At 40.4% G+C, this 72,089-nt stretch overlaps 4 protein-coding genes across 5 annotated transcripts in view; 2 read left to right on the top strand and 2 right to left on the bottom strand.

Annotated features, from left to right (window-relative positions):
• Positions 1-665, top strand: part of LOC137298234 (PP2C-like domain-containing protein CG9801) — a 13,674-nt gene extending 13,009 nt beyond the window's left edge. The window contains exon 5 of the mRNA XM_067830405.1: positions 1-665. This exon is cut by the window's left edge and continues 1,046 nt beyond it. Coding sequence (XP_067686506.1) covers positions 1-187 — 187 coding nt within the window. The 3' untranslated portion in view covers positions 188-665.
• A 5,778-nt stretch (positions 666-6,443) lies between these two features.
• On the bottom strand, positions 6,444-55,021 carry LOC137298061 (contactin-like). Its single transcript, XM_067830111.1, has 28 exons — positions 54,837-55,021; positions 36,434-36,476; positions 35,171-35,274; positions 34,638-34,732; positions 33,585-33,670; positions 32,604-32,752; positions 31,722-31,835; positions 30,949-31,284; positions 29,973-30,068; positions 29,270-29,503; positions 27,674-27,779; positions 24,271-24,455; positions 23,163-23,293; positions 22,177-22,318; positions 21,602-21,892; positions 20,695-20,861; positions 18,619-18,745; positions 17,740-17,895; positions 17,009-17,152; positions 16,470-16,564; positions 15,013-15,102; positions 14,373-14,520; positions 11,995-12,116; positions 10,981-11,167; positions 9,973-10,088; positions 8,457-8,539; positions 7,955-8,049; positions 6,444-7,627 (listed from the first exon to the last, which is right to left on the bottom strand). The coding sequence occupies exons 3-28, from the start codon at positions 35,235-35,237 to the stop codon at positions 7,512-7,514; spliced, it is 3,678 nt and encodes a 1,225-aa protein (XP_067686212.1). The 5' UTR covers positions 35,238-35,274; positions 36,434-36,476; positions 54,837-55,021; the 3' UTR covers positions 6,444-7,511.
• Positions 55,022-61,416: 6,395 nt separating this feature from the next.
• Positions 61,417-68,629, bottom strand: LOC137299126 (V-type proton ATPase subunit F-like). Its single transcript, XM_067831649.1, has 5 exons — positions 68,535-68,629; positions 65,460-65,541; positions 64,898-64,980; positions 63,894-64,016; positions 61,417-62,671 (listed from the first exon to the last, which is right to left on the bottom strand). The coding sequence occupies exons 1-5, from the start codon at positions 68,583-68,585 to the stop codon at positions 62,642-62,644; spliced, it is 369 nt and encodes a 122-aa protein (XP_067687750.1). The 5' UTR covers positions 68,586-68,629; the 3' UTR covers positions 61,417-62,641.
• Positions 68,630-69,216: 587 nt separating this feature from the next.
• The window catches only part of LOC137298382 (transmembrane and ubiquitin-like domain-containing protein 1), an 8,598-nt gene continuing 5,725 nt past the window's right edge, over positions 69,217-72,089 (top strand). The window contains exon 1 of one of the 2 annotated variants that reach the window (XM_067830634.1): positions 69,217-69,387. The gene's annotated coding sequence lies outside the window, so the exon portion shown is untranslated. The remainder of the gene's footprint in view (positions 69,388-72,089) is intronic. The other variant, XR_010957741.1, reaches the window with a different exon arrangement.

Raw genomic sequence — 72,089 nt, forward strand, 5'->3', positions numbered from 1 at the left:
ATGGGGACGCTCACGGCATGAATCTGAATCAGGAGTACCCACCTCCCCAACTGTTCCCCAATCTCCAACCATACCAGAATCTCCACTAGAGGCAGAATATGACCCTGCAAGACACTTGTGCTCCCCGAAGACTAAGAACAAAGGAAAAGAGTACCAAAGAAGCTTATCATGTGAGTCCGCTCTGTAGGCCAGTGGTGACTTCGTGATCTCTACCATTCAGTAAACGTGCTATGTAGATTTGTATCTAATGTTTCTCTAGGTATTATTCACAAGCTGTACAAAAAATGTTTTCCATATACTTTTGAGTCCTTGTTAAATAATGTTTTTTATATTTCAATAAGTTATAATAGTAGATTAAGTTGGAAAATAGAATGGAGAGGACCTGGTCGTAGCAGTGACTGGTAACCATATTTACAATGACTGAAACATGGTTACTCTTCATGTCATGAAGTTTTATGAAGTAAGATACAATTATCTTATCAGATTTTTTGTCATGTGCATCAAGGATGTTGCCAAAATCTGCACTGAATGCAAGTAGTTTCATTTCCTTACACTGAGCCCTGAATTTTAGACTGAGAAGGTTAATCCAGAGAGTGAATCTCATTTCTCCTCATTTCAACCAGAAATTCCAGTTTGCTCCATGAGGTTAAAGGTTTTTGTTTGTATTTGCCAGAACAGAAAAAAAGTAGTTTGTTTTGTTTTGGATTGTTACACCTTAAAAGGAACCAGTGGTAATGTTTGGTGGCATTGTTCCAATGGCTACCCCAAAAAGGTTGTGTTTTGCCAACCTTAGTAGTACAAGTTATAGTTACCTCTATGATTATTAAGGTATTTTAAAACATTTGTGTTAACAGTCTTCTTACTCATCTCTTACTGGTTTCCCAGGTACTTTACTATTGAAAATAGATCACATTCTATTCAAAAAGTTAATGAACGAAACAATGCTTCTGCAATACTGTGCACTACTCAAACTCGGTAACGTAAAAGAATTGAGTGTTTTTTTTAACTTGTTCTGATTACTGATATTATTGACGAAGACACTAATGATTTTGATTTTGCCATTATCACACTGAGGTATCTGTCTAGTGTCTATATTATGCAGATTTTGTATAGATTGTGATTATTTTGTATTAGCTGATAGTTAGGGACTGTCATATGTTAAAGTGATAGGATATTGGTGTTGTGATTAGTTATAGTGAAGTGATGACAAACAAATCTGTGAAATAGAGACAACCAAAGAATACTGGTTATATTATGTATTAAGGTGTATAACATGGTTCTGTGGAGAAGAAACATGTAAAGTAATTCTTTATTTGTGATGAAAACAACCCAGTCTCAGTGAAATCAGGTCTTACTGCCCAACGTCCCTACACAAATATCTGTGGACATAACATTGCAGGTCACATCAGAATGGCGTTTTATTCTACCAGTCAACATGATCAGGAGTACTATATAGACATACTTTATGGACAACAACTTTTTATTTTGTTTGTGTAATGTTTCAATATAGATTCTTGTTCCATTACCAAGCAGGAATCATTTCTGTATCGAAGCATCACATTCACAAAGTAAATTTGTCATCCATAATGTTGGTCCATTATTTGTATGTTCGAGCTTCTCAAATTCCACTCAAAGAAATGATCAAATGTGTCGCTAACATGATAGCAGAAGTAGATATCCAATCATGTTTTCTCTTGCAACCTTGCAGAGATATGATATTTAGAGTTATGAATGATGCATTATCTCTCACTTCACTTGGATCAACAGTTTATAAGAGATTTTCCATGGCCAATTGAAGTACTGCCAATAGTGCCATGAAATCTTGACAAGCCATAACACTTGCAGAATATTCTCATGTACGGGTTTCAAGTTTGAATTGAGAACTTCATTAAAATATTTGTCAAAGTGTCATGTGGAATGGAAGTGTCTGTTTTTAAACGTAGAGCTTGAAAAACCTGCTTTCTGATTAGCCAGTGTCAGCTTCCTGTTTGCCATTTTGTTGGTTGCTTTGTTCTGACATTACATGGAATAGGATGTCTTCAGAACTTCGTGTAGTGAGGGCAAGCACATGATAAGAGTTTCATGAGATTTGGAAGCAAAGCAACTAGAGTTAAATGTGTGCGAAATTTATGAAGTGTTATGAGATAACTGCATACTTGTTAGGAGGATTTACTGCTGATGTCGTGTAGATGAACTAAAAAACACACAACAAATACTTGCATCACATGATTGTCATGTGTATAGTATAACTCAGGAAGACTTGGGTGACTTGGCCACAAGATTTGTAATGCTAGGTAACACAAAGCAAGACGATTTGTGATTTGTTCAGCTTCAAACATGAAAAGTTTATGCTTTTGAGTACTGGCGTGGTTGGTGGTTTCTTTAAATACTTTAATCTATTGTGTTTATATGTTTTAGGCATTAATAAACTATTTATCTATAAGAAAATATAATTTCCCTTCGTTTGGATGAAGCTTTTCAAGCAGATGTGTGAAAATGTGCACATTTATTTATTTTAATGGGCTGTGACATTCAACTGAAAATGTCATACAGTGTTAAGAGGTCACACAAGGTTACCATGCAGTGACGTCATTATATAAAGAATATATCAGGGCTCCTTTCATTGACTTCTGTCATAAGCAGCAAATGTAGGCAGAATCTCATATATTAGCTTGTGACTCTTGGCTTAAAATGGTGATATTTTGACTTTGTACATCCGTAACTTGAAGCATACACCAGTATATTTGTGATGTTCTTATGATTACTATTTCTGTTAATGACATCACAGTGTCAGTATTGACAAACAACAAGAGAGGTAAGATGAAACCTCTGTTTCCAGTATGTAGTTTATACACAGTATGTACAGGCCTATCATAGAAAACCGACGAAAGTGAGTTCAGAAACACAGAACTATGCATGCTGTTTTACTATTATCCAAACTAAAATACTGAAAAGAGGAATATTAGATTTTGAACCAAAACGTTGCTGGTTGAGTTCAGTTACACAACAGATGGGATTTACATTGTCATTTTTCTATACACAACCCAGTGAATAGAATGGTAAAACAACATCATGCATATTTCTGTGTTTTTTCATTGTTTGGCTCAAATGAGCTATTCACCACCCTCACGTGTGATATCCTAAACCAATTTTCAAAGAGTAACAGCATGCACAGTAGCTAATGCTTCTGTAAGAGGTAATATTGTTGATGTTATTTATTGCACTGAAATGTATTTTAATATGAAATTTTATGCATTTTTTCCATTATCTGAATTTTACTGATTTATAGATTGAGTAACAGTATTATTTCCCTGTCAGTGTTGTTGTTGCATGTGGTTCACAGATTTCTCTATTATATCTTATAGAAACCATAGAAACAGGGTTGATGTGAATTATTTATGTTGATATGTCTCTGTACCTATGCATGCATTGCTTTATGTACAAAACCTGTTTTGTTCAAGACCTGATAATAACACATTAAGGATCTCATGGGATTTGTGTTGAAAAGGGAGTTCTGTGTGATGAAAAACTACTGAAAGGGCATTGAACCTAATATGCATTGCAATATAACGGAGTATAATTACTCCTTCACTCTTTAGTTATTTAGGGGTTATGATAAATGCCACATAAGTTTAATGTTTAACATGATAAACAATAAGTTGACTTGTCGTTAAATGAACACGGTTCATGCACACAGAAACTGTAATTTGGTTTAACATATTCTGCCATCAAAGGCACAGTCTTTTCAAGCAGGTTAAGTCTATCTGGACTTGTATGTGATGGTAGTAAAAGCACAGTTGTCAGTATTCACAAAAAGGAAATCATTTATGCAATCTCTTTGCTACAGTGGATTGATATTATTTAAACAGAGATTATGCACCTACCATGACCGTTCGTTGCCCTAAGAATTCCTAACTTTGATCATGGCGAATGTGTTAAGAATGGGCATAAGAAGTGGGTAGGGTTATGAACATTTCAAGAATAGCTAGCCTGCGCATTTAGTACCATCTTAGCAAGCTTGTGTAAGATACACTTCATATATAACTCTCATATTACTTGACTCAAATTGGAGTTCACGATGGGGTTTCAAAGTAACAGGACATTGGGTCCTGAAAGTTTGAGATGTCTGTCTGACCCACTGAAAATTCACAGGCCCATCAGAATAAAGTTAAACAAACATTTCAGATTTCACATTTCTTAAAATTGGCATTGAAATGATTAACATTGTCTGACAACAAACATACAATTTCTAAACAACAAATAAGTGTCACATGACGCAAATAACAACTTCACACAAAGACACTGTGAAATATTCAGTTAGACACTGGGGCTGTCTGGTTCGTGATTTCTATCTGAGCACTGGTGAATCTGCCAGATTTGTCAGAGGGTCAGACGCTATTCGTGAACACTGAGATGTCCTTGCATGTATGGATGGATTTGTTGTGTTATGTCATAACAAGAACGATAAAGGAAAGGTGTGGTTAGTCAGTTGGATTTTCTTAATAATTATTTAAGTTCGTATATCATTATCTTTAACTGAAAGCTATATAATATTTATGTGTTATATAGTAAGGGTTAAACACTTTGTAATGCTTTTTACAGTATAAACAGAGATCTGTGCATGTTCGTTGATAGTCATGAGTTTTCGATCCCATTGACATAATACTTCATAAACAGCTTCAGAATGTCAGTATTTCAAGCACAGGCTACAATGTGGTGACATATAAGTCAGCACTATTTAAAGAAACAAGATAGACAGGCATATGTCAACAGGTATCAGCATTTCTGCATGGAAGTAATCAGCATATAATGATGATATTTTGTTCATGATATCAATTACTGAACTGGATGAGTTTGACCTAAAAAGTTCTGAAGGCATATAGTATTTGACATAAATGTAGACCTATTACTGCACCTCTTGTATTGAAACGTTAAAACCAATTGAACAGTAAGAAATTAGTCATTCCAAAATTAAATTTTAGCATGGTTGTATATTCACAGTGTGTGATACATACACACCACAGACTCGGGGCTACAGGCAGACTGTCAGTAAATTGGTATGATAGTTTGTTTTTGGTTAAGTTTTGTTTCCAGGTGAAAAGATTTATGTTGACCACTTACAGGTTTAACCTGCCCAATAATTCCACTATTTCAAGGGTTGTGCAAAGTAGAAACAGCTCCAGTAGAAAAACTTCTTTATCTGGATAGTTAAAATTTCCATGTTGTATGGCATTCTTAGTTATATGGCACAATGTGTAGAGTTGGTTTGTGGTTGTGAATTCGATGGCTTAAACACCATTTGGTGTAGAAAATGTTACCCATGTCAGCTACCGAATTGTCACATCTGAAGCTTGAAGTCAATTCTGGGCTTTGGTTACAAATAAGACTAGTAAGTTTTCTAGCATGACAGAAAGTTGCAGTCGTCAGTGGTGCAGTTTATGTGAAATAAACTAATCTCCAAAGACAATCACGTTTCCTATGCAAAACCTTTCATTTCGGTTCGGCTGTGTGCGTTGTAAGCTGTTTGCCGTACGCAATTAAGTTATACCCAGTGTAATATTTTTTATTTATAATTTCTTCTGTATTTTTCTATTTGGCATTGTATCCTTTTATATCTATTTATAGTTTGATCAGGTGCGCGTCAACTATATTCTGCATGGACAGTTGTCTCGATTGAAATAGTCGTTCAGCTTGTAGGAGTACTATGAAACATCACTCCGTCGTCTGCAGCGGATGCTGTGTGACGTCATCACATCCGCGTAACCTTTGGTTATGACATTTTTTTCTGCAGTGAGTTGTGGAGTTTCAACTGCGAGTGTGGTGTTCCAACGTAGTTTAAACATTTCCGGGCTGTAGCAGACCAGTGAAGCGAAGCTATGGCCTAAAATTATATATTGTGGTTACTGGCAAACGCTGAGCCTGTCTGAGTTGAATACAATAAGGAAGTCGACAGGCGGCTGGTGCATTAGGCTGCCACGAAGTCCCGACAAATCGAATCTCCACTGTTGTATTGATGCTGTGACAATAGCTGTGACAATAAATGTTCGTGCAAAGACCGGTTACAGAAAACTGTTGGTTTTGAAGATAATATACAATCATTCCATTTCATAGCCAATAAAATTGTTACTGATTATTGTCGTGTTTTTTGCTTTTGTTAAATTACGAACGCAGGATAACGATTTACATCAGTGAGGAAAGTGTTGAGTTTTACTTAACATCACAAAGTAGCTATACCGGCAATGCATTCATAATTACAACCGTATCATTCAACACCACCAAACCACCAAACAGGTCGATCGGAGCCTACACAATATTTAGGACGCAACGTAAGTTTGCGTAATTATTCAAATATATGGATGGATCCATGAATTATTTAACCTTTCCCCATAGAACGCTTTCTGATATACCACGTGTCTATCTACAGGGAAATGAGTGACAACTGCAATGATTCTCACTTGTTTTATTTATAAAAGACTTGACACCGCCCATCCGGAACAGCAGGATTCCTGAGGGATCCAATCAAGCAACTGCATCATACAGCATCCCTGGCTGATATTTACTACCCACATCACTTCTGTCCCACTGAAATACAGCAGTCCACAAGTCATTATCATTACACCCATGGGACTGTTTAGCAAAATATACACAAGGGCATTAACGATAAAAGTTGTTTGTAAGTAAAAGCAAAACTAAGCTATTACGTCAAAGGACTTGCTAACTTGCTATTAAAACAGCCATGGAAATTAGTATGACATTCACACAATCATACAGCTATGAAAATATACACTGTAAGAAAATATATTCCATCGCCTGAATACAAAATATATTGGTACCTCTGTAAGCTGAACCTTATGATGTTTTTATGTTGGTACAGCACGTTATTGCTGATGGTTAGTTGGGTAATGTTGCACATTGTCCGTTGGAACACGTGTAAATATTTGAAAGTGTGAGGATCATCTGTGTACAGCATTTGCTGAGGACCCTGCCTTTGACTAAAGATAAATATATCGGTCCTTAGAAAATGTTGAGTGATGATTTACAAAGAGGCGGGAGAGGCTGGAAGCGAAAACGCCAACGAACACATTAACCCTGTGCTGTTTATGCAGTCTAAAGGGTCACTGTCCGCTTTTCCCAGTTCACGGTTGACATCGTTGGTAGCACTGCTGAACTTCCTGCGCGGAGATGAACGCTGTACCATTGCTTGGTGGCGATAGGCATATTGTTAGACACTGTGTATTGTTCTAACATTATTCTTGTGGTGCCGCCATCCTTCATTGCAGCACAGACATGTCACCCACGCCTCATATGCATCCTTGTAAACATGCTAAATCTGGCACATTCTACTGACACGCACACACTTGTTGGTAGATGTCGTTCGTCCGTCGTTGTTTTCATCATTGGTCGGCTGACCGTGGTGTGGAAATTTCAACTGATGTAGGTGTCTATAGCCCACTGATGAAGGTGTCTCCAACCCACTGGTGAATGTGTCTACATCCCACAAATGAAGGTCTCTAATACAAGCTGATTAGGAACACAGCCGAGACCACAAGACATGCGACGGATGGTAACAAGCGACTGCCAGAGGCCATAATCACACTCGTTGTTGGGTCGTACCTCACCTGACCCTCTGAAAAAGAAAAATATCACACAATGTTGTTTTACTCGGTAATACACAGATATTTCTTTCAGTTGAAACTCGCGAGCCTGACCGATCCTGTTAGGAGAGCCTGTATTGACAACCATTGGCTACTGAAGACCAGTAGTAATTCGGGCCTTCACGGGTTAGCGGGGGCAAGAGAAAACATTGGTGGAACTGAAATGCTAATTGAAACTAAGAACACCGGTTGTTCATGAAAAAAGGCTACCTGTCCCACCTTACAGTACATATGTTACATGAGTTGCGATCAAGAGAATGTTGCGCAGTAGTAAGAATGAAATCATTTTAAGATCTTACCTAAAGTGAAGAAAACAGGGGGACTTTTCTTGCCGTCTCCTCCCCAGTTGTAAGCTAATACCCGCAGTCGGTAGATTATGCCCTTCTTGATACCCCTGTCAAAAAGGGAAGCATCATTACCAAAAAGACTGAAAGAAAGTGCATCTGTTTAACTATACAATCTCCAGAACAAAAGCTGATTTCGTAGGATAAGAACCCCTATAACTGTAATATTAAAATACGAGTGATTTTAGTGGGTGCTATATTTTGTATGTGAAATGCAAACGATGCAATGGTCTCTGCAGCAAATGCTAATCTGTTAAACCGATAGCCAAATAAATTCGTGAATACAATTTCAAATATTCACAGCGTCAGTGTTGTCGTTTGATTAAAGGAATGCCCACATTTAAAAATTGAAAAAGGGAATAAACATAGTTCTTTCTGTCGTGACCACGTTCAGTGAAACGAGCAACGTCTCAACATCACTCCCATTAGTTATCTCCCCTGGATGAGCGCCATATACCTAATGATACCGTGGGTCTCCTTTCCGAGCGTTGTCACGTCCTTGGCCGTAAGTATGTTCTCCGAAGACTCCCAATAACGCATCTGAGAACAGAAAACCGCCAATAATCCAGTCGTGTTTACAGCTTGTCATATACCGATATGCATCTGCAGAGTTAGGCAAGGCAATGTGCAATTATTGGAAAATTACAAATGTTTGATTGGAAGGCCTGCAACCGCGCCATTGATCTTTATGCTTGCAATAATAGCCTCTATCAGTCCTCGCCCGTAATTCTGAATGTCGTTTTTCCACAAGAAGCCACACAGGCAAGCGTTATGCGAGCCCTGTAATAGATATGATCACTGGCCAATCTCAGATGACCGCAGTTCATTTACGAAGCGTGGTCCAAACAAGCGTTGGCAACAGTAATTGCATTCAGCGTGCGCTGTTGACGTCACCGTCGCCAGTTTCGTTTTATTTTGACACATTAATTTACATGAACATAACTGCCGACTCATTCTTCCCTGCCATCTCGGCTGACCAACGACAGGAATTTGTATCTGTAGAGTTTGTGTCCCTCCGTGTGCAAGAAACCTGGGAATGTGGGTTGCAATACTGATTCAGTTTCATTACATCTCCACGGCCCAGTTCCTCAAAGCGTTCTTAGCACTAGAACATTTCCTCTACCTTAACATAGACAAAAGATTATCGTAACGCTATGTGGCCCGTGGCCAGTGCCCCGTGCCCCGTGCCCCCAAATGATCATAACCATAATACGATCGTAACTCCCATACTTTAATTTGGACTTACCAGGAACGTAGCTACCATGGTACGTCACGTCCGGGCCTACACATGTCTGTTGCTATAAAGATTGGACAAGTCCTCAGTACTCTCAATTATAAAACTTTGCAACCTGCCTTGCGGTAGTCAGAACGCTACGATTGCTTTGACTGAGGAGGCCTAGGTCGTCAGAAGTATACTTTTGCCACAGAAGTAGGTACGAATGTGAGATTCATATCGCGTCAGGCGTTCCTCACGCATCAAGCTGCCTCTATAACGGATTATACTCACTCAGTAATGGTGGCTGAGTGACCGTTGGGTTTTACGCTGATTTGCTATGGATTTTACTATGGAACAGTTAGGAGGTTGATGTCTCCCAGTTTGGATCATAAACTGAGACTGCGACGCTCGTTCCTGGCCGTTTTTGGCACCCTGATGGGACACATTTCTCAGCAATCACATGACAACTGCATGCCTCATAGTGTTGATCATGTGTGACAACGCTGGTAGATTGACCAGGGTAATATATCATCATCATCATCATCATCATCATCATCATCATCACCATCACCACCACCACCACCACCACCACCACCATCATCATCATCATCACCACTGATGCAAGTTATCGGATCCATTTCGGGTACTTTGGGTGCCTGAGACGTCAATCACTGCATGCCTGGTTTGCAAACCACCATCATAAAGTTGGAACATCATCACTATCATCATTATTATTATTTTCATCATATTTACTTACCTTATATCCCAGCAGCGTCTCCTCGGCGAGTCCTGTGCTGACCCCCTGCCAGGCGACGTACACGCTGTCGGAAGAGTGGGAGCGGATCTCCACAAATCTCGGATATAGAAACGGCGCTATACGAAAACAAGCATGACAAAGTGGAACATCTGGCAGACACGTTAGAAGACAAGGACCGTTACACCTGTCACCACAGGTATGAATGCACAAGAGTAACTCCTACCTTAAGAAAAGGACCTAATGAGTTACTTCTACCTAAAGTATAGATGCTAGTGAGTTACTCCTGCCTTAGGTAAAGATGGTAATGCGTTAGTCCTACCTTAAGTAAAGATGCTAATGAGCTACTCTTACCTTAAGTAAAGATGCTAATGAGTTACTCTTACCTTAAGTAAGGTGCTTATGAATTACTGTACACGTAGTTATTTCCGTGTGTGACTAATTTTCGAGCTTTCAGCGCAATACGATCGTGCTCCAATAGTCATGCCAAGCGAAAAATATCATGATCAAGTCATGACAAATTATAACAGTGTTAGTACTCTACATGAAGTGGAAATGCACCTACACCAAGTAAAATGCCAACGAGGTGCCCCTACCTGATGTGAAGGTACTAATGAGTTACTCCTACCTGAAGTAACGGTGCTAATGGGGTACTCCTACCTGAAGTGAAGGTATTGATGAGCTGCAGCTGACTGAAGTGAAGATGCTAATGAGATACTCCTACCTTAAGTGAAGGTACTAATGGGGTGCTCCTACCTAAAGTGAAGGTGACAATGAGATACTCCTACCTGAAGTGAAGGTACTAAGGAGGTACTCCTATCTGAGGTAAAGGTGACATTGAGGTACTCCTACCTGAAGTGAAGGTACTGATGAGCTGCACCTAGCTGATGTGAAGGTACTAACTGGTATTCCTACCTTAAGTGAAGATGCTAATGAGATACTCCTACCTGAAGTGAAGCTACTGATGAGCTGCACCTGACTGAAGTGAAGGTGCTAATGAGGTGCTCCTACCTGAAGTAAAGGTACTGATCCGGTACTCCTCTCCTCGAGGTCCAAGTCCAGCGGTATTGAATACCTGGACGTTGAACCAGTAGTCCCCATCAGGCTGTAGACCGATGACTAACCCTCCGTCTACCTGGCCGTAGTGGGAGATTGAGTTGAGAATTGGGTCCTCCTCGCCCTCTATGTAGTAGTTGATCTGTAGACGTAGATGTTTTCACTGACGTCAGTGACATCGCAGTTTCAGATACACAGGTTTCGTAACCGTCAATGCCTATGAGTCATTTGTGTGCATACGTTTAGGTAACTGAAATGCCCGAAGTGACGAACTGTATTAGTGGAAGTCGCCTTAATATTGATTTCCGTTGTCGAAGTACGTCGTTGATTTTTGTTGTTGTAATAACTGTCGTAGGAGCGAAGAAATTTGGATCAACTACGACTGGCACCATCTTTCAGTTATGGCATGTTAGCTGTTTATTAAGGAAGCACGAAATCACGACTATGATAACACATCTGGGATTCGAACCCGTGATCATGCGTTCCTGACAAGCGCAAGGGAAGCGCAACTCTACATAGCGAATCGCTTGGTCTTAGACTGGCCCACCTGTGTTCCATGACGGTGTATTAATTAGTAGTAATTCCGATTGTAGCTGCAGCAGTAGGGAGTGAGTAAGTATGTCGTCACTTTTACCAATGTTCCATCACTATCACCGCGGTGGACACCAGAAATAGGCTTTACATATTGTACCAATGGGAATCGAAACCGGGCCTTAGGCGTGACGAGCAAACGCTTACGCCACTAGGCTACCCCATCGCCCCAGCAGCATAAGTAGTCGTAGCAGTAGTATGGGGAGGAGAAGGAGCAATGGGGTGAGAGGACCACACGGATGAGTGGGTTTTACGAGTATTTACAGGATCTGACATTGGTAGCTGTTGAAATTCGATATGGCACATTCGTCGGAAGAGATGTATTCTTCCTCTTGAAAACTTTTCTAGAACGTTATACGACCTTCCCTTTGACAGTACCTGGTATCCCTGCACTCTTCCCTTCATGGCAAGCCGTGTATCGGGTACGGGGTCCCAAGTCACCATAATGGCCGTTCCGTTGTAGGAGTCGCCGTTCAGATTGGAAGGTGTCGCTGTGGGCACTGAAAAACGTTTATTATAAATGATGCTCAATTAGTGAGTGTGTTTCGTTTCACGGCTCTTTTGGCAATATTCCATCAATAGCAGGGCAAGGTTCAACTAAAATGGGCTCCCCATGTTGTACCCACGTGGGGACTCCAACCCGGGCCTTCGGCGTGATGAACGAACGCTTTAACCACTTGGTTACCCCACCGCCAGCCCAAATCAGAGAATTTTGAATCATGACGTTGCCTTAAACAGTGTTTCCTGCCGTTGAATGTCTTTTATTGACTGATACACGTCCGGGCTAAACAAAAATATCCAATTGTGTTTCGACCATAACGTTACAAACATTTTCAAAAGGTTACTTGAAATATAACCTATAGGTTTAAACCGAAGGCCCAAACAGAACTATCAACCATTGATTAATCATTGTTTGTACATGTAAATGTTTAAGCCATCACCCAATATTGGTGATTATTTTCTTTTGCTCGTCATCACACCTTCGCTACGTAAGGAAACAAGTCAAAATATTGATTAAACCACTGTCTCATTGCCTGTTTACTGGTTCCGTCAAACTGCTCAACTTAGTACAAAAGCCAGTCCAGAGCTTTGAGACCAACTCATTCAACTATTCGGAATATGAAGATATTAATCATTACTATTGGATACATCTAGTCACTTGTATAATGCGAAACTACGTTCCTTCAATTCTTGCAAACACGCCGAGCTGCGTGCTGTGTCGTACAGCTTGCTCTGACATCGATCTGAAATCGTGGAACTCTCAAAACGAGGCTCAGCCGTTATAAACATTTGGCGGTCTTTTACGACCTTGATATTATCAATCACATTGCAGGTTACAAAAATGCACTCAATAAACACATAACAGGCATAGCAAGAGAGAAATTGTTTGTGAATCATCGTACGACCTCCTCTAACAGGGGTAGTCTGTGACGTCTTAGTTAATGATATTCTGCCTAAATTTCAAGACCCCTGAAGGTGTGGGTTAGAACAGGCCTTCAGCAACCCATGCTTGCCATGAAAGGTAACTATGCTTGTCGGAAGAGCGACTAACGGGATCGGGTGGTCTCTTTCGCTGACTTGGTTGACACTTGCATCGGTTCCCAATTGCACAGATCGATGCTCATGCTGTTGATCACTGTATTGTCTGGTCCAGACTCGATTATTTACAGACCATATAGCTGGAATATTGCTAAGTGCGGCGTAAAACTAAACTAAACTCACTCAATCACTAAATCTCCAACATAAAATATAGAAATACGATTTTACTGAACTTTAAAACTACGATTAATTTGTAAATACCGTTTTCTTATGAACCAAAGAATTTGAATTAAGTGTAACCAAAGTTGTTTCTAGTGTCTCTTTTCACTTTCACACGAGAAAATTCGGATCGACTGAAAAGAAGCTCATTGTCGTCATTGGTTAATGAGGCTCATGTTATGGTTTAGGTACTTTTATGTAATACATATAATATAAAATACCATGTTTTTACTATTTTTACTAGTTGCGAAAAATTAAATCATTATCTTTCATAACATATGAATAATTAACTAGTTTATTACATATTAATTGGGAAGTAACCGTCTAACGAATCCTCAAATATACGTGATCAATAGTTTACCAATGTATCGAACACAGAATCACGCCATTTTATGATTAAAGTCACCTGATATCCTAAACTCTTATTGTGCCTCCATTTTGTTGTGATATATTCCCCGGATATAACTCTTATATAAGTAAATCAGTGAGGTTTGTTCATGTCAGGGACATATATATGACATGGTACCAAAGATCATCTTGAAGTCAACAGTCAGTCAAAGAGCCACCCCTAAACGCGCTCAGCATTCCGTACCACGCCCCAATTCTCCGGTTGGTTGGAATGTGTTTTACGAAACTTTTAGCAATATTCCAGGGATCTGTAAATAATCGAGCGGTCTGTAAATAACAGTCTGGACCAGACAATCCAGTTATCAACATTATGAACATCGATCTATGCATACGATGACATGTGTCAACCAAGTCAGCCAGTCTGACCATCCGATCCCGTTAGTCGCCTCTTGCCCCAAGCATGGGCTACTGAAGAACGGTTCTAACCCGAATCTTCTAGGGTGTCTTCTCCGGACAAACGCTGGTTGTAAAGCGCTAACCAACTGATACACAATACTGGTGTAATAGATGAATACACAAATTTTGAAACAGCATAGTGATGAGGATGCTAGCATTATGCTGGATATTCATGTGTACAGAAAGACACTTACTGTCCTCTGCCGACAAGACGATGCTGATGGTGGAGTTGGGGCCCTGCCCAAGACTGTTGAAGGCCGCCACCATAACCTCATACTCCAGGTAGTAGTTTTCTGAGCCGACTGTCGTCACCCACTCTCCCACCTGACCTTCTACCGTGCCCTGTAGCACACCCGTGCAGGAGATAACAAAAATATAGAATATGCAATGCAAGAACAGATGGGATGGGGAATATCGATCTGTTCTTTTATACCAATTATTAAAGACGGTTACTATTGGTGAAAAAAGAATCTTTCAGCTATGGAGTTAAATTTCCAATAGTGTTAATTACATTTCAGATAAGTTAAATATTAACATAAATGGCGATAATGAATATTATTTTAGGCATTTTAGATATTTCTAGTCGACAGAATATAAAAAATATACATTTGGTAAAACAAATGTTTTTTTTAAACTATCTTGCCTCGACATCACTGTTGATGAATAATGAAGAGATTGGGTAAATCTAGAAATGTCTTCATACGTGATAAAATACTACTAACGATTGTTTTGTCAATTCATTCATTTTCCTGCGTTTTCTTATTAGTATTTGTTTTGCTGGTACAACGTGTTCTCTCCTGTGCCAAATATCACCCGACTGAAATATATCAATACCTTCTGCCAAAGTCCGTCGGTGTTCGTCTGTTTCCGGTAGTAAATCCTGTAACCAAGGTTTTCGCCATTGTGATCTTCCGAATGCAGAGGCTGGGACGGAGATCAAAGGAGTAGAGTGAAGACAATATTCATTGAAATGAAAAAGGGATGATAATGGTCGAGTTGCCCTGGGAAGTGGTTCTCTGTGTCTTAGATAAATGAACCTAGAAACCAGATATGCTTCGAGGTACCATTGTATGAAACCCACGAGCTTGTGACACTGACAAACACACAAACATAATTGGTGAAAAAATATTTCGATTCCACCATAGTTGCATGCTGGTCTAAACAAGGGACGCAACTCTGCCCTTGATCATGCCTGATCCTTCTATGATAGGATACATAGAACAGTAGTTACATGAGAATTCGGTTGAAGAATTCAAGAATGTCTAGGCTACCATAACTTGTGAATATATTTTGGGTGGGTGGGATAAAATCTGAAGACTGCTAAACATCAACAACATGATTATTGTACAGAGCATAACTGTTGGCTGATGATGGTCGCTTCAGGGCAAACCTCTCCACAAACCACACACTTCTGACATAAATGACAATGTGCCAGGGTCCCAGTGCTCAAAAAGTCTTGCTGGGGCTGTAAAATGTCCGTAAAGCTCAATTTATGAGCGAGGTACATGCATGTGCAGTCAGCGTGCATATATCAGCATCGCTGTTTCTCCCTACAAACCGTCTAGTGACAAGTCAGAACAGCCCGTGGAAGACAGGGCCTGAAATACGCCCACAGCACGCACTGGCCGTAAAAAACAGATTAGTGTTTGGCTCAGTGACTCAGCTTATTGCATGGATCAGTTTGTCGACACCAAGTTGGCGGCTATTGACTTTATCGTTTAACAGTTACTGTGATAGGACCGTAGCATTGCTGCCTCGGCCGCCTCATATTGACAACTGATTTTTGTAGATACACGTACCGTTTCTACTTTCATGACAACTCGTAAAACCTGAGCATAATTGGTTGACTAACAGTCCCATAAGATTTGACCACTTTGACGACAAGTTGAGGAAGTAATACCCGTTTACACAAGATCGGTGTTAATGAAGACATATATCAAGGTTACAAAGTTATCTAAACAACAATGATTGGGACTTTAATGGTGTGTACAGGGTTCCAACATTAACATCAAGTATGATGTCTCTCCACTGTATTGTTTACGACCCCATCCTTGGTCGAGAACATTCTTAAAGTCTTGTCTCTGCACATGGCAACGTTCGCTGACAATTGTTAACAACTAGTTATATTGCGGTGCGCCAGCGATACGGCAAATGGGTGTCACCTTCCCTTCAATCTGCACGTGACAATGTACCACCGGCCATTCTCGAAGTAAGTGTATCTGGCACCGCATTCTCCAACAGTGTTACCTGTTGGATGAAAGTCCAGATTTCAGGACTCTCTTTAGACTCACCTCCCACGTGACCTTCAGTGCCCCTACCGTGCCTCCTCCACCCCCGACGTCTTTGGGGGCAATGATTGGAGCTGCGTTTGGGATCTTGTACGTCGCTGCATGGAACAAGTGCGGTAAGGAGTTTACTGATGGCCTAATCAATTTTTAAAGTGTACCTTGCCCTGTCTTAATTCTTTTTCTTGACGAACGATTTAATGGATCGAGACATCAAATTGACTTGGTATAATGCGCAGCATGGTTCTCCGGCATTGCTCACAGTATCAACCATTGTTTATTCGTAAATGGTTATTTACATGCAACGACAGATGGGAAGTTGAATAATATGCACACAAACACCATTATCGTGAGGTCATGGTTAAATAACATTGGTTTATCAAATTGTTTTCACATTGCTGGATTGTGTTCTATATACCTAATGGGCGCGTTTCGGTGTTCGTGCTATCAATCATTATTTGGGTATTATGGCGCCGTGATGGGGTAAAATATTGGTAACTGCGGCGTCAGTCTCACTCTTCTACTTCTCAATCCCTACGACTTACGTGAATGCACACTTGGAGTCCCACTTCCATAATAATTGCTGGCCACGACCCGGAAGTTGTATGACGACCCAGGACTGAGGTTTGATAATTGTGCATAGCGCCTGTCCGGAAATTTGGTGTCTATTACTTCTACGTTTGGAATACCTGAAACATAACATGAAATGAAGGTGAGTTGAAATGCATCAGAGCGGCGAGGAAGCAAGCACTCATACGCACGCGTGCGCTTGTTCTAGCCCTGCTTAGAGCCAATTTCCTAGTGCCAGCCTGTATAGATACCCTGCCGCAGTTTGTCGAGGGCACCTCTGTTGGGCATACTACGCTGACTGCAAGCATACCCGGTTTTTGCTCTTACTACCGGACCCGTGAAGACCCGGTTAGGATTGTTCTTCAGTAAACCATGCTTGTCGTAAGAGGCGATTAACGGGATCGGGTGGTCAGGTTCGCTCAACGCTTCCAATTTGCGTAGGTCGATGCCCGTGCGGTTGATCTGGTTGATCACATAGCTGGAATTCTGCGGATTGCGGCGTAAAACTTAACTGATTCACTTTTAATACCAAAGGAGGAGGGCAACAAGAAACACAGTAAATGATCACATTTTGGTGTGACGGGATGGGCGATCGTTCGATCGTTTTGGGCTGATAGGAGGTCTTTAATCAATGCATCGTCGCTTTGGATGGTTTTCACATAAACAAACATTTGACTTCCTTGGGTAGTATATTGTGTTCACTTACCATCTAGAATGACCCTCCATTCTGGCCGGTAATCTGTACGAAACTGGACAGCAAATGACGTCAAAGGCATTCCGTGGGTTGCACCGATCGTCCAGGTGAGCTTTGCCGACCTACCGGTGACATCTGCAAATACCCCCGCTGGTTCACCCGGCGGCCCTGAAGGATTGGCAGACGTAAAACATATAACAATTCATATTCCCTAAATGTCGATTTAGAGTGGCCAGTAAACTGTATGCTGAAATATAGAATCTCAGTGCAAATGAATAACCAGTCTCAACTATTCTCAGAAACAAGTCCGCTTGTTATGAGGGGAAAGATAACTGAACATGGATCCTTGAAAATAAGTGGTGACACCAGGTGTTCGCGAAAAGGATAAACACGTCATGCCTCCTTCACCAGGAAACCGTTACCATTCACAAAATGTGACTTAAAATGGTGCTGTACAAAGGTTCAAATGGTTAACTAGTTGTAACACGGATCCGCATTTACAAGCGAGATTGAGATTCAGTGCAGCTTGGAATGATAGTATGTATCAAGACGATTGCTTGACAAATGACATCACAGAAGGCCCATGATGCTGAGCCAGACAACTCGATAGATACGTGTTGCCTCCTACGAAAGGCAGTGGTTACAGAGGATAATATCTATCCAAGAATCCCCAAATAGCACCTTGACGGTGAAATCTATTGGAAAATGTCTTTCACACACACCAGAGATGATAATCGGAGCGAACGAGGGAAAAGCGGATCCCGGTAGCTAAGGGACACAACTCCTAACTGTCGCCTGTGCTGCTGAGATCATTGACCTACCCGTTTGTATCATTTTGCAAATAGAGAATATACTGGTAATGCTTGATGGCGTGATTCATGTTGTACTCACCTAGGACAGTGATGTCTGCTGACATAGCTGCCTTGTCCTGTACAGTTTGCGCTATGCACGTGTATTTCCCGGCATGTTTATACTCAGCGTTCTTGATGTATAGTCCAGGTACCATCTCCCGCATGCCCTGGTGAGTCAAATCAGAGTTTAAGCGATTTCAAAACCAAGCATCGAGAAAACCACAAGCATTTGATACACGATAGACTGCATTCGTAAATCAAGATAATGAAGATGATGCAGGATTCATGGTCTTAGTGCTAAGATGGTCTACTTAGTATTGCCTTAGCGCTAAGATCGCTTTGCACATGTGGGCACAGGTAACGTAACTTCACCGCTGGTAAAGGAATAGCTACTATTATGAGGGAACGATCGTGTGGCAGTCTTTGTATCGAGTGTATCAATATCTCTATTCTAACATGTAAAAACATTGATTAGAGAACAGTCTCGTTTCCTGTTTACTTGGTTCCCGTCCTATTGCGCATCTTAGAGCGATAACCAGTCCAGAATTTTTATACTATGTCAGTTAATTGAATGCATAAATATTAATCAGTGTGACTTGATAAGTCTATGCACTTGAATAATGCAACGCTAAGCTCCTTCTAATCCCAGCAAACACGTCGTACGGCGTGCTCTGTCGTAAAGCGAGCTCTGACAAACGGAAACCTGAAAATCGTGGAAATCTCAAAACGAGGCTCTGCCGCTAGGAAAATTTGGCGGTCTCTGACGGAACTGATATTACATCAACCTCATTGTGCGTTACAGAACTACCCTGAATAAGTGCAAAAAACACATAACAGGTTTAACCAGTGAGTTCGACCTTATCAAACAGGGGTAGTCTGCGATTCCATAGTGAAGGTATGCTTCCTCAACCTCGACATAAAGTGTAGAATGACGGTGTCATTAGAGTTTATAATTACAATTCATTTATAAATATCATTTTCTTATGAAACAAGGAATTGGAATTCAGTTTAACTAGAATTGTTTGAGGTGTCAATTTACACTTTCACACGAGAAAATTCGGATCGGCAGAAAAGTAGGTCTGTGTCTGAATAGGTTAATGAGACTTATGTTTCGGTATAGATAAATACGCCATAGCCTCGTCTGCTTCGCACAGAACGAAGAAATAATGGTCCAATCAAACTGCTTTCATGATATAGAGAAAGGGTGCTGTCAGTTCAGAGCCGCATCAGGCACATTCTCTTCCCACAGAGGTTATTCCTGTCATATCTTCATACGGAACCTAATACGGGCATATTTCACGGTCATCGAGAAATCCCGTTGCGGCAAAACATGGCAACAGGAATTATCTCCCTTGTTACTATCCAATCACAACACGTGTCAAATAGACATATCTCCAATATGGCGCCCCCCCATGGAGTTGGTTCATCAACATGCGAAGGAAAGATTCGATATTTCATGTTTAACTGAAAATCAGAAACTGGCAATAGACAGTGCAGGGATCAATCGCCAGGATGCGTTTGAAGAAACAAAAACTGGTAGTGGCAAATTTTCCCGATGCATTCGGAAATTACCGAGAAGTTGCGAATGATCACTCTTGAAACAACGTCGCTGATTGCACAACTAAATCTGAATACCTCCAATCACGAGTCTTGAACACTCGCACCATGAAAGGGCCGTATTAGAACAGAGGTTACGTAGGAAGATATGGCACGAGTAACCTCTGTGGGAAGAGAATGCATCAGGCATGACCGCTACCATACTCCCTAAATGCAGTGGAAATGTTTAGTGATGACACTGACAGACATTCGAGTTAATGGCTTCTCAATTGATTCATTTGGATTCATTTGGACTGACCAAAAAGACTTCTGTGATAAATTGTGTGCTGTTATATATTACTTATGTTCAGGTATTGAGAAATTTTGTACAGAGACATTTATTCAAGTAGTTAGCTGAAGGACAGGCTGATGATCATTAAATATATAACCTCCATACAAGAGAACTGTCAGTCTTAAGACAGATTCCCGCACGCTTTAACGGAAGTTGTGGACGTTCTACAAATACATACCACTTCCTCTCGAAAAGAAATAGAATTTTGCATTCAGTGAAAAACGATACCTTAGCAAAATGGGGATCGTTGTCGGTGTCGATCATGACATCGTTGAAGTACCAGATGTATACGAGGTCGTGTGAGCGACGGTCAAAGGACGCTTCACAGAAGAGAAAAGCGGTGTTGTTCTGGACGACCCGTGTGGCGGTTGGTTTTCTTGTCAAGGTCGTCCGGCCTGAAAAATGGTTGCCAAAGGAAGATTGTAGCATCTATGCTTGTAATAACGAACATAGGTCTACACTATATATATAACAGGTTTGCCAACTTCTACATGTCTTACCGTTGTGCGTTGTAGCGTTTTAGCGTCTTCCTTTATGTAAGTGTTTAAATTTATTTCACGGTATATAACCTAGAACTCTATAAACTGTATTTTACAATAACTTGCCATGAACATACATGAATATAATCTGAATAAGTGTTTTGTAACACCTCTCTACTGACCCTTGCCACTGATGTTTCGGGAAATATATTTAAATCTATCTGCCCCATTCATTCAAGTCTTAAGAGTGTGCTGAAGAGCCCGTAAGTAGGTCACTGCATTTGGCCACGAGACTTTACGTTGTTTTGTACTTCCCGCGTTTCATTTTTTTTTCGAAAGGTCGCATGGTTGCCAGGTGACATTATGGAACCGACAATCCTTGAAGGAATAGCAAATGCCCGATCTAGTCACCCCCTAATTAGTACAGTTACGTCCGGTCTAGTGATGTCATATCTGGCGGTCGCTCAGTGTGGGACCAGAATTGGTTCGTGAATATACCTTTGTCGCGGTACTTTGGTACCAGAAGAACGCGGAAGTGGGCCGCGAGTCGAATATAGCGCGGAAAGGGTGCCGGGATTCCGTTTAGTACCAGAAATAACGTCCGGCAGAGAGGCCCTTAAACGTGTGTCAATATTTAAACCCATCTAAACACACACCTACGACTTCCAGTTTGCCGCCACTAGAAGCACTTCCGGCGTCGTTGGTAGCTGTACATTCGTATCTGCCGGCATCCTGGTTTGTGACGTCATTAATCAACAAGTTACCATTGGCCAGCAACTGGAAATGCCCCCTCACTCCCATAGATAACCCTAAACTTCGGCCATCTTTCTTCCATGTTATTTCCGGCTTGGGTGCAGCTTCCGGTTGGCAGATGATCGTTGCATTTCCTCCGATAGTGGCGAGCTGGGATGGGTCGACAGGGCGCTTGATAAACGATGGCGCAAACTCTGAAATATCCAACATGTCTTTGTGTGTTTGCCTAGTAGCGTCAAATATGACAGTTGCTTGATCTCTACCACAACCATGTGTCATGAGATTTGTATTTCCAACAGTGATGTAATGCCTTTTTTCTACTGAAGGGAGGGAGAAGCTTCCGATATTTTCTTAAATGCTGTAAGAATAGCACGATCATCGAGATCTTGTAGAATTTGTACGTAATGACTGATCCGAGAAAGTTTCACATTACCATCAACACTGAAGGTGTTGTATGGTTCCCTTGAAATGGACCTACCCAGAACCCGCAGTTCAGCGCTACTGTATGTAGAGCCATGCAGGTTGTCCGCCGCACACTGGTACATTCCATTATGTCTGGAGGGGTGGGCAGACTTGATCACCAGCACGTTCTCAGTGACTTCCACGTCCCCTGGTACAGACTAAAGACAAAACGTCTCAGAATTTAAATATGAGAAAAGAAAGTGTAATGAAGTTTCAATCTCGGTTTCACAAAAGCTACAACACCGGGTGTCACCGAGGCATATGGTAAGGATGCTTTTACGACCATTTTAGTAATATTCCAGGTATATCAAGGCAGGGAACAGCAGAAATGGATTTCACACATGATGGGTATCGATCCCGGGCAGAGGCGTGACGTGCGAACGCTCTAACCACGAAGCTACCATACGGTCCCTCCCGATGTATGAAATAAGCAACAGCTGTGTGAGTGCAGCCTTACCGTAAATGTTGTGTTGAATTAACCATGACTCGGCAAAATATATTGAGGGTCACCATTACGCCATAAAAAAGAAAACAATCACATAAAAGCAGTACTAATGTTTATTACTTTACATTCAACAAGGCATAAGTTTTATCTTTTCTTCGTTGCGTTTGTTAAAGTAAACCTTTATGTCCTTAGACCAAATCATGAACAGATAGTAGTCCGAAAATATTGACCTATCAACAATTAGCTCAATCCTTACCGAAACGTTTTGTCGTGGGAAATATTGCTTGATCCTTTACAAGCTATATATCCTCTGGAAACCAATATGGGCATATAAACTGACGTACAGAGTGTTTTGATATGGTTTTCCAAAATGATAAATATTTTGAAAAGTCTCTTGCTAGCCATCTACAAGTCACAAAATCTGTCCCTTGACAGACATCGTAGTCAGTTAGGAAGTTGCCAAAAGGGCCTTCTGTCATCTAAGTTGTCCCAAGTTGAATCATCAAAATGTTATATTCCTGGAATGTTACACGAGTCGAGTGAAAGTAGTATCATACCTGTAGACGTTGGCCGTTCTTATACCACGAATACCGAGCACGAGGACGGCCTACCACCTCACACCTCCATGTCAGTTGACTTCCAATATCCACGTGTTGGTCTTTCAGTGGGAAGATGAAGTATGGCTTGGCTGTCAATAGATAATGTGAAAGTGTACATATAGTGCAACATTATCTTATTTTCATATATATCAGTGCATTTCCTAAAATGTTATTGTCTGCGGTTAGGTGCATGCCTAGAACCACTGCCGAAAACATAATCTGCCTCTTACACAATTTACACATACTTACTAGTATAGTCAGCTCTAAAACAATGTCTTATACACATTTCATACAGTACTGTTTTCGCCACAAGTATTGTATTCAGAGTACAACCTTTTAGACGTTGAAAAGAACCTAAAGTAGTTAAACCAAGTTAATATGCCATTCGCATTGTATAAATGCTTCTCTATAACAATAATCATCGCACACACACGCAGGCACGCAGGCACGCAGGCACGCAGGCACGCACGCACACACACACACACCTAGCAGTTTATGTAGAGACCCAAATGGAAGTTCGAAAGACCTTCTTATAACGTGCTAGGTACCTCCAATTTTAGCTTACCCAGCCCTGTAATTTTCCAGTAATTTGCAATTTAGGCTCGATGCCATGGCGAACTTACTTACTGTATCATACTGGGCCCTGTTTCACAAAACTCTCGTAAGTCTAAGATCTCGTAACTTTCCTCGTAGCACTTCCACCTCCTATGTTACAGTATAACAGGTGCAAGTGCTACGAGAAAAGTTACGAGATCTTAGACTTACGAGAATTTTGTGAAACGGGCCCCTGGTCTGTATCATACGCTATATACAGCTGAAAAGATTATTCCGAATTTGAATGATAAATCTGTATGAGTTCGTTTATGTTTTCAAAATGTAGATTCAGGCAAGTCGGAAGGAATAATAAGTCATTTATTGTATCAAGAGGAAGCTAAAGTGAGTGCATATGCGCCAATACATATTGTATTCCAAAATATTGTCGAAAATGTGTGACATTGTGCCTTTTTTTATTGCGCCCTCCCCTCCCATCACCAACTCGTGTATGTGTACAGTCCTTTTGACGTACCTTCTATGTTGACGTATAACGTCTTGGAATCGGAGGCAGAAGATCCCCTCTTTACGTGGCAGGTGTAGTTGCCGCTGTCCTCCACGGCAGCGTTAGGGATGACTATGACGCGGTTTAGGTCACTATACTGCACATTTCCTGCCATGGGAGCATCATCTCGAGTCCACGAGTAGTACAAGGGGAGGCTAGGTGGAAGCAAGGGTCAAGGTCATATTCTTGCGCATGTGCAATAGTAGTGACTGCGGATTTAAATGCCAAACCTATTCTACTCAGACGCTCGATGTTCATATCCTATCGTGTGTTATATGCTCTTCAAAGAAAGTAGGGGAACCTGAAGTTTCCATTTGGATAGGAAGTGTAAACGTTAACAAACGTTTGAAGGACAGATACCTATGAACGCACCACCTTTTCCTTCTATTATCACCCCTAAACACAGCGTATGATATGCACGTGCGCAACGCAGTAGCCCCATTCACGTGCATGGGGTTCCATTCTTGATTTTGACGTTTTTTTTCAAGAAGGTCGAGAAATCACTTAGAATATAAATTTTGATACTTATCTTGCATCACACAAGTGTTAGTGTTTGCTTCTAGTCGTTTGTTTTAAAATGAAAATCGTATACATGCAAATTACATGCCATACACCCATCATCAAAAGCAACTACATTCCAAATAACTATAGTTGTAACGAAGTGCAAATGGTGATGCACTCTCAAAACATTCAATAATATCATATCAACAATGATTGACTCCGACAAATCTCCTAAATATATTTAATGATAAATAAAAAAAAATGAAGATCCCCTACATTTTTTGAAGAGTATAGTTTGTTGTTTAACGCCACACCGAGTAACGTGCCAGGCATATAACGACTGGCTCTATATAATGGAGTCCGAAGCAGACAATCCAGGGATCAATTGGGATTGGGATATGATGGCGTAAGTCAATCAAGTCAACAAGCATGACATCCCAATCCCGTTAGACGCAGCATGGGTTGCCAAACAAACAATCCGTGCCGTATGTTCACGGGTTATTATTTTGAGAGTAGATTTAGATACTGAGTCGTGCATTACAAAGCTAAACCCAAAGCAAATGTACAACTACACTGGGGTTAAGACATCGCAATGTAAAACTACATTGGGGTTAAGACATCGCGATGAACCTTTGCATGAATGTTTGCATTGCATAACGTAAGTGTTACCCCTGAGAGTAACTATTAGCGCAAGCAATATTGGCGTAAGAGCTGAAATAGCAGTTAGTAATAAATCACAGAATAAAATCCAAAACAAAACCAAGGACACTGTTGAATGTCAGGCCCTAGATGGGATTTCCAAAATATTTCTAGGTGCGAGTTTCCTTTCGGTTTTTTTTATTCAGTGTCTGGGGTTTTGGAGAAGAACTAAAGTTACACAGCCATTCCAAAAAGCTCGTGGTATTTTTTTTTGTCTTAAACCTCACCGGTACACCACACAGAAGTCAGAAACCGCAAGCATTGTTGGTACTGTTTGGTGTCGCCTATGCGCTACTGGTTAGCGAACAGCTATCGAGCAACAGTTAACGCTAATACATCAGCATCACAATTCAATTCCACTATTTCCTCCCCATGATATTTGGCAACAATAAAAGACAGCAAAAGAAAATTCTTCCCGGTAAGTAGCACCAGAGAAAAGATATGATAAAAATAATTATGAACCCTTTAACAAATTTAACCTAGTCGGGGGATGTCCCACGATCTACACAATAAAAAGTTCAAGTTCACAAGTCATAAACAGTCTCAGTAAACTTCGTTACACTCCACCACTGAGTCTACCAAAACCTAGTAGAACGTCGCGTCAGGTAACCTTTGAGCGACCAATGACTGTCCAATCAAACGCGAGACCGTTAAACAGATTTAACCAATCAGGCGGTTACTATTTAGGGATCGGAGGAACTTTCAAAATACTCAGGTCACTGACACAGATCTCTCCACAAAAGAAAATCCGCATATAAGACAGTTATTTGACATGGTTACCATTAGCTAATATTTCCGCAAGATGACATCCATTTGTTAAATTTTCCGAAACGTTTCGTTCAAGTGATCAACTGAAATTTGGTCTGATGGAAATCATACAGAAAGGAGATGTGGTCTCCTCAGACTGGGAACGCCGAAGTAGTGAGGTTAATGTGTCGGGTTTTACGCCGCTTTTAGCAATATTGCAGCAATATCACGACCAGGCACATCAGCAACGGACTTCGCTTATTATACCCATATGGGAAATGGAACCTAGGTCTTGGGCGTTACGAGCTGTGGTTTTAACCACTTGGCTACTCAACCGCCACATTTGCCATGACTGTTGTACGTAATTTCGAATAAAATTCCGTGGCGTAGATGAAATGAAATGTAAGAAGATATTTCTTAAACAAAGTGTAGTCACAGACGGAATACACGTTTTCAAACTTGACGCATACACTTCAGGTTTGTGCGTCAGTTGTCTCCCAAATGGGAAGTCAAAGCAAATATATCTCTCAGAAGATACTGCTTCATCTCTCACCTGCGATATCTTGTCAAGATGTCAGAATTTGTTAACTAAACGTTGATATGGACCTACATGCACGGTCAAACACCTTTGTGTCGAACCATGATTTGTCCAACTTGTCTCGAAGTAAAGCTTAGTCCCTGCGTGTACTTAAGTTGTGCCGAACCTCGAATAACTAGAAGTATTTGTATTTGCCTCAACAAGGACCATGCTGTTTATCCTCGATATCTCCAGGGCATACGTTAGATAAATCCTCACTCTACCCCGGATAAATTTGCGGCTCGGTCCGATGAATTTATTACCTCCCTTGGCAGGCCGTTTTACCAATCAAGTGTCTACGCTGGGAAGTTGAGCTCACTTAGATCTTTAAATTATCTAACCGATTAAACTTAGCAGCACAAACCATGCGTAGGCACTCTGAAAGAGGTAGAAGGAGGTCCTGCACATATTTTTAAGGTTTCGGTTTTGTCAATTTTTCTGTATAGTTTCCTCCAAACCTGAGTCGCCCTGCTAACAAACCTTCCCAGCTGCAACCATTGTGTTTGTTAACATTGGCAAGATCGGTGGCAACGACGGCTTAGCTGATTGGCTACTGTGAGAATGCGGAGCCAGCAAAGGGAGGTAATAACACCAGGCGATGCGTAGTGATGATAGTGGAGACATACCGGAACGTATGCCCTGGAGATATCCATGATGACATATGAATAGCTTCTTAAGTATCATAATTAATTCTGTTTCATTAACTTAACGAACAGCGGAGTATTTTTGTCGTAGACAATATGGCGATAACTTTTCGCTAGCCTGTATTTTGCATTGTTCTGGCATCGCGCGGTTCAGTTTTTCCCTTCCACCTTTACGTGTTCAAGGGTCTGAGTGTCCGGTACGTACCGTCCGTATGCCAGACACTCTAGTCGGATGTCCTCACCACGGAGGGGCGGGCTGGGGAACACGGCGGGGAAGTCGTTGTGAATGATGGGGCCGAAGTCGTTAGCAGCTGTAAGAGAGGGAGTTGGTCAGTATGGTTTTACTCCACTTTTAGCAATATTACAGTAATATCACTTCGGGGGACACTAGAAACGAGCTTCACACATTGTAGGGGGAATCGAACTCTGATCTTTGGCGTGATTAGTTTCCCCATCGCTGTAACAGGACAGTCCAGGTACTTTTAAACTTAATTGTTGAAAACATACTTTATCATAGTTTATTACGTTGGACGAAAATGGTTAAACTTAGATGATCTTTCCATAACTTGACATACTGTGAGCAGACGATATAGTAAATATTAAACACTGAAATCAATAAAGTGAACTAAATAATAGACAGCTGTGTGGGATATATTTATATACTGAATGACGAAACTAGGGGAACATGTTTTAACAATCATCTCATCTCCCTGACATCACGTGTGCTTGAAGTGTGAGTTTCGGTTTACACCACTTTTAGCAAGTTTGCTAGGATAACCGATTCACAACTGGGCTTTAAACATGCTAGAATCGAACCATTTTTCGGAGTGACGAGCGAGCACTTAATCCACTGGACTAAAGGTGTGAAGGTTTGGCATGTTATTCTGTTTCCTCTGATTGATGGACAAGCAGACCTGGTTAAACAGTAGCGCAGTCTGGGTTGGAGCTTCACGCATATAAGGACAATGCTATAGAGGTTCTAAAACAGTGTTAAAGGCTAGTCTCTTTTCTGTAACGTGTGGTCCTGTTGTTTTTGTAAAATGCCATATATTGATATTAACATAATTAAATGCGTTTGACGCTGACCAATGTAGGTGCGTAGGTAGATCCTTTGAGACAACACATATCGCCTCGTGTTAGCAAACGTCACGTGACGTCACGTTTAATTAGGAACACATATTAAAACTGAAACGATTTTAACCGTTTTTACATCTTAATCTTTGGATAGTCTCCTAATGTATAAGAAAACACTTCTTCGTGACGAATTACTCTCATGTACGAATCAATAGTGTCAAATAAATTTCTATTTTAAAATGAATCATTAGTTTGCTCCAGGACTGAGCGTATGGAGACTGCACCCTGTGACCTCATCCTACAACTACTGAGGAGGTGAACGTGGTGACGAGCAGCAGGTGAGGCCTCGTCGTTGTTGCCCATGCTCAGTCCCCTCACTAATCAACATTACTTAGAGCACCGCTATATGTATCGGTGCTGGTCGTTGTACTTTGTTTGTTTGTTGTTTAACGCCTCACTCAGCAGTATTCAAGTCATGACCATCGATCTACGTGATTGGGGGTGGTGGGAGGAGGTGCGGTGTTGACGGTGTGTGGAGAATGGGTCTCTGCAAATTCTTGTCCCTTTACACGGTTTTACAAATTTCCTAAGTTTATTGGCTGCTTTGCTATTCGTGATTGTGATGATTACAACTGTAAAGGTGATCATGACTAATAACCATCATCATCATCATCATCATCATCATCATCATCATCATCATCATCGTCATCATCATCATCATACGTACTCTCTCCTGTGATAATGAGTTGAATACCGAGGCTGGTCCGGCTAGGGGGCTGGGAGGTGGCCACCGTCTGTCCGAGCAGGGCAGTGAGAGTGACCACACAGTGATAGGCCCCGGCGTCAGATTGCTGGGTCTCAGAGAAGTACAATTTCCCGTTGTTGGAGATGAACATGTATTGATTGAGGTTGGGTCGTACAAAGTGTGCCGCGCTGTTCTTGAACCACTGGTAGCGGACAACTGAAACAATGAGTGAGTGAGAGAGTGAGTGCGTGAATGAACAAGTGAGTGACTCAACCTAACACAAAATCTCAGTTATTTCAACAATGTGTGGGAAAATTTACAAAACGACGCATGGAGTGTAAGTTTCATTCCTCGGTGTTGTTATGCTCATCTTGGATCTTGATAATGTTACAAAAATCAGTTTATATCGTTGTTGATGATTTTTTATGAAACATGTAATTCAACGAGCAGTCGACCTTGTGTTATATTAAATGCACTGTCGGCTTTAATGTGATGTGTTGAATACATACAGTCGACGTTTAAGTAATTTACTGAGCACATTTTCGACATTAAAAAGAAATATTGAATATACATAGTTATTTACATTAATTTTACTTGACAACTAACTTATGTCTTGAATACATGCAGTTCGAATTATAAATAGTAAGGCATGAGTAAATTATCCCAAAGTGTGACTAGCTCTTACCCGGATTGAAATTCGGGGGGTTACAGCTGACTACAGTGCCCTGGTATAAAGGCGCTCTCACCGCTCCAGGGGGGTCGTTGGAAAACTCATACAGGTCTGCAAATGGAAGTTGTAGTCGTAAGTAAAATCACGGGTCTTGTCTTAAGTATGTGCAAGGGTCTTGTGGGTATAAGCAAGGGTCTTGTAAGTACAAGCAGTGGTCTAATCGTAAGTAAAATCACGTGCCTTGTAAGTATAAGATGGGTTTTGTCGTTATAACCAATGGTTTTGTCGTAAGTATAGGCAAGGTTCTTGTCATAAGTATAGTACGAGTTTTGTCCTAAGTATAAGCAAGGGTCTTGTCCTAAGTGTAAGCAAGTGTCTTGTCGTAAGTATAAGCAAGGGTCTTGTCCTAGGTGTAAGCAAGGGTCTTGTCGTAAGTATAAGCAAGGGTCTTGTCGTAAGTATAAGCAAGTGTCTTGTCCTAAGTATAAGCAAGGGTCTTGTCGTAAGTATAAGCAAGGGTCTTGTCGTAAGTATAAGCAAGGGTCTTGTCGTACGTATAAGCAAGGGTCTTGTCGTAAGTATAAGCAAGGGTCTTGTCCTAAGTATAAGCAAGGGTCTTGTCCTAAGTATAAGCAAGGGTCTTGTCCTAAGTATAAGCAAGGGTCTTGTCCTAAGTATAAGCAAGGGTCTTGTCCTAAGTATAAGCAAGGGTCTTGTCCTAAGTATAAGCAAGGGTCTTGTCCTAAGTATAATCATAGATCTTGTAAGTATGATGATAATGCCTATTTGTATTTCTCTGGTTTCCATCCACGCAGGTGCATGCTCAAGGCGCTACCATCTTTTGTGAAACGAGATCCCAATCTACAAAACGGTTTTATCACTATGCCATCAGTACGCCTGTGTAATGTATAGACTTACATTGGGTGGTAACGTTACGAAAGCTTTGTAGATCGAGACTCGGATTCTACGTGTTCATGCTAAATCAACTTACAACCAAAGGACACTTGGATGGGGTCGCTTAATATGATGCCTTTTTCGTTCTCAGCGGCACACTGGAAGTCCCCCACATCTTCTGTAGCGTCAGGGTTGACGAAGGACAGCTTTCCATTGGTCAGAGTGTAACGTGAACTTGTCTCGGACGTCACCTGATACCAGTCACCTTCAGTATTTTTCTTCATCCATCGGTAGACAGGTTGGGGGTGTCCCGTGGCCGTACACTCGATAAATGCACCTACAGTCTTGCCCACAACTACCAGGTCCCGTGGGATGATGGAGAACTTAGGTCCCTTCACAACCTCATTGGGGTCCGTGACAGATGTTCCGTAGCCTGGGCGATGAGGAGAAATATTAGTCGGGATTCTGAATTCGAACTGGTCCCTAGTAACTTTACTAGTCACAAAAGGTGACCACATAGGCTTGTTATCAAATTCACAGACTTGGTTGCTGCTGTCAACAATTATGAACATGAAAAGAAAATTATCACTCTTTTTGCTATCGCAGGGATTAGTACATGGGAGAATTTCCACTGACATCTTCATATATATCATCATCACGTTACCTTCAAAATATTAATCAATCTAAATACTGATGATTCTAATGGATGATGATTAGTATCTGCCGATTGTCATTGACATCTTTATGATCATAATGATAATCATTATGTTTCATTAAAATATGAATCAACATAAGTAATGATCATTCTGGATGATGATGATGATGATGATGATGATGATGATGATGATGATGATGGTAAAGGTTACTGACTGTGGTCCCTCTCAGCCTGGATGATCCTATACGCCTCGTTCAGGCTAATCTCACAGATGAAGGGAAGCCTCACGTCAGCTGACTCTCGACCCCACGCGAACCTCGTATCTGTGGCTAATGAAACAGGTATTTATACGTTAATAATTATATCAAAATCTTATCTTACACGATATGTCCGTACTATCATCAGTGTGTTCAACAGATTGGTATCATCTTCCTTCGTGAAAAAGGAACCTCTGACATTTCCAACTATTCTCGTAGATTAACTTTCTTTGAGCAAATACAGGGACATTTTCGTGCCAATGCATCCCTGAATGTACAGACAGAAGATAATGTACCTATCCAAGTTGACTGAAGACCTAAGTCGACACCGGATGCATCCCCCTCAGTCGGCTTCGTACAGGCAAACAACTGCATCCCCATTACCTGCTTCCTTCTGTCTATCACCTGCATCCACCCCAAGAGATTCATCATCACAATCAGATGAATACCCTCTATCAACAGTTTGCTCGCATTTAGCTTCCTCCAGACACCCAACTGCATCCCCGCTACCTCCTCTCTGTTAGCTGTATCAAGAGATGCATCCCCACCATCTGATGCATCCCCTCTACAATATGTCTCAAGGCAACCAACTGCATCCCCACCATTCACTTCTTTTCTCTATCCGTTGCATCCAGATCACCAACTTCTACTCTACCAACCGTATCACGGGATCTGATGCATCCCAGCTACCAAAATGCATGTTTATTACCCACGGTTCTTCATTTTCCAACAGCATCTCGACCCTCGACTGTACCCAAAGTACCTACTGCACCCCCATCTATCTGCTGCAATCCGACTACCCACAATGCAGTTCCACTCTGTGAGACGAGAGTGACGTACTTGAGTACTTATAGACAACGTATTTAGTGGCAAGGTCCCTGTCCTCCGGCTGAATCCAGTACTCTTCCGCTTGCAACATGGACGTCCCATCCCCCTCCCAGTGTAGGTCCTCGTTGGCCCCTATTCCACTCGTCCACCACTTGTTCATCCTGAAGACAAACACATACAATAGACGTCGGGTGCTCACAGAACCATCTGACTGTCCCGAGGGAGAAAACGCTGCTACGACTGATTTGCAGAATATCCTTTGCACATTTAGTGAGAGAGTGAATTTAGTTTTACGCTGTCTTTAGCAACATTCCAGCAATATCACGGCAGGGGACAACGGAAATGGGTTACAGCCATTGTACTCATATGGGAGAATCAAACCCGGTCGTGACGAGCGAACGGTTAAAACCGCTGCGCCGCCAACGGACCTTTGTAGGCTTAGAAAGCCAAGTATAAGAGTCCGTGTATTGAATTTTACGCCGCTTCTAGCAATAATCAAGCACCCGAAATGGGCTACCCGCCAAGCATAAACAGGACATAAATCACAACTATGTCGAAGAGACGTGGTGTTATCGCATTTGACAAACGGATGGCGTCATTCTATATACAGTCAAACAATACTATGGCCTATGAAAAAAGTACAAATTATACGACACAACATGGACCAGGGTTTTACTTCGAGACAAGATGGACACATCATCGTTCGACACAACGTACATGAAGTTACATACCAACTGTTAATTAAAGAATTCTGACATTTTGAAAAGAAATCGCTGGTGAGAGATCAAACAATATCTCTTGATTTCCCACTTGGGAGACAACTGACACACTTGAAACCTATACGACCGTCGTAGCGCTACGCTCGCTTGGAGGACCAGGGACGGGTGAGTCAAACAAGGAGCACTGGTTTACAGTTATCTTCGGAATGTTACCATGACGACTTGGGGTGCAGTGCAGCTGAGTGCAGTGCTCTGTCCCCTTGTACACACCCACCTGTTGGTGTCATAGCGTGTCAACCATGTCGACACAAACTCGTGTTCCTGTTTGGAGTTAACGCTCAGTAGGGACGCCCCGTCAACCTGAAACAGACAGACACTAAAATAAATCACAATTACAGTGAGGACGGTTCGACAGCGTGGGTTCGACACGGGTGCGATTCACCACATGGATAAAATGTGGAAAGCCCGTTTCTGGTGTCCCCATTATTAGATATTGATGGGATATATTTATAGTAGAGGCATACAACCTAACTCACTGATTGACTCAGTACCACTATTAACTTATGTTAGAAGTGTCATCAGAAAATGCTTATGATGTAATGAAAATGTTGTATACATCAATCGAATGTAAATGCAGATTTCTCGTAGAACAACATAAATTTTCCAAATCTGCTCAGCGTACATAAGTGATCTTTACCAGTGATGGCGCCAAAAATCGCAATACAAAGTTGTATCCCTTAGATGGGTCAGGATCAAGTGACAGCAGGTTTGAAACCTTAATCCGTCTAGATTACGATCCTTGTCGAGGGATTAGATTACGCACACATTATTCGGGGCGCTGGAGTAGCCTAGTAGTTAAGGCGGTCGTTCGTCACGCCGAAAATCCGGGTTCGACTGGTCACATGGGTACAATTCGTATCAGAGTTACAATCTGACGTATAGAACCCGTGATGATTCGGGTTAGAATTGATATTTAGCAACCCAAGATTATCGTAAGGGGCAACTATTGCGATGACACATGTCATCAGTTCCCTGTTGCGTAGATCGATATTCATGCTCTTGATCACTGATTATTGGCAGACCACCGCCACATAGCTGGAATATTGCGTAGTGGAACTGACTCATTTCCTCACTGTTACATGTCGGATAGTTAGCTTCTTTCTAAGTATTTAACCTACTTGGTAACACCTTTCAGAATTTCTTGTGGGAACCATCCGTGAATTTACTTGCTTGAAGTGTCCAAAAAGTAAAAACCGCAGGCAATGCTGTTTCACCAATACGAGTCTACCCAAACATACCGATTTCTCCCAAACATTTCACAGCTCACCTCACAAGCCAGACTGGCCTCTGCGTGAACTCGAGTGGGATAAAACACAAAGTGATAGCATCTCTGTTCAAACTGCTCCCATCCAAGCGGGCAATCTGAAACAACACGCTCACTTAAATACAGACAGATCATCAGACAATGTAGGTTACACCACAAATAAATAAATAAATAAATAAATAAATAAATAAATAAATAAATAAATAAATAAATAAATAAATAAATAAATAAATAAATAAATAAATAAATAAATAAATAAATAAAACACAAAAATATACAAGCAAATATCCGTTACATATACCCAAAACAATTATCCATTATGGGTTTGTAGCAATGGCAATGTCTTATCCTGTAACTAATTGCATAGGAGACAATTGTGTCCGAACTGCCTGCTAAGGTATTGGAACCCATGAATTCCAGCCTCAAATTCCAGCCAACTGTACAGGTGTATAGAAACGTTTTCGAAAAAAATATCTGTGTTGTTATTCTCCAGTTTCTCGACAAAAGATTAGGTGACAATGATGTGTTTTACTTACCATAAAGGTTTTGGCAACAGACCAGTGGGATGTACAGCACAATCAAGAGGTGGTTGAGGACGTCCATTTTCAGGAGCAAAACATCGGGCGGCAGGGCAGACAATCTGCAGACACGTGTCAGAGCAGACATTTTAAGACACACGTGCAGATCACCATGTAACGAACAGCGTCTAGAACACAAACTGCACACACGTGTCAGCAGACAATTTAACACACACGTGCAGACTTACCATGTAACGAACAACGCCTAGAACACAATCTGCACACACGTGTCAGAGGAGACAATTTAACACACACGTGCAGACTTACCATGTAACGAACAACGCCTAGAACACAATCTGCACACACGTGTCAGAGCAGACAATTTAACACACACGTGCAGACTTACCATGTAACGAACAACGCCTAGAACACAATCTGCACACACGTGTCAGAGCAGACAATTTAACACACACGTGCAGACTTACCATGTAACGAACAGCGCCTAGAACACAATCTGCACACACGTGTCAGAGCAGACAATTTAACACACACGTGCAGACTTACCATGTAACGAACAGCGTCTGAGAACACAATCTGCACACACGTGTCAGAGGAGACAATTTAACACACACGTGCAGACTTACCATGTAACGAACAGCGCCTAGAACACAATCTGCACACACGTGTTAGAGCAGACAATTTAACACACACGTGCAGACTTACCATGTAACGAACAGCGTCTGAGAACATAATCTGCACACACGTGTCAGAGCAGACAATTTAACACACACGTGCAGACTTACCATGTAACGAACAGCGCCTAGAACACAATCTGCACACACGTGTTAGAGCAGACAATTTAACACATACGTGCAGACTTATCATGTAACGAACAGCGTCTGAGAACATAATCTGCACACACGTGTCAGAGCAGACAATTTAACACACACGTGCAGACTTACCATGTAACGAACAGCGTCTGAGAACACAATCTGCACACACGTGTCAGAGCAGACAATTTAACACACACGTGCAGACTTACCATGTAACGAACAGCGTCTGAGAACACAATCTGCACACACGTGTCAGAGGAGACAATTTAACACACACGTGCAGACTTACCATGTAACGAACAGCGTCTAGAACACAATCTGCACACACGTGTCAGAGCAGACAATTTAACACACACGTGCAGACTTACCATGTAACGAACAGCGTCTGAGAACACAATCTGCACACACGTGTCAGAGCAGACAATTTAACTCACACGTGCAGACTTACCATGTAACGAACAGCGTCTAGAACATACCCCAGCTCCGACAATCTGTGGACATAAATGAGTTGAACTTACCTACTAAATAAAGACAGATGAAGCAGATGTTTACATAACGGTATGGACGTTATAAGCATTAATGTTGGTAACAATTTATTCAGGAAAATTACTTGTAACATATTTTATAACGAACAATTAATAAGTAGATTTTCACACCTACTCGTGAAAAGTCAGAATTTTACACATTTGCTTCTTGAGTCACTATAGGGTAACTAGACAGTCAGAAGTCAGGGAGGTCCGTTTCCATGATGTCCAAGAGTTATGTCCCCTGCACCAGTTAAAACAGAGTGCCAATCAACAGCATTCGTGGGATTTCAGGGTGATTCATTTAATGTCAAGACGAATTGTTAACCTCGTGAGTGACAATTCAGGGTATCGATTTATGATTTCTATACCATAAAATCTTCATGCGTCCCCTCAATATCAAAAGACATATCACGAAAGCACTGTATTCTCTATAAAAGACTAATATTCATATATTTCTTATTTCAGATTAGTTTGTCAACATTAATCTACATACGTCCACTTACACATTGATGTAACCAAAGCTAGCGTCAAAGATTTAGAAAGAAAAGAAGAAATCAATGTCAATCAAAACGACAAACATTAATTTAATTATTAAATTAAAAAAGGGCTGGACAAAAGAAATAAAATAAAATTTAAAGAAAGGGAAAAAAACTCTTTAACTTTGCTAGAGAGATTCGACTTCAAATGACAATAGAGAGACCTACAGATTGGGTTTATTTCCAACACAGAGGGAGATAAATGAGTTCTATGCTTGCAACTATTATGTAAGTACATGGCAGTTTTTAAAAAGATATATTATGTCTTGTAAAAGTAAATGCGCCTCCAAATAGGATTCAAAGGCAGGATAAATACGTATTTTGTTTGGCGTGTATGCCAATCATTTCATTACATTGCCTACTTTGTGCATTAACACAAACATACAAGTAGTTTAGATTCAACTAAAATATATGCAGGCTTAAAAACAGTTGTTTGTCAGGTATTTCTCTCTCATTTCTGTTTTCTAAAGCGAGTGTGGTAGAACTGTTGAACCATAGAAACATTCATTGATAAAAACACAAAGACAACTGATAAAGCTGAACACACTTTGGACCCTGCATTTTAGAATGTTACTGCAGTTTACGCTAATTTTATGTTAAAATCTAAGACTACAGTAAGAATGTGTTTTAGTTCAAAATGTATGTTAAGTAAATGCGCCTGGGAACGATAGTTGCATGATGTTCACACCCCGTTGATCTTATAGATAACCAAGAAGCGAATACATAAGATATGTATTTTTGCTTTCGTCACACAGTGTTTTACAAATGCATTTTTGTAAGGTTGCATAGATTTGCTAAATGCTATAAGGAAATTACCAATTCACACAAACGAACGGCTATATGAAAAAATGAATAGCCTTAATAGTATAATCACAATGACAATGACAATTTATTTCAGTATGAAGGCCTCATGGCCTAAAGTACATTAAATATTCAAAATAAACAGTGCGCAGCGGTGTTCAGAGAGTGGAGGGTTGTGTACTGCCAATATACTCAAATTGGCAAGTTTCGTTTCAAATAGATACTTAAAGTTAGTATGTGTTCATAGCGTGTTGATGTCACTAACTGATAATATTTAGCACGTGATGGATAAGCAGGGTAATATGATGGAATAATTTTCTTGCGGCTTCCAGAATATTAAAAATGGTACTCATCCTCGATTTGCTGCAATTGGCAATTAATGCATAATAACATTCTTTTCTCAACAGTTTCATCAAACCTATACTGTTGATTATTTAACTTATGTGGGAGACAACGAAACTTACATAGGATTCTTCTCAAATCGTGTGTGTCAGCAAGTGCGGATATGTATTCCTGAGGAGTTATAGTGATATCAGTTCAGAATATGCCCCCAAACAGTGAGAATTACTGATCATAACATGCCAATGTTGAAACTGGATATCTTCACAACATTGTTGAAACTGGATATCTTCACAACATTGTTGAAACTGGATATCTTCACAACATTGTTGAAACTGGATATCTTCACAACATTGTTGAAACTACTTAATAAAGTATGTCAGTGACCACAATCCTGGGCGACCCATACATATGAGAAACCATGTGTACCAAAGTAATAATCTAACTTGTGACACCCAATTTATTTTCCCATTTTTGTCGTATATCTTGAGCATCTCATTACAGGCTTTTGGATATCTTGTATGTTCCATGTATAATAGTCAACATCAGTACTTGATACAGCGAGTATAATATTTAACACAAAGCGGGTGTCTGCCTGTCTCACCAAGAATGGCATTTCTGGAAACAGTTTTACTGATACCTATAAATCTCTTAAAGAAATTTCCTTGTACTCTCTCAGTTACATCTCTCTTTGTGAAGCCCCAAATCTCTGACCCATACAATAAAATGGGAATAATTTTAGAGTAAAAAATCTTTAGAATACTATTAAAGGAGATAGTTCGGTATTTTCGCCAAACCATAAGCTGCTATAGAAGTCCTTCGGCATTTGCATTGAACCTTGGCCTCAAATCCAAAATTAATAATACTGACAAATCTCAGCGGCCAGTCGAATATGATTTTTAGCAGCAAATATCGTCTTTGCCTTTGTTCTTTTCCCCTGTCTTATTTGTTTGTTGTTTAAAGCCGCAATATTTCAGCTATATGCTTTTGAAACTGAATCAGACGACCAAGTGGCTCATATCTAACACGTTGTGAGGTCACTATGACACGCAATGACCCAAATCATCAAGCCTCGCCGAATGATCAAATGGATCACCTCTAAGGTCCAGCATGGATTGAGTGGACATTCTAACCCGACGTAAGCCCGTTGCACCCACAACTTGTTGAATTATTGAATAATTCTTTCAAACACATCAATGATGGTTCCCCTTTTAGAAGCCAGTCCTGTCACCATAGCCATTAACCAGTTACTTTGTGGAGGTAGGCATTTTATCTGACTTCAGTGTTCCATGTCTACAGTTGAACACAATCTCAATGCTTTGACAGTCTTGCACAGAACTAATGCCTGTCTAAATCATGACAATATGAGCTTTAGCGACGTCCGTAATGACGAAGGAAAAGAAATTAAAAATAACTTTGTTCAAGTCCACTAGAAGTTGAAATATACCGAACTAAATTGGGTCAGTTTGTGTAAGTCATGTGACCTTTGACTTCAGTCGATGTTGTTTTGTTATCAAACTTATTCTGTCTTGTTCCATGAACTATAAAATGGTATGGGGAATCAGGAACATAACCCGTAAGTCATTTCCTGTCATCTGGACCAGTTTGGGTTAAGTTCCACACAACCGTGTGCGAGGGTCGTGGTGTAGGGGGTAGAGCATGCGCCGGAAGAAAAACCCGATCGGTGGTTCGACCTTTGGCTGTGTCATGTGAAAATAATGATACTATTTATTGACATACCTGGCTGTCATCATGCAGGGGCTATAAGGACTAGTGGGTTCGGAGTTGGTATACTGTGTCTGAGTGTGGTATCAATGTGGTATGATACTATTTATTGACATACCTGGCTGTCATCATGCAGGGGCTATAAGGACTAGTGGGTTCGGAGTCGGTATACTGTGTCTGAGTGTGGTATCAATATTTAACTGCGATATGGTAGTAATGTGCTATCATGATATAACTGGCAGTCTTCTGGTATACTACAGGCAGACGCGGGCGCGCGCGCGCACACACACACACACACACACACGCACGCACGCACGCACGCACGCACGCACGCACGCACGCACGCACGCACGCACGCACACACATACGACAGGTGGGCACTCACGAAGGCACACAGTTCACAATCCAAAGAGTAGTATTATTAATGGTGGTTTTAGGCCATTAATAATAATACTCAAAGGCATGCACACACCGTACTGGTTCATTCGCGGAAAGGCGACAATTAAGTTTATGTTTTCGCAAGAAGGCGAAACACGGTATATAATATATTATAAAATGATACGATGTTGCATGATACTTTGTACATATTTTAAGGATTAAAAAGGACACGGGAAGTGAAATATTTCATAAATACATAAGTATGAATAAAATGAACGTGGACGCCTTGTGGATGGCGCCTTCCTCTGGGATTAGGGTTTTAGTATAAACACCCGAACCCACTGTTGCAAGTTTCCACCCTTTTCGCACGAACTCGAAAACGAAAACTGGCCCCTGATTATACACATCCGAGAAGTCGCCTCCGTGCGAGGACATCACCGTAATATTGGTGGGATAGTTTAATAAAAGGGGCATAAACCATACTCACTCACCCACTCAGTGTTTGGTACACTTTACACTTTACTTCACCTAAATTCCCCATTCCCCCCCCCCTCCCACCCACACATTTCGTCGCCATACCACATATACAGCCGTACTTCGCCTACAGTTTGGTTTAACACCGCTTTTAGCAATATTCCAGCAATGGGACACTGGAAATGGCATTCACACACTGCGTCCATGTAGAGAATGGAACCCGGGTCCTCGGGGTGCGACCTCTTTAACCATTAGTCTAGCCCACAAGTACGGGTACACCGGGACAACCCATTCTTATTGTTAGAGCAGTTGAATATTCAACATACGGCGTAACAAAACATCGACACACTCGTACCAAACTCCTTTGTAACTGGCTATCCTTCCATCAAGCCCAGCGATACCTGACATGTTCAGCGTCCTGAAGTCAGATCTTGGCGGAACGAACAACCACCCTGTGCTATTGTGTTTGTTAGCTATCGGGTCGACTTAATGTTTCTCCGAAATACCAGGGCGTGAACTCAGGGTTATAAATTATTTCAAGAGAACACCACCCTACACACCGTCACTATGTGTAACACCCCTGTTGAATATAACCCATGTTTTATCTCCTTGAAAATCCTTTTTGAAATTCATGCCAGCTTTCAACGTCCACATGTTCGTGAGGAATACCAGACCATACTGATAAATCTGTAACAAGATTATTCCTGAAGAATATTTGACCTTGCATCAACACAAAGCTGAATATCAGACTATATTTTGTTTCATATATAATTACATTCTTTGAAGAATATTTTCGGTAAATTTATTCGTTTCAACTAATAACATAACGTTCTGTAGTAACTACACAATGTTTAGCTGGGGTACCTAAGAAAAGAACAAAACAGTTCATATTACTGAATATTTTAAACTGATTGTGACGTATAGGTAGCAAACATTGCGGCCCACTGGTACGGTACCCAGGTCCCGTGTTGTCAGCACCTCGCGTTCCCAGCCCAACGTAGGCGATTCTTCCTGTGAATCTGCAGCTATGTCATAAAATATAATGTGCATGCATGATATTAGGTAGCGTATAGATAGGTAGAAGTGGAGCTTAACGTCGCATTCAAGATTATAGCACTAACATAGCGACGAGTATTTGTGTGCTAGCTCTCTATATCTATCTATATCTCGATTCATATATATATTTATCGATTTATCGATTCAAATATACAACAAAAATAAATAATGAATGATAGTTCCATTTTTTTTCGAAAGGGGCGAGTTGGGAGATTCGGAGGAATCTGGACTTCCTTCATTGAGGGTTTGGGCATCGGTGAGGCAAAAGCTGGTCGGAAGTGGGAATGTGTTTCAGGCAGCACAGACGAGCGGTGTGCGTGTCACTGTCCCAAAATGGCGGTTTTATGGCGCTAAAGTGTCCGCTGAGGTATCATAAAGCTGAGTAAATTCACCACATACACAGTATACTGTCCACTCGACCTGGTCTTGACCACTACCTTACTATGGCCCCTTAATTCTGACTTCTACCAATGAAGACAGCATCAGTTCCATCCTTAAATATCTCTTTGTTCGACGCGTCCAAGGAATTAAGACGTCGTGGTTTAATTCAGAGAAGTAATATATTGCACACCGATAATTACAGGGTGAAAAAGTATGTTTACAGAGGACTGGATCAGTGACATAGTTTATGTGTGCTGATAAATGTTTTAAATGCTTGCATTTGATGATTGCTGCAGCGTATTAAATTTTCGGATTGTTGGGTATTCATAAAATTGTATAGGGATGTACAAACGCTGCAATGGCACATATTTATTACAAATAAACAAAAAGAGATAATCATCTCCTAAACATGGCAGTTTACAGATATTACACAATCTGTCATGTCTAGCCACGCCAATATACCTGCCAGTTTCTATTCGAAGTTTATGAGACCCCGACTTAAACTCGGCAAGAGCACGCCTATGTTTAAAACAGCAAACTGTGAAGATATAAGATCAAACAACGAACATAGGTTTAAACAAAGAATATCCAAATGTTTTTGTGCCTTTTATTAGTGCAGAATACCACCCCTGCTGATAGGAAACTTTGAGTCGCCATAGAAATTCCTTTAAAAATAGCGTTTCACTTCGAAATATCAGTTCTTGCCAAACAAATCCAAATCCCTAAAATTTAATGTATGTTTTGTCCTAAATGCCCAGCATATGCAACCATTGTTTGTACAAGCATATTATAACATTTCTTTACATAAATCCCATTTGGCATTTTTAACATTTTACACAAATATTTAATAGAATATTTAATATATATAAAATATTATAGAATATTTGGTGGCATAAATATACAATGGATATCTTCTACATTCTCCTCGTACAACTTGCGCTGAAACAGAGAATTTAATTCCTAGAAACTGTTTACCAGCTATCACATGCTACAAATCTAATTTTAGCTGAGTGTCCCAAGACAAGATGTCAGCGAAGATGTCTCCTTGGAGACAAGATCGATCTCTTCAAGGACTATGTGACTATAGTGTGACCAGAAATTACCGTGAATTTTATTAATATGTTTAATTGGATTTCTAGCATAAACAGCCTTGACCAACTATCAAGTGCTTGGTTTCACTCAAGAGGTACAACTCCGTTAATTCTTTTTCATTAGTTTGTGAAGAGCTATCCCCCTTTTAATTAATAAATATAGATAAACACTCAGTCATAAGCAGCTGATATTTCATCACATCACGTCTGCCACGGATATTTTTTTGTCGGGGAACAAAACAGAAGATTAAAGAGGATTACCACACCCCAGTGATTTCTTCTTCTGAAAGAATAGGAGTTGTGCAAGTTGGAAGACTTCCATGTACAACATCTATTTCGCTAACAACACTCAGCTCGCACGGTATGATAAAACTGGACAGACTTTGGTGTCGAAAGTAAAGAACAAATCATAAGGTAAAGGCTTGAACACTGACAGTGATCTAAAAATATCAAATACAACGAGTCTACAGGCATACACTTTCTAAGTGCTTGGTCCACACTAATGACCTACTGAATAAAACACCTGATATTTGTACCAGCTAGGAAACACAATCTGTTTGCACACCATTACAGAACCCTTTTAGAAACTATTACCTTTGTTTTCCTTTTATATTTACCGTAAAGCACTGCATAATTGAACAATTCACTAAGACTCTGTGAACATCTGGAATATATAACTGATCGCAACGGGATTCAATCTCGTACAGGTGAGTGTGCATGTATGTAGGTCGCTTTCAGCAATGTTCACGCAACGAGGAGCGCCAGAATTGGTCTTCACAAATGGCGCAAGTGTTCAGTGAGTTAGTGAGTGACGAACGTTAGGCTGCTGTTAGCAACATTCCAGTAATATCCGGGCATACTACGGCTAGAAGTTGGCATAACACATTACACCGATGCAGGAATCGAACCCTGATCATCGGCATGTCGAGAGAACGCTTCATCCATTAGGCTACCCCCCGCCCTGCATGTTGTAAGTCAATACTGACGTCTAGTATTTCACAACATATTTCAAGAAAAGGAAAACAGTTGAAATATATCTTCATAAGGAATAAGAAAATGGGGCCACAGACTTACATTTTCAAAATAAAACTGTTGTTATGTAGACCAACCACCAAAGCTACATTGAGTATATTTGTTCCAGAGTCTGTAGACAGATTAGAGGCTACCTGACCCACTGTCTAAATAAACTTTAGACAGTTATTTGATCCATGACGCCGAGGGCATAATTTCACGTTCCTCCACGAGGTTGCTCCACGTCCGCCACCGACATAGCTTCCTACAACCATGTAAAGCGATATGTGTGCCAGTGTTCAGGGTCACTGACGGTGCAGTGAAGATAATACTGGAAACATGATATTGTCATGGGATTAAGTAAAGAAGAGTCAAGTGAAGGGGAAGCGGAGATTTTGACACTGCAGTGACTTTAACCTATCCCACTTTACCACACAAACTGACGTCATAGTCAGTAACACATTTGTAGGAAAATCTCTCACAGCATCATGTTTTAAAGGGCGGCGAGGTGGTCTAGTGGTTAAAACAGTTCGCTGTCATGCCGAAGACACGGGTTCGATTCCCTACATAGGTCAAATGTGTGAAACCCCTTTCTGGTGTCCCTCGCCTTGACATTGCTGGAATATCGATAACACAGCGGAATACTCACTCGCTCGTCTTTTTGAAACAAATTCGATATTTGAGTATTACCTTTTTATATTAATCCATTTCAAAAATCGCTGTTTTATGAGCTGAGCTGGGGTCTTTACGTCACATCTCAGGGATATAGTTTTCATAAACATAAATAATGCGAAATCCAAAAGAGTTTTATCTTTGAAAACATATATTCATTTCACTATTAGCACCAAATTCAAAAATAAACAAGTGATCATTCGGACGAAATAGCTACAATTTATTCCGTGTTTTTATGACAGCGTAACATGGGATAATTGCATAATTTTGCTTACACGTGACATATGAAGGATTGTGAAGATAAAGTGTTAATCATTTTGTACTGTAACCTTTGAGTACATACACACTCTATACGTTAAAGCGCAGGTACACACATGGATGAAATCAGGTGTTTCATCGCAGATGAAACATATTTCAAATCCAGAAGCAAATTTGCATCAAGAAAACATAAAGTCATGTCGGTGAGAAGATTTGTTTTGAAATATTTTAGACATGACGCACTTTAGCTGAAGCTGGCGATATATCTCCCGGACACAGACATGCGCTTTAGCTAAAGTGCTGTGCAAAATAAAGTATATCCATGTATAAAGGAGTCTAGTGAAGAAATAAACATGAAATGCACGCAAAATTATATATTTGATACAGATATTATTGCTGAGACTTCAAGTTTATGAATTATGTCGATTGGTTTCAGCCTAACTTCGATTTGATAACCCACCTAAGTTGGGGGTCAAACACAGAAAGAGTATACTTTTTTGACTAGTAGTATATATTCAAACGCTGCTAAGATACAGGCAATAGTTGAATGTTTCTATTAGGAACTGCGACTCAGTGTGAGGTCTCGTGTAGTTTATCCTCGACATCAGCCATGGGCTGTGGAACGGATGATCTCAATGTCTTACGTTTTCCACCTAAGAGCAGCTCTTGGGGTTTGACATTTTGTCCCAGATAATTTCACGTCTATGGTGCATGTGCGTGCGTGCGTGCGTGCGTACCTTAATGCAGTTTTGACATAAATACCGAACCCTAATCAAGTATGGTCCGAATCGTTACACTCTCTCAATGCCGACGTCCAGGCAAAGTAACAACGAGCGCATTTTCCAGTGTCTTTTGGCATGAAGTGACCCTGGAATCGAACCCCACCACTTTCAATCTCCTGTCCACAAACCCAGGGGAGGCCACTTCGGTTCAGCGAATACTCAACTACGTAGACATAATAGATTATTCTACAGGAATCCTTGTAAATTAATCTTTTGGTCTTTAATGTTTGGTTGTTTTACGCCGCACTCAGCAGTATTCCAGCTATATGACGGCTGTCTGTAAATATTTGGACCAGACAATCCAGTGATCAACAGCATGAGCATCAACGCAACTGGGATAAGATGACGTGACATTGCGTAAACAAATTCAGTGAGCCTGACAACCTGTTACGGCAAGCACGGTTTGCTGAAAACCAGTTTTAATCCGGATCTCCACGGGTCTTATTAATACGTGAATTAAAGCTAAGCACTCGGGCCAATACAGAAAGGAACATGGTGTCAGCGTTACTGAGATTTCAGCCATAGAACTTTAAGAACGTAATGGTGGGGTAGTCTAGAGGGTTGAGCACGTATCAACGAAAACGCGGGTGATTCCACTATAACCTAAATAGGTACAATATGTGAGGCCCATTTCTGGTGTCCCCTGCCGTTATGTTAGTAAAACATAAGAAGTATTGCATGCAACCATTTAATGAAGAAAGGGATATTCCTGAGTTAAGATACCTGTAACATGTTGTTTAGGAAACAGCCTACTCCAGATATGACGAACAACAGTTACATGAAATGACTGTTGTTCACAGTAGCATTTTATATCATTCCTCCTTTCAAAATTGAAAATTAGGGTCAGCGAAACCATATGTAATATTTGCTACTGATACTTTCTGTTTTGGGAATTTCAATTTTTCACCATGCGGAAAGATTCAATTCTTGATCACATTAAAATAAACATTGATTTGCAGTTGTATTTTCCTCTCTGTGCTACCCAGTCCAGGTATTGGAGGAACTTCGTAAACAAAGTGACAAAGCTGTTCAGATAAGTTAGTATGTTTTTGCTGCAGTGTAGAGGAAGGTGAAGTCTTGCATAAAGATTTTAATTCGAGCAATATAACAGTGTCTAAAGGTGGTGTTCTTGATTCTGGAAGACCTGTTCCACTAACTTCTAATGTCATTCATCCATACATTTATTACCACTATTCTGACTATTCAAACTACCACTATTCTGACTATTCAAACTACCACTATTCTGACTATTCAAACCATACTGAGAGCTAAAACAAATTGTATCCCTGGATCGTCAGTTGTAATATCATTTCGCATCAAACATTTAGTAAATGGGCGAACCGCTGATAAAGATGAGACAAGTAGAAATATTTTTATGTTAAATTTTAAGCATTCTTTTGTTGGAAGAATTGGTATCTATTATGTTGCCTTGTTTTTTATAAAATTTAAAACAGAAAAGTCACAGGAAGTTCTTGAACGTCCAATCCGTACAGAAATTGTTCTGTTAATTCCCTTGCCTCAAGAAGATGAAATTTGTAATCAAAGTTCGTAATGATTCCATTAGCTGATGGTGATAGCCCTGGAATCTCTTCCTCCTTACAGTTCTACCTAATACATACACCGATAATCTCCATGAATACACACTGATATCGATCATTTCCAGTTACAGATCTAATGTGTGTGATATTTGGGATAACTGTTTCGCTGTAAAATTCAAATTTTAGTTCTTTTGTTAGGTTAAGTTCCATCCGGGATTCGAACCCTCACTCGCAATGTCAGGCACCTAATCGGCAGCACCAAAGGTCGACCTAACCCACTCTGGTCGAAAATACTTGCAAATACGACACTAATCATTGGTCGATCGATATTTTCTCAATTGTAATAATGCATAACAGTGATCGGGATGAACTCGATTCTACTGTCTTTAGAAACAACATTATACTGAAAGCTGTTTTTCAGCAACTTTTTATGAAGAATATGCAACCCCCACCCTCTCTCAGTACACGACAGAGACGGTCGATACGTTGTCAGCGTCATGAAACACAATACTGACAGCCCCAGCTGCACTTCACTGTTCGTCAAAGAGAACAGCTTGTTAGTGATAGAGTCTGACTTGAAGAAAACAGATCTCTATTGTTTACACATGTTAAGGGTGACAGCAGCCGTTTGTCTAAGTCACACATGGCAACTTTCTCACGTCTCCGCGTACGTGGTCAATTTACGTCATCAACACGCTTGAGAGATAGTGTGTACACCTGGAACATAGACTGATGTCTTGTTTTTTCAGAAGCTATCACTTGGACAAAGGTTTTATCAGCTATTGTCGACAGATCTCGCTGTTAAATGTTACTAATAGAAACGTTAAGCATTCAATCGTAGGTTCAAAGTGATATTGTCCCCGAACGTCATTCCATGAAATTTCACTTAATAATTTAATCTATAAAGGTGGATCACAATTTCAACATCACTTACGTTAACCCCCACCTTGTATGCTTCTGAATGTTACTATTCCTGCGCACATGGGTCCAACATTCCTGGGCACACAACATTTAAGTACACTTGTTGCAAAAAGTATTCTAAGGTAAATCACTTGCTGCCAGTCACCAGTATTAGGCATGGAAGAGCTTAGAAGTGTCTTCCACACTGAAGGATAAGTAATCTTGTCATTTCTTAAATATAAATTCAAATGTTTGGAGTCAAGCTATGATTTTAAGAAGGTTTAATTTCATAAAAGTTTTTTCTTTTTCCTACAAGTGAAGACGAACTTGTCGGTCAGACATAGAAGACTTTCTCCACAAAATCAATGTGCTTTCTTTGACTAGTGGCAAGCGAGCTCTCATGATCTCAATGGTAAATAGAGATTTCATCTGATGTTTTCACCAGCCTGGAAGCCAGTGGCCCCAAGCACCTTGTATCTGTCTGTTTCGCCAAGGCACACAGGACTAACCCTCCTTCTGAGGTGCATGGTACGGAAGTGTCACGGTAGAGTTCTACGACAAAGCCCAAGACAGATGGCCGTCGGGTCGTCCACGGTTTTGAGAGGAGAATGTCCAGAGACATGCTGTAACCCTGGATATAGGAAAAAGAGGGAGAAAGACCAAACCAAATATATGAGACCTCAGCCAATCCCATTTAACTCAACCCAGGGGATTGATACACGTGAAACCTATCCAACCTAGAGACAGCCACATCCAGGTCCCTTCATCCCAAACTTGCATGAGATGACAGTCTGAAGGATAGAGCATTAAAGTAAAATGCAGGGAAATCTCAGACTGAGAGTCAGAGGAGGAAGCATATCTGCTGAAGCAGGATGAGTATGACCCAGTTGGGCCTTCGATTTCAAGAACCTCTTTTGGGCCTGCAGAGGTTTATCCGGGATCTGGGACAGCACATGGTTTGTCAAAACGTACAGCGAAATACCCCAGGGCTAATCATGTCCAAAGGGATTACTCTGTATATGAAGGTACCTTTGGCCATTCCTGTGGCAGCCATCAATGTTCCCGTTCCCATAGGTCTCAGATGTATGATCACGATCTAAAAGAGCCTCATTCTGTAGAAGGTATCATAGTTGCCGGATGGATTGTACACATTCTGTTGCCCGCATTCCAATCTGTTTAAGGACCTCCTACTATTCCAGGATCATTCTGGATAGTTTATAGATGATCCCAAACTTGACCCAAGAGATAGGCAAACCCCTACGATGTGTAAACCTCTACGTAATGAACGGATAGAAAGGATTCAGAAAGCTTCTCATCGTCATTTATCTGACTTGGCTGCCAGGTACAAGATAAAGCTGCAGAATCCAAGGAATGTTTGTCAACGGTGATGTGCGGGTGCGGCTTATAATATCACCCCAGAAAAAAACTCCTCTCAGGTGTCCCAGATATGAACAAACTGTCGCCTTGTCATTGAATCTGAGCATGGCTGTGAGATTCAAGAACCACCTTTCAGGGATTACAGCGCTGACAAAGGGAATTCCATCTTGTGAATCCACCATCGACTGTTTCGGGTAACCGACTGTCATCGGAACTCCTATTAGGGCAGATAATTTTATCTTTATTCATTTCTTTCCAAACACATTCTTGTTTGTCTCTTTCATTCACAGTTTTCTTCCCCTCTATATTCGTGGTGTGGTGGGATAGAAAAGTGGTTAAAGCATTCACTCGTCACCCGAGTTCGATTCCCTCAAATGAGTATGAGTATAATCAGTGAATATAAACTCGGGTGTCCCCCGCCGCAATAGTGCTGGAATATGAACCAAGTAGAACCATACTCACTCACCCACAATCTATGTTCGTAAAAGAAACAATATTTTAATGATTGTCGTCTGTCACAAACATTGCATCCTGACCACCCGTTTCAGTGGATCTCGTGAGATTTTTCGGGTAGGTGTTTTTGGTTGGTGACATTGGCGTGATTGACCATCTACTGCAATAATTTCCAACCATAAACCTTTGTCCAGGTTCATAGTTATAGGCAGTGTTATCCTGCTCTGTGTCACTGGGTGATGTACCATCTCTGGAAGTGGGCAGCACAAAATCGCATACATAAAGTTTCAGCCAAAAGTTTATTTCTATGATATGGGAGCAGAAACAGGCACCCGAGCCTCTCATGCAGGTCCCGGGATTCAAGCTCAGGATTAAAACTATTGTGCACTTTAGCTTGCCTTAGCGGCATTTACACCTGTTTGACTCTTGCTGCGTCCAGAGCAGCCACAGCTAACAAACCCATGGTCACCACATATCGCTGAAGTGGGCATTAAACGAATGCTTCGAGTTATCCCATGTTCTTATACAAACGATTACTAAAGATTACGCAGAGGTCACAGTCGCATATAGGTACTTCGAATTTCGACACAACATTTTCACAATATCAGTGCCCATTCTAATGAACAAGCGGACCCGTGAAGATCCCAATTAGAATTACTCGTAAAAGGCGGCTAACGAAATCGGGACAACTCTTCATGAGTTGCACCTTGTCGTTGTTATGTCTGAATAGACTGGTTGTGGGTTTCTATCCCAGAATCACTCCTTGTGCACGTGCGCATCATAAAAGCCTCGCTCGACTCTTCAGACATGCTTCCTCTTCAGACTTCAGGCTATCATCATCGCAGCGAAGATGGCAATGAAATATTGTTCCAAGCGGCATTAAAAACAATCCACTCACTCATTCTCCAGAAAAGGACAGCCATATATACCAGGTGTACCGATATCGCTTGTGTAATTGTGTAACGTCTGACACGGAACGATCACCACAAGTACTTGAATCGTTATGCTGTCGTAAATTAGAGCTCATTTATCTGCTTATAAAACAAACATTGTCCGCTTCAGGAGATAAGCTGATGGTGGGAAACCAACCAGTCGTAAACCTGCCTCTCCGTTCATCATTTCAGTATTAAAGTGAAATATCGGGGCTGTCAATTTTACAAGTATCATACATGATTAAAGGTTAAAAGTGCAGGTGATTATAGATCGGCTCCGGGCAGTAGGTTCAACTGGCCACAAGGATCGGGCATTAGATTGGACTGACCACAAATATCAGGAGCATAAGTATTGAATTTCTGGAACAAGATTTGACAAGTGAAATGGAGACAGGTCACCATCACCACAAGCTTGAGCAGTCGACGTCTCCTACAGTCTGCTAGGTCGACATAACCTGTAGATACATAATAATGAAAGCGACACCAACATTTAACAAAATTATAAAGAAATCTCAACGAAATAGTTTACTGGACGATTCTAAATACTTTATATTCGGGTGTTTATGCTTCAGTATCATGAGTGATGGCAGCACGTCAATAGGTGACATGTATAAACATTAGTTGGTTGATTTGTTGTTTAACGCCGCAGTCAATAATATTCCAGATATATGAAGGCAGTTTGTAAATGATCGAGACTGGACCAGACAATCCAGTGATCAAGAGTACGAACATCGCTATGCGCAAAGGGATACGATGACATGTGTCAAGTAAGTCAGCGAGCCTGACGATCCGATCCTGTAATGTCGCCTCTTACGACAAGCATAGGTTGTTGAACATCAATTCTAATCCGGCTCTTCACGGGTCATAGAAATCTTGTAACATAAAGAATAAGTCGGACATGATTTTTTCGCTAATATGTCGGACAGGAAGTAGTCGTCACCTCTGTTTTTCAACCATTTGAAAGCTGAACCGAGGAATTGGTTGTTGTAAACCTAATTAAACAACAATTTCGAGGAAGTCATCAGTCTAAGTAAACTCATCCTCATTACTTTTCGTTACACTCCACCAGTAACGAAATACACTGAGACTAGGTTTACTTAGACTGAGGAAGTCATATGACGCTAATTGATATAAGTGTTTAATGAGGATGCACAAGTCTTCCTTAAAAGATGTGAAATGTAAACACCAAATGCTTGAGCTGCAAGAATATTGCACGGCGTTAAGTTAGGGTTTACAGAAGGGAAGGCATCTCTGTTGTCATATAGTCTTGTGGACAGTTTGCTTTGTCACTTCGAATCTCTCTGGTTTTGAAACAGACGATGTAGTGTCACTGGTCGGTATTACGAAGAAAATAGTTCACATACACATGTCCACGACTCAGAGTTATCCTGACGAGCAAAGAACTTGCACGAGAACACATTCCATTATGTTCTGTTACGATTGTGTAACTTGACGTCATGTAAATATCCATACATATTGGTTGCTGGTATAATTGCGACGTTCACAATTCCCGATGTGGTGTACAGACGTAACTAAAATAATATAGAGAAGATATTTAACCCGAACGCAAACCGTCTCCAAACGTTTTATCTTCCGTTTCCACAGCAACGTGCGTCTTTACGTAGGAGGAAGACACGTCAGTTAGCCCTGAACGAAGATTGTTAATCTAGCTATCGACACCATCGCTTTTCGGTTGCGTTTCCGGCTAGATACGACAAATGAATGTTAACCACGCCATTTTACAAAGCATCAGATTAGGGGAAAGGGATTGACCCAGTTTCTGTTGGTTATATTAATATTTCTGTTTGTGGTGTGTGCGTGTGTGCGTGTGTGCGTGTGTGCGTGTGTGCGTGTGTGTACTGTTGGTGTATTTTCACGTATGTTGTATCCACTAACTATTCCCAACAAACCAGCGATCATTTGTAACGTCTGAGCGTTTCAAAGAAGGCATTTGTAATCATTGTTTGAAACTAAAGATTGAACTTTTAACTGACAAGGTCAATTTCGATGTGCAACAATGCTTTCAGGTGACCCTCCAATCATGTCACGGAGCTGGGAAGGGTAATAGTTGAATCTGCCCCAGGCAAGGGCATTGGCGGAGGATCAATACGAACCCCACCCCCAAACACCTGGTAAGAGGTAATAGTGTAATAGTATCTGTGTTGGCATGGATTACCTGTGGATTTTTTTCTCTCTTATAGAGTATGCAGAGTAAACTACATCTAGAACAAGAACGCTTATAAGGAAACACAGGATATAGCTGACTGGTACTTCCCCGGGCAATTTCTGCATAGGGAAAGTGCGTACGTATGTCGAACGGGTTACGGTGTATTCGTAGACCAGACGTGGAAATCCGGTGTATTCGTAAAAGGAATGACAGGTAGATTCGTAGACGTTAGTGAAATGTGAAAACTTCAACATCATTGATGATGAAAATCAATGTTATAAAATCACTGTCTTCGAACCAGTCTTGGCTACGAATCCACAGCGTCTACGAACTGGTTCAGCCAAAGAAAACACCGTCTCTCTATCTAACTATGGTTATACTAAACCCAGTGGTTCCTCAAGTTAGTTACAACCGTGATCCGAATAAAGACAATACATTATGTTTATAACGAGTACGCTTATAAGGATGTATCGGAGTTAACGAAGTGGTTGTTCTTGTCCCGGCCTGCATAGTCGAAATGCGTATTAAACGAAATTATAGCGAAATAAATGTGTAGTCCACTCGCAATATAGTTACAAATGTAGTCTACTTTGTTCGAGATCCGAATATATACACTTTACTACATTAATAACGAGCACCTGATGTATATTGTGAGTAGAAATGTGTAACTACGGCTATAACGAACTTAACTTAGTGTTTTACTGGAGTTCTTTATAACGGTAGGTTACTTCAGCCTTCTCCAGAATACATTATGTATGAATTCATGTATATATGAGCGTGAACCTTTACACTGTTTTGTTTCATATTGCAATGTTCAGAACTACAGTTTTAAAAACACATGTAGAGACGTTTAAGAATAACAAAGATGCCTTGTTTGTTCCAAAATATGGCATTGCGAGGTAGTGGCAAACGTATTTGTTTGTGGAAACCTGTCACACTTGTCACAAATTCACCGGCAACAGTAGCATTGTGACAAAGCGTGACAGAGCACTATTAAAGCGGTGTCTTGAACACAGCTATGTCGCGACCATCCAAGGATCGACAGGCAGACACAACCTGTCTCACACCACACAGCACTTCAAAACAACATAGGACTTTATCGCCGGTTAACTTTCTTTCTAACCAAATCATATTACTTGAATAGTTAAAATGTTAAAATAGTAAAATATGTTAAAATAGCCTCTTTTAGTAGAAGATGGTTTGCTGCTACAAGAGATTATTGAAGAACATTTCGCAGTTAATAACAATTATTACGACTGGACATCACCGTATTCAGTGCTGTTACAAGTTTAAATGTATGTACTCAATCTTTACGATCCATACAGACTGTGTACATTTCACTGATATAACTGCCACCAAATCTGAGACAATTTAAGATGGCATACAATCAATTACCTCGCATGTTACCAACTTTAAATTCGTGTGGAGAAGACGAATAAGCGACACGCCCTACCTTTCTTGTGCCACAGGTATAATATCCACGGAATATCAATTCGAGTAAGGTATCCTTATTCTCAGCACGGGGGCGTCTTTAAAGTGTATTTCTCCTGCTGCTTAAAGATTCATGTAGATTCGTAAGTTCGCAGGTTTTACCATCTGTAACTCCTGAGAAATACAGCGTCTCTTTTCAGACACGCAGGCCCGTCACCGATACTCGGGTAGACGCGGCTGATAGAATCGACTGCAGCAAGTCGTTCGGGCGAGACAGCTATCAGATGATCCGCTGGCTGGTTGGTGTTACGCTCCGGTGAGAGTTGAATAACTTTCTTTTGACGCTTGTGTCCGAGATGAATTAACGTGGTAATTACGTCAACAGAAAAATGGGGAACAATGCCTATATATGCCGTCACCACACGTAAGGCATTCACTATAAGACCCAACACGATCACTCAATGTATGTATCGACAACTGGTCTGGAAGGCGTTGCCTAGAGGGGTAAGCCAAGGGTTACATCACCGTCCACCCCATTTTCCCCCACTGCTCTGTGTAATGACCAGTGGACACACATTTCAACCAAGACAACAAACTGTTACGCAACAGCGTCGGACGAAGCAAGAATTGCGTAAACACGGGTTTTGTGACATATGATATTTGCTTAACGCCTTGGGTTGTTGTGATATGCTTGTTTCAGAACCTTGTACGCTTAACCGGTAATTATATGACGTATTTGGACAAGGGGGGTGTCAGATGGGGACGAGTCGAGCTAATGGATGATTCAAAACCAGTGTATACAACAAAGCTTGATAATCCCACTGAAATGGTATTCAAGGCAGAATTACATGATATGCAGTTTCACAAAGTAAATTGATTAGGACAGGCCACAAACTCTCGTTTTATTCTCAAAATGACCTGGCACATGGACCTTAGTGCCCAAGGCAGGATGACGATGTGAGGAGTCGTGTAGCTAGGATCTTTTAAGCAGTTTTCTCATCACATCAGTGGGTTTCATCAAAGTGGTTAATGTTGGGGTCTCACCAGTCTGATGCTTGATCATACACTGGATATATGTATATTTGATAAAAAAAACCATGCAATTCCTTGGACGTTGAAAACGAGTCTCAGTGAGAAAGATGATTTGAAAACTGAAGAAATCTACACATGCTTCATTTAGGCTTTAGCAACTCCGGGTGTTCCCCCTGCACAACATAAAACAGTGGGATACCTGTACGAAGCAGGGTTAAAACCAAACTATCTCACTCGTAGTTATATTTCCACATGAATTCCTGTTTAATGTGAGGTAAACCATATGGGTTTAAATCCGTTTCAGTTAATTAATTAATTAAAAATTTAATGGAAGAGCCGACAATGCTGACAGCAAACTGCATGATGACGTTGTTTGTTCGTCGCATACCGTCTTACCTGCTCTGACGATTTATGAGAGGTCCAGGTATCAACAAAGGCCATGTGTACCAGGTGAAAGTTTCAACTGTTTGACCTGGGTATTGGTACTTAGTGGCAGATTACATGCTACGTATGTTACATGTAGTACAGATCATAAATTACATGATTCACAAAACGATAGCTCTGACGCATTCTGTGTACATTCAACATTCCACGGCGCAGATAATCACAAACACCCATTTATTAAGTTCATCTGTCTTATTGCACATGCCACGGATAGGTGCGTATAATGCAACAAACAAACGCATTCGAGACAGTTAATTAACCTTTTCCGCATTGATGACGACGAAGAAGGGGCTGATGATCTTACTGCGTGATGGGATGCGAGTAGCCTACTGCTAAAAGCGTCCGCTCGTCACGCCGAAGATTCGGGTTCCACCCCCCCAGGGATATTGCTGGAAAACTGCATTGGCGGCGTAGTATAACACAACAATACAACTCACTGTTCATGCCATGTTCTGACTGTACTACTTGAGAAGGGCGTCATCAGTTAAATTCTGACTGGCAGTTGAACGGTCTGAAAGTTATATCTGACATCATCCACGGTCAGGTGATAGCAAAAGAAGGATTTACGGATCTAGTCATGAATGCATGTGGCGAGACAACCAAACTGTTGTTGGACAGTAAAAATAAATTATCAATGTTGATGGTGACGGCCCCTACCTGACGGGACGGTGACTGCCTCTACTACTACTGCTGCTACTGCTACTGCTACTGCTACTGCTACTGCTACTGCTACTGCTACTGCTACTGCTACTGCTACTGCTACTGCGGCTGCTGCTGCTACTACTACTACTGCTGCTGCTGTTACTGCTGCTACTACTGCTACTGCTGCTGCTACTGCTGTTACTGCTGCTCCTGCTACTGCTACTGCTACTGCTACTGCTACTGCTACTGCTTCTGCTGCTGCGGCTGCTGCTGCTACTACTACTACTGCTGCTGCTGCTGTTACTACTGCTGCTACTGCTGCTGCTACTGCTGCTGCTACTGCTGCTACTACTGCTACTGCTACTGCTACTGCTACTGCTACAGCTACAGCTACAGCTACTGCTACAGCTACTGCTACTGAGACTGCAACCACTACCACTACCCTACTACTACCACTGCCACTGCTATTACTACTACTACTACTACGGGTAGCCTAGTACCTAGTGGTTAAAGCGTTCGGTCGTCACGTGAAAGACTCGGGTTCGATTCCCCACATAGGTACAGTGTGTGAAGCCCATTTCTGGTGTCTCCAGCCGTGATATTGCTGGAATGTTGTTAAGGGACACTGTAAAACTAAACCACTCACTTCTACAATGATGCAGACGTTTTCGCAACATCTAATTTCCAAGCTAGACAACTACAACACGGACGCAAACAACTGTTACTACTACTTCGACGACTGTCGTTGTTGGCTACTCCAGCGAAGACAATAATTTCTCCTTCTACATATGGATAATACAATCGACAAATATTTGACTCTATTGTATCTACAACAAAAGGCATTGTGCCTTGTAAAAGGAGACAATGTCCGTTATTAAGTTGTCTGTATAACATTATTCATGCACATAAAAATAAATGTATGCATGTTTTCTCTACATGTAAACATCATGATAATGGCCCTCACCGTCTGCAACGCCATGACCGTGTGTGTTTGTGCAACAAACCCGTCAGTACTGTACCAATCCTCTCTGCTACCAGGTATTAGTCTCGTACGGCCGTGCGTCATATGTCAAACCTCAGCTTAAGTTTTTAAAATTAAGTTTTTGCCCGCTGCAAGACGAGATCAAACACGGTCACTGCGATACTTGGGCTAGCGTCATGCAGTGACAAGCCACTTAATCCCTCAGCGGAGTGGGGAGAGGAGGGAGAAGGGGGGATACCAGCAATCAGCTGATGTAGAGACGGTTCTTTGCGCTCTTTACAGACCCCGAAGCAATGATATCCAGGAATCCCATGTGTGGCAATTCATAACATGCAGCTTATTTCATTTTACTAACTCAATTTAAGAACTTTTTCTGTAAAATACATTATGCTCATTTCAAAGACTAGATGTTCGTCAGTGTTCCTCTGCACGTAATGTATGTGGGGATGTATTGTGCTAGAAGATTTCCTGCTGTTATAATGTGACCAGATAGGGGATCTTCTATGCGTAAACGTATACGGACACTCGTGGTATGTGGTATGATGTGATGTCGGGTACTGCGGATGTGGATGAAAGTTAGCAGAGGGAGGTTTTTGTAAGGGTCGTGTGGGTAGAGGGACGTTATTGTAAGGGCAGTGTGAGTAGCAGAAGGCTATTGTAAGGGTAGTGGGGGTTATTGTAAGGATATTGTGGGTGGAGGGAGATTATTGTAAGGGTCGTGTGGGAGGGTGGGGGGTATTGTAAGGGTAGTGTGGGTAGAGGGAGGTTATTGTAAGAGTCGTGTGGGTGCAGGGGGTTACTTGGTGTAAAGGTAGTGTGAATAGAGGGAGGGGTATTGTGGGTAGAGGGAGATCATTGTAAGGGTAGTGTGGGTAGAGGGAGGTTATTGTAAGGGTAGTATGGATAGAGGGGGGTTAGCTTAAGTGTAGTGTCGGTTCTGGGGTACTGAAAAGTTGAATCCCTCATGCTCCTAGCAAAAAGATAAAATCGTCCTTGCTAATGGCTCTCCGGGACAGGCCCAGAGGCGTTTCAATCAGGACCTCCTAAGGATGGCCCCTAAAGCAATGTGCCAATTATTGACAGTAACTAAATACCTGGGTCAAAAGTGCATCACAGACGATCCGGATTGATTACATACACCTCGCTGGTCTGAGAACCCAGTGTAAATGACAGGGTTATGCACATGGGCCGTCTTAACCTTGTCTCTATGTAAAGTGAAACTGTTTATTCAGTTAACAAATTCTAAAATCAACAAACAGTTGCTGCATATGTACATGTTTAAATACATGTATATGACCTCGATATAACCAGGAAGATAGTAGATGTTGTGTTGTTTTAACCCGTTTTAAACCGTACAATAGAAAGTAGTACATCATTGGATGCTCGAGGGTCACGGACCCAGTCTTCTTGTTATCACAGGTCACACAATCTACAAGATCCAACATGAACTAAAACCCTCCGATTTTAAAAAATGGAAACGATGGAGTCTAAACCGTGTTGGTTGTCTCCGCAAACCCCATTATCCCTTGACCCATATACCCTATAAATGAGGACCCCAAAATCTTTGCTTGCTCCCGAATACCCTTACACCAAAATACAGGTAGACCTCAATACACTCACCCCCGCCCCCTTCGCCCCAGCCACCCTACACCCTAATACAAGCACACCGCAATATCCTTACCCTCATGCCCTTACATCCCAACACGTTTAAGTCCCAATATCCCAGTTAGTTCCCTTAGAGTCAAGTGTTCACCTATACCATAATACACCATAAAACATATACTATACAAATCCCCTACACCCATATACTCCACCCCAACCCCTACCCCCATACCCATTCTGTCCAATTCAACTCTACCCTATACTCCCCCCTCCAAAAAATAAATAAATAAATAAATAAATAAATAAATAAATAAATAAATAAATAAATAAATAAATAAATAAATAAATAAATAAATAAATAAATAAATAAATAAATACAAAAGCAAAACAAAACAAAACAGAAAAGAAAAAAAAACAACCAGCGTCCACATTTGCACGAGTAGAACAGTCAGGTAAAGGCCAACGTTCATTAATCACTAGAAGAGGGAAACGCCAAAACAGAACATACCAAAGCTAAAAGTCTTATAACCTTTTCCATATGATCAAAGACATGTGTATACGGGAAGAAAGGTATTATGAGACAGCTGGAGACATATGTATAAGGATTGCTAAAGGAATGGCAAAACATCATCACGGCTGGTATAAAAAATGTTGAGTTTATAATGTCACAGAAAGGTCGCTACGAAGGAATCTACACACAAAGCGTGAGTGAGTTTAGTTTTACGCCGCTTCTAGCAGAATTTTCGCAATATCATGGAAGAGGACAACGAAAATGAGCATCACGTTTTGAATTCGTATGGGCCGTCGGCCTGACGAGCGAACCTTTTGACCATTAGGCTACCCCACCGCCCCCTTACCTCTTGCAATTTATACTATGCAGCAGTATACGAAGGAGCCACTGGCCCGCAGGCCCGTACCCAGTAATAAGTCAGTCGAGCCAGTAAACCTTTAGTCACTGGCCTGACTGGCTAGTGAAGTTCTCATGGGGTTTTCGTAAATATATACCTCTCTCCGACTTAAGTCATAACACACATGCAAGATTATGGTCTGGTGAAACTGTTTATCATATTATCAGCTTGGTGGTGAAATGCGCGTCTACAAATTTCGGACGTGTGAAATATTGGGGGTTGTGTGTTTTGGACGGAATTAACCCGCTGGTTTGCAAACTTTGGAAACTATTCGCTCATTGCAGTGCTTTTATATCCCGGCGTACGTTCTTCATGTGCAATGGTTCCAGTGGCATTGAATGTCCGATACTCGTACCATAAGGTATATTTTGGATTATACGTTTGAAATCCCGAATATGCCTCAGTCTAAGAAACGCACTAGAATCAGTACTGTGCTAAGACAGTGCAATCCTCAACATACTATGTGTGACATGTGGCCATGACATAAATGCCAGTATGTATTCATAGCCCTGATCTTGTTTCACTTCGGTTGAACATGTAAGCATGGATTGATATTATCTGGACATTATTGTGATTCGAATGAACGATTGCAAGCCCTGATTTGTGATAGCATACACAACTTGTGGTACACCAGTGGTAAACACAGTGCTGTCACTTTTTAATTCAACCAATAGGCAAAGTGCTAAAAAATCATATACTGAAATGTGAATGGATTGTTTTAAATGTTGATGTGTATACATGTTTATGTTTTCTTCATTTGCTCCCACTCCTAGTAGTTTAGGCTCGTGACTTAAGTAAAATACCACCACCTCCCCCAACAAGTGGTTGACAGAATGTGAAATCCATAACAGCAACAGCACACAACCTAACCAATAAATACCTGGCCTTTTATATAGATAACAATTCGACATCTGCAACGTAGAGTGTAAATATTTCTTTTCAGAAAGTGGTCCGCACTATATTCTCATAAAAAGCAAAATGTAACAGTCACATTCGTACTGATCTATTTTATTTCAGTTTCCATACTAATTTCTTATTCAAATAACATGAAGAGAAACAGACACATACACCAAAGAACAGTCAACCCTCCTGTGTAACTAGTCAAAACTCTCTGTAAACAACAAAGATGCGATAACTCTAACAGATACCTATCGCTGATATAAGCCTTGTTTAAGAGTTACTAGGTGTAACAGTTACTTGCCTTTAGTGCTACGATGTGAAAAACATGAGTTACCTCCCTTGTTTTCATAAGTCACACAAGTCATTTATAATGTTTTGACTAGATTGCAACTAGTGTTCCTTGGTCTCATGAGATCATATTATAGCTTGCATAAATAATTCCTCTAAAATGAAATGAAGCAAAAAGAAATGTTTGCTTCTATGTGAATCAGTATGAAATGAAAAGCCATACTGAAAATTCACACAAGTTGGACGAAAGAAAAGTAGAGTGATAATTTGAATAGAAGCAAAAACTTACAAATATTTTGAATGTTATGGCTGAAAATGAGAAAAGATTTCTACAATCTAGTTTTGATTACTCTTAAAGAACTTAAAAGAATGATTTCAAAATTATATAATACCCCATACCAAGGCATGTGTGCAGAGAGAGATTCAGCCTACAATCTGTATTCAAATTTAGGTCATAGATAAAATGTTATGTTCACTTCAATGACATTTATAGACGGGCAATTTAACCTTCACTTAATAACATCAATTCATATTGTCATGTAAACTTTGAACAATCATAAATGTGAAATATCCAATGTCACAACATGTCAATATTATCTTCATTTGTTAAACATTTTTGCAACTAATGAAACAGCCTTTGAAATTCATGAACTTCCTCCAGCCTAAAATAAAACAATTGTATGGAGAACATAAGCAATGTTGGTCCTTATTAACTCATAGAATTAGAGCAGAATTCTGAACCAGTTTTAATTAAAAGGGGAACGAAATTAAACAGACAAAAATGTAAACAAAGAAAATGCTCAGAGACATCTCATTCAAGCTGGGCCAGCAACAATAATAGAAACAAATGTTTAAGGCTGTAGAGTTACAGAGTAGTATTTATTAAATTTGCTTCTTGTTGTCTGCCCCCTGCACACAATGTCCTCTGCTAATATATATTGACTGTGTCCCTCAACATGGAGGTGAGTCCAAGGGACCGGAGGTAGGCCAGCCTACATCACACTGAGCACTGTACTCCAGGCAGATCTTCTACCGCAAGTCGTCTGCAGAAAACATGCCCTGAAAAGACAAAGTAGTTGCCATATAGACTTATGTATGCAGCACAGTCAGAGTTAAACCACCAGATAATCCTCTGATCAACATCATAAGCATCTATCTACACAAATCGGATATAATGACAAGGCAACCAAGTCACCAAGTCTAACCACCTGATCCCATTAGTCACCTCTAAGAAGAGCATGGCCTACTGAAGACCGATTCCAACACTGGTTCATGTGCAAGACGTAAGGCTAAGAGTTTGAACACGTTAAACATAGAATTACCAGATGCAAATTCCTGCACTCTATACTTGGACGAATTATATACGAATGCAGTAAAATATGTTTAGACTAAATGTTGTTAATTCATAAATTCACGAACCAATATATGTCCATATTTAATCAACCCATGAAGGACCCAGGGTAGAATAGGTCTTCAGCAACATGCTTGCCATAAAAGGAGACTATGCTTGTCGTAAGAGGCGACTAACGGGATCAGGTGGTCTGGCTCACTGACTTCGTTGACACATGTCATGGCTTCCCAATAGTGCAGATCGATGCTCATGTTGTTCATTACTGGATTGTCTGGTCCAGGCTCGATTATTTACAGACCGCCACCATATAGCTGGAATACTGCTGAGTGTGGCATAAAACTAAACTCACTCACCCACATTTAATCATTAAAAAAAACCCACATGATCAAATGTTCCATTACCCAGTAGCAATATGACCTGGGAACGCCATTTCTATCCATTATATTTAACAAACTACCTCTAAATATGTGCAGTCTTATTCACATATAGACAATTCCTACAACACTTTCTCAAACTGGGACTCCCTACAATTATATCTTTGGGTTCAGAGAACTTCCTGGTATAGGACAGCTCCTACTCAGGAGTATTATCTGACTTACTGGCTATTTTTGGCAGTAATGAAGATAGCCGGTCAAACATTTTAGATTAATACATACATTTGGTGGGATCAGTTTTCATGAATAAGGAACAAAAGGTTTTCACGGTTGAGTCTGTGATGTTGTCACTATTCCAGCAGCAAGTCTATCAGCTTAATGTCTAACTGTCTGCTATTAGTAAGCTGATGAGTAAATTAGGCAACATACAACTTTACCAATAACATGTTTACTCCATTGTTCCGATGCATGTTTCAACAGAATAAAAAAAAAAGAATCTAAATCACAACATTGCCTCATGCAATAAACAATAAAATGGTTTCCATTAAGGACCCACCTTAGCACGTCGCAAAATGGAATCTTTTGAAGCATCGTATGGTGCGTCCTTGCTGGGGATCTCTAGCACAGCAGGAATGGGTTCGAGATGGGAGTCAATCACATGACGAATCATCTCAGCTACCTGAAATGCATGATATGCATAAACATATATCATTTGTTTAATAAGTTGAATCTGAGCCATCTAATCCCATCCTATCTAATCAGAGAGGTTTTGTTTGTTGTTTAGCCCAACACTCAGCAATGTTTCAGCTATATAACAGAGGTCTATAGTTTGTCATAAGAATGGAAAAAGTTTTTTTTTTTATTTTTAATCTTTCATTTACAAGCAAACATGTATAGAAAAGTTTTGTAATAATACAACAGCATGTGGATACATGTATGAAAAAGCACAGTTGATCGAAGAGTACAACTGGTCAGATTATTTTCTAAGTAATCAATGTATTGTTAACCAATATTGAAAAAATATCAGTTTCTGTTGATAGGTATCATAATGATGGACAATTTCATTTTTTAAATATTCTAACTTTTGTCTGAAACCATTTGTGCTGTATCTGTAAATATAATGTTTGACCACTAATATTATTTCATTAATCGAATTATTGTTTTTTCCTTTCATTCCCAATATAAAGATTATATTTGTAAGCTCCAATTGTAACTGTACTGAGTTCAACCATGATTCTATTTCTTTCCATAATTAAAAACAAATTCACATTCCCAAAGCATATGGTTGATGGTTTCTCTTTCTGTTTCACAGAATGGACAAATTGGTGAAGATGTGTATCCAATTTGAAAAGTAATTGGAACAGGTTGGTATATTCTGATATTGTGCTTAGGTCATTTTGTAAGGTGGTATATTCTACTGTGTTGAGGACAGTATAGTATCTAGTATATTCCGATGTTGCATCAAGGACGGTGTGTGATGTGTATTCTGATGCTGTCATGAGGTCAACACTTTCACTTAAACATGTTAAAGGTGGTCATGGAGAGAGTCCCATCACTTACAGTTTGGTTGATGAGAATGATGGCAATGTCATCCCGCTTCAAAAAAGACCGGAATACATCCTCTATCTCTGTAACACTTGTGTCTGAAGTAAAAGCAAAGGTCTGTAGGTTAATACAGCATCTCAGACATACCTACAAGGATTGCATATTGGCAGATAAATTAAATTGAAATATGTTGCGATACTGGTATCCATTTTATATACATAATATAATGGGAGATAGAATATTTGATCAGTAAATGCATATCCTGATTTCTAAGCAAAAGATATGCTTCTGAAATTTTTCAAAAATATGAGTTGGAAATTTACTAATTTGAAGTTAGGGTTCGTGTTGTATGACACTCTCAGTAATATTCTGGTGGCAGTCTGTAAATAATTGAGTCTGGATCGGACAATCCAGTGAATAACTGCATGAGCATTCATCTGCACATTTGGGAATCCATGACATGTCAACCAAGTCAGCAAGTCTGACCACCCAATTCCGTGAGTTGCTGAAGAGATACTGAAGATCAATATTGTAACCTGGACCTTCACAGGTGGAATGACTCGGTAAAATCACCTACTCTTGTCAACAATCAGGAAATTTGGGTGTCTGTGTTTGTTCATTTCTCCAATTCCGCCCAGCACGAAACCAGTGCAGGTGTCCTGGAAGAGAGGTAAAAAAAGTCTTTAACACAGGAGTCTTCTTAACAGAATATTATGTAGGATAGTGGGTTTGACACATGGGCGGTAGACATACACTGACGGTACAATCACTGTTTTCATAATTCCATCATGTTGGTTGCACCTTTATTTCTGCACTATAATCATTATGTCAAGTAGAACTATTCATAGAGTGAATATGATCCCTTGGAAAACTTCTTGCACTCTACCAGAAAATGTATCTTTTTCCCAATACATATGTATATATACATGTACAAACACAAACATGTACATACGTGTGTGTGTGTGTGTGTGTGTGTGTGTGTGTGTGTGTGTGTGTGTGTGTGTGTGTGTGTGTGTGTGTGTGTGTGTGTGTGTGTGTGTGTGTGTGTGTGTGTGTGTGTGTGTGTGTGTGTTTTTTTTCACTGATCATGCTGATAAAAACTGACATAGATTCTGAGACACAAGTTTAAAGATCACATGCAATGTAAAACCCAACTTTGCAGATTCTGATACCTTTCGGTATGCACTTACCGAAACAAACCATCAAATATGCCAATTCAACCTATAAAGTTGAAAAAAAAAATGCGAGGAAAAACAGCCCTTGAAATCGGGAGTTCAAATGATTCGCTAAATTTCCCCCAGCGCTGGGGCAAAAAGTGGTTTCAACAGCTGTGCCCATAACGCATGCGCAGTGAATAGGTTCGTGGAGCTCGAAACAGTATGCATGACCAGACTTTGAGGTCGTGAGCATTAGTTGAATCTTGCTTGTGTACACAAACAAGTAAATAATCTACTTATTACATAAAAAAAACTTGTTGATTGTGGTAAGCAGCCTCTGTCACAGTGAAAACTCAATGTCTGGTCTTATTGACAATGACACCTATGCAATATGCAATGCACAGCTTCAATCATCATGCAGTTTGAACTTAACACCTATCAGAACATATGCCATAAATTGATTTATGACTTGTGCACCGGAGTCCTGTCTCTGCCACATTATGTAATTAGGCAGGTGTGATACTTGTACACATGCCATGTTTTTATGTCTGTGGGTTGCAAACAAACTACATCCATTTTTCTTGGATGACTGGATCTGATGGAAACTGGTGCAAACTCTTGTCAGTTTCAAGTAATGCTTTGTACTTGGATGAATGACAATTTCAAGCCATGCAGTAGTTCACCATCCCTACTGAAGCGATTTTTGATTGGATCAAGAACATGTATTTACAAAATCCAACATCTCTAAATACATAGTAAATATATATGGATAACAACTTTTTTGTATATGATTTTGTTTGACAATGGTAAGTGAGTGAGTTTAGTTTTACGCCACACTCAGCAATATTCCAGCTATATGGCGGTCTGTAAATAATCGAGTCTGGACCAGACAATCCAGGGATCAACAACATGAGCATCGATCTGCGCAATTGGGAACCGATGACATGTGTCAACCAAGTCAGCGAGCCAGACCACCCGATCCCGTTAGTCGCCTCTTACGACAAGCTGAGTCGCCTTTTATGGCAAGCATGGGTTGCTGAAGGCCTATTCTACCCCAGGACCTTCACGGGTCTTGACAATGGTATATAAATCCATACTGAAATGATGCATCAAGTACAAGAAAACAAGTTGTTATCCATGAAGAATCTTAGATTCTTGTGACCGCCATACTTCTAAAATACTCATCAAACAGATCATCTTTCTGTACACACAATGAGCCCTCAGCATATCAGCAAATAAACCAGCCAATTGGAAGCCGTGGTTACACTTGAGTGCACACACGTCCGCTATGACTGGGTTCGGTCTGCCGAGGGCTTCGTTCTGAGGGAAGTAAGTCCAAGTACAAAATATTGCACTTTTGAATCGCGATTGTATGCTTATAATTTTGTTTATTTGTTGCTTTACAAGCAGCAATGTATATTATATGTCATGATTGAGTGATAATTGTGTTTTAATTATGTTTGAATTTTTGGTTGCATGTGACCTTTAAGAGATGCACAATTTTGAAGTTTGCTTTAGTTGATATTCCTTTCTTTACGTATTTCGTATACAAGGCACTGAATCCTCACACCTGTACACGTATGTAAATAAATACAGACAAAAAGTGGATTATGAAATAAAGGCATATTTTATGAAAATGCTGGTCTGAGTTTAAACTGAAAATAAGACAATGTGGTATGTTTGAATGGCAACTTAGCAATTTCATGGTATTTTATGTCTATGGTAAAAAAACAAATGAAAAAAAAAATACTATTAACACAAACATGCTAAAAACTGGGGTTTTCCCTTGCCTGCAAAATGCACTTTGATTGAAATTCTGAAAATATTCCTTGCTGCAATATTCTACTAACCAGAAGGCTTACTGCCTTCCCTTTCATTTCCCTTGCTTCTCTTGTAAGGTGACAAGTAGGTTTTCTATTCTATTATACCTGTCTGTCAGCAAGGAATCTTCACTTTCCTTTATCCTGTGATACTTTGCCATTATCACAACATGTGAAGCCTATTCACCTGTGTCCAGTGGTATTGGTATTATCAACATATTATCTTAGGGACCGTTCATACTTTATCACTAGGGACTAGGGAGGGCCGATGAGGATTTTAATATTCTTTCTGTACAAATCTGATAGCACCCCTTTAATACTTGGGACAAAACATCATTTGACGGTTTTTTGTTGCTTTTAATTGATAGATAACTGAATTTGATCCGGCATTGAGGATTTGTGGGCATATTTTGCACGAATGATGCACTGAAGGATAAAATGACTTTAAATTTCATGGTTTTCCCGACAAGGTGACTTTCAACTAGAAATAATTATTGCACTCGTGAACATGATGCGTCAACAACGAAGTGCAAACAGGATCCGACATACCATAATCTCTAAGTATATTGTTAGTGTATTTTGAAATTAAAACACCGGATTATTGTTTTCTTTTACGTGCTCGTAAATGAACATGGGCTAGATGAAAGAGAAATACGGAGTGATATCATGTATTACCTCATCACCAATGACAGCTATTAGCCGTCCCCTTGCTGCTGATATCGCCATCTTGAACAAGTGCGATCATGTGACCAATTGAAATATGATATACTACTATCCACGAGATGAATTCCATTCACAAATGCGTGTTGCCGTCTTCCAATGGCCCAGGCGTGGTTCATCTGGCAACGATGGCACAAAACTCCACAACAGTATCAATCAATGTATTGCACTTCACAAAACACATAAAAAGTAAATGAAGCATCCTTCGTGTCACTGATGACCAGACACGTTTGCAGTTGTACACAACAAATGAGCAGTCCCTACTTTCACAATAACAAAGAGCAATCCTGTTTTGCGTGATTACAAATTTCATTTTTTTCATATTTGTTTTACTTCAGCAGGATAAATCTTTTCTGATATTTTTACTGTTGGATGGATTAAACTGTCAGATTGTATTGACACATCTGGTGTCTAATAGAAGGTCACAAGAGCAATCCTAATTGTCGTAGGGGACATAGTAGTAAATATACTCGGAGAAAATACTCTACTGTTACAATGTTGACAGAAAATGTTTACACTGTCGTGTGGCGGTAATACCTTTTTCTAAAATTAATAACAATTAGTGCAAATATGAAAATTCGTGTAATGCGAACATGGAATTTCATCAGCATTTAAACTTCCGGCTCCTGGGTGAGGCAGTGATAAAACTAGTCCTTTGATCCTGTTGCGCATACGCCTTCAATCACAAAACGAAATGCAAATGTTTGCCGAAACATAGTCAGAGGAAGTAAAGCCTCGGGGAAGAGAAACGACGTGATCTGTGGAACATTTACGTGCCAAAAATAATAGAAGCTATGGGCTACGAAAGGTATATTCACTTTCAAACACCCTCACAAACGCATATACGCGTGGATGTCACCAGGTAGAGATAGAATTTACAACATTAACACGAAATATGTTCGCAAATTTTTCGCAACTACTCGATCCAGATTCGTGACGTGTAAACATTGATAAATTGTCCAATCCTGTACACTTGTTTATCAAAACCTTTCAAGCAAATGACACAGTCATTTCCCCTTTTTTGAGACGCATAGGCAGCACGTCCACTCCTCATCCGTGTTAACGTTGTAATTTTGAACTAGTCTCATAGTCATAAAAACATCGCAGATAAAAACTGGTATTGAAGCCGCTTCTGTCTGTGTCAGTCTATTTATATGACATCTGTCAATCTAACTCTTGATTTTTTAGGTACTTGTAAGGCAACCAAAAATGAATCAGCTGAGACACACCCTATGGCTGGAATACGAGTTTATATGAACTAGTCTCTAACTTGTCCTTTTTGTTATGAAAATGTTATTAGCTGTTAATTTGTAGCCTATTTTCTGAATGTGAAATCTAAGTAAGTAGACATTTGAAACCTGACTCTGCATGCCATTCTGCTAGTGAAAGAAAACATATACAATCATATGATCTGCCAAGGCCAGAGCGATTGTCGGTCAATACCCTGTCATCTGTTCCTTTGTCCAGCTTTAAAATATGTTTTCCACCATTTATTTCCAGAGATTTATGGTGAAGGATCAAGAAGGCATAAAGGATTAGTGAGGAGATACTAAAGAATGTTTCTTGAGAATGAGATAGATCAATTTCATATTACTGGTGTTGGGGTACCATTGTGGTAAAAGTGTTTGCTAGCTATGCCAAATACCCAGGTTCGATTCTCCACTTTAATACCATGTGTGAAGCCAATTTCTGACGTCCATAGTGATGTTCTGTGATATTGCTGGAATATTGCTAAAACTTAAAGTAAAAGCAGCATTTCATGTTTTCTATTTCATATTCTACAAATTATTGGGTATTGAATTGTATAATCTCACATCCTCATTTAATGTCAGTTTTCTGTTTGTCAGTACTGGTGATATTGTCCTTTAAGGACTTATTTGTGAAATCAATACAATGTTTGAAATTGGCTGTGGTCTTGGGTATTTATTTATATTTGTTCATATCGTAGTTTTGGAAAACCAGCAATTTTGGTTTTTTGTACTCTAAGCCAGTTGACCATATGATTATGTTATGCACTACTGTTTATTTGAAAACAAATGACATTTCCTCAAGATATTTACACCTATGGGTCTAAAACTTAAATTTGTATAAATTAGTATTTGAGATTTGTTTGCAGAATTCAGGTCTTTCATTGAATTATGGCTCCTTTGAATTATAGTGTACTGAATATGTTATCTTTTGTCAGATACCCAGGCATTTATCATTGTAAAATTAGATATGCAGCAAGTATGTAGTAGGATGTAGCATGATATGATGCTGAACAGTTTCCTACATATTTTCATTTTCGGTCATTTCGTTTGAGCTTCTCAAGCTCCATTTTAAGTTTTTGTAATGCATTTTCAAAACCTCTCTGAAGTACAAAGTTATTCAAACTTGAATGGTATCAGCCACAACTTCTCTAAAGGTAACCATCTCCGTGGGGTAGTTGTTAACATGTTCCAACACAATAACAAACAGGTGTACGTGGGTGAGCATCGAAGCCGCATATATATTTTAAATCTACGATGAATAATCTTTCAGAAATACTAAATGTATGTTTCTGAAAAATGCACATAGGTGAAATTCGCTAGTGAATATTGCCAAATTTAATGTGCTTATATTTTGCTCATTTTTGTTAGTATTTAAAGTCCTCTTTTTATTTCCTGCAGCACATTTGGCACAAAGTGGGGGATTTAGTATTAGGCTCCATCCATCCGTCCGCACGTCTATACACATGGATTAGAATATCTTAAAAACTGTTGACTAGATTCTTTTCATATTTGGTATCATGGTTTATCACAGTAAAAGAAAGGTTTCAGTCAGGTTCGATGATGTTGACCTTCGTCTCAAGGTCACAAGGGGACTTTAGCGTTTTACCTTGTCAGCGAGATATCTCTAGAACCGTTCACTGGATTTTCTTCATATTCAACACCAAGCTTTATCTAGGGAAGTTGCAGGGCCGATTCAGTTGATTTTCAAGGTCACAGTGACTGTTTCTTAGGAGTTTCATACACTTTTCAAGGTCTAAGTGACTCTTCAAAGTATTTTTTGTGTTTGAACAACTACAGTGCTAGATATCAAGATAGTTTGAGAGTAATGCTTTTGTTGACATTTAACTTCATCTTAAACTATGACCTTCACTTTCATGTGAAGTTTGATGTTTCATGTTTGATGTGATAATATGTAGCAGGGGATTATGTCATCTTGGTGAGAAGGCTTGTTATGTTTTCATTCATGTCGTCCAATAGCTTGACCATCTGTCAATGACAGTAGCAAAATGTGTTCAATTATTTTCATAAATAACACTTTCTGACGCATTTGTTTGTGAGATGCAGAATTTCCCTGTCAGTGATCAGGCAGTCACGCGAATGAGTGACCCCCTCTCAGGTAGTCACTTGAACATGTAACAGGAGACTGTCTTACATACACGTTACGTCCTCCACTGGTTACAGCGTCGGCCTGGAGAGCGGTAGGTCGTGGGTTCAATCCCCTATCATACCAAGAGACATTAACATATGGTGTGTGCAGGTT

The sequence above is a fragment of the Haliotis asinina genome, chromosome 10 (assembly GCF_037392515.1).
Source record: "Haliotis asinina isolate JCU_RB_2024 chromosome 10, JCU_Hal_asi_v2, whole genome shotgun sequence".
NCBI lineage: Eukaryota > Metazoa > Mollusca > Gastropoda > Lepetellida > Haliotidae > Haliotis > Haliotis asinina.

Excerpts from the sequence above, each read along its gene's own strand:
- LOC137298061 (XM_067830111.1), bottom strand. The coding sequence starts at position 35,237 with ATGGACGTCCTCAACCACCTCTTGATTGTGCTGTACATCCCACTGGTC. Across the intron at positions 30,069-30,948 it reads CATCCAAGTGTCCTTTGGTT|ACCTGTATGAGTTTTCCAAC; the intron begins GTAAGTTGATTT and ends TTCCATTTGCAG. Across the intron at positions 18,746-20,694 it reads ACGATCCCCATTTTGCTAAG|GGCATGCGGGAGATGGTACC; the intron begins GTATCGTTTTTC and ends TTGACTCACCAG.
- LOC137299126 (XM_067831649.1), bottom strand. The coding sequence starts at position 68,585 with ATGGCGATATCAGCAGCAAGGGGACGGCTAATAGCTGTCATTGGTGAT. Across the intron at positions 64,981-65,459 it reads TTTCCTGATTGTTGACAAGA|ACACAAGTGTTACAGAGATA; the intron begins GTAGGTGATTTT and ends CTTTTACTTCAG. Across the intron at positions 64,017-64,897 it reads TCATTCTCATCAACCAAACT|GTAGCTGAGATGATTCGTCA; the intron begins GTAAGTGATGGG and ends CATGCATTTCAG.